We start from the raw sequence: 72089 nt of genomic DNA, 5'->3' as shown, positions 1-72089 counted from the left end.
TGAAGGTGTTATGCATTTATTATCACTGCCACCACCTTCGGGATCTTCATCCTAACAGATGTCAAGTTTTTAGCATATCAACTTAGGAGGAAAGTGTCCGCACTCAACATATACACGTAGAACAAGGATCACATGGGAAACAAATATTTGCAATCCGTAAAAAAAATTAATAAAGTATTCTTTTTAAAGAATGTTTCAAAAATAAATTGTTTCACTTTTATAGAGTCTTGATAAGACTGTCAATCAATTGCATATATAAATTATTTTTTAGAGTAATTACTTTTATTATATGTACAGGATAATTTATGATGATATGATAGTGTGAAAATCATATAAAATGTTAACACATTTTTTTTTCTTCTAATGATGCTTGATTTATCACAATATTATACATTATTGTACCGTAATTCTTTGAATGAATTTTAAAATTTCGAGTAATTTATGATATTTGACGTCTAATAATGATAGCTTTTTTTATAAATGTGTTTTTATAATAAATTATCAGATTACTCATAGTATATAAATAATTTATCCTCAACTTTAGTTGAATTTACTTGTAAGATTTTGATGCACAAACTCTTTTAAAATTTTAATCATCCAAAATCTTAATTTATGTAGTATAGGTCGTCAATTGAGTTATATTTTTCTTTGGGAACAAGTGTGTATACTTAATAAGGTTGCATTAGGATAATAATATTATTTCATTAATTCCTCGTAATAAACCTAAGAAAAACTCTATAGGTATCATTATGTACATATCATACAAAATATTCACATATAATATTATGCATTTCATAAATCACATATATATCATGTTATCATCATTAACAATCTCTCTTCTTACATACATACTTATCTAATGAGAAAAAATTGTTTGTTTAAGTAATCTTAGCAATACCAACTTTAATAAAAGAGAGAAAGTTGGTTTAATCTTCCTTTTAATGAAACATCCTCTCATTTTTTGAGTAATTGACTATCCTTCTTTTAGTACTGCTTAAGTGTTATAACAATATTTCAGTGAGGGACTTTTGGTATAACTTAACTTTCAGAATCACCATATACTACATTTGTATATTTGAGAGGATTAAAGTTTGAATGACGAGAGTCCCAGAAAACAGAAAATTATTTCAATCATTCTCCCACTTAAACCATAAGTGACGACTTGAGAGTCGCTTGAACATCTTTAATAATTTATAAGCATTTATGATGACACTTGAGGCACGTAATCATTATTCACATGTCGCTAAAGGGACAATTCACCTCTTGAGTGATATATCTAAAATCACACAATTTTAAATTTCTTATATGTACAATATACCAAAATAATGTGCATATTGTGTTTAATCAATCCTCTAATGCTAATCAATCTTCTAATGCTAATAAATAGGTATAAATTTCATCCAAACATTATAATTATTCAATAATTATACATATTTTTATAATATCACATTTTAACATACTATTTCAACTATCATACAATCACATATTTAGAACAATATACGAATGAAAATATGTTATAATATTAGCTTCACTCACCTAAAAATTGCATACCCATAATGAGGTTAACTTAAGTTGAGATTTTACATTCATAGGACTTAAGTCACAACATCTCATAATATCAAGTTTTAAAAGGATTATTTAGTTATGTGGCCTATTGGCAAGTGCACCATGTCAATTGTAGTATAGTCGAATAGAGATTATCGTATCCACAAAGATTTAGCAAACATATTCGTAGTTTGCTTTTGGGATTTCTTTAAGAACATATTGTTAGTAGTATATATTATATAGATTAATCAGAGTAGAGACGATGATTGGATTTTATCTCATCTTCTTCTACTTTACCACTATTATCTTGTTTACTTAATATGTAAATCCTTCAATGTCCTGCAAGTACTCTAGGGTAGATCTAGACCCTTCAGTATAGAACCTAAGGACTTCAGACCCATTGTGATTCCTCCAATTTATTGAATGAATATTGTCTTAAGTGCACGACTCATTTGTCCAGTCCAACCTCTAGAAAGAGTGAGATGATTTGATTGAACCGTAGTTTAAGAACAATCTTCAAACTCAATCAAAACCATTGAAAGAATTTGAGTGAACAAGTCATCCCATCAATAAACACATATCAAATAGAAAAACTATTAAATGAAAGTATATATAAATATTCGAGAAGTAGAAGTACATAGAATTAGAATTTATTACATCCAACCTGGACATGAGAGATTTCAATTACTCATAAAATATTATATAATTTTAGCAACATCTACACATAAGATTTACCATAAGAGCATCTCTCTAGTCTCACGGATTTATTTCTACTCTACTACTACTATATTACTTCTCTGTCCAATGCCTAAAACGAAGACATGGGATATTTACTTATAGAATTTTTTTTTAGCGATGCTTAACACAACTTTTTGTACTCAGCCATAGAGGTTTCCTTTTATGAAGAGTTTTATTTTATCTTTGTCGCATCTATAATTGAGTACCACTTTCTTCTGACTTAACCATGTACTGCATTAAGTGTTAAGAATTATTTTCTTGTGGCCTAGTCATGCACCACCTTAAGTGTTGGACACCATTTTCTTGTGGCTCAACTGGAAAGCTCACATTTTGAATCTTTCCTTATCTCCTTACTAGCGCTCAGCCACACATTTTGGAGTTCAACTACATCATCTTTAATGTTTTGAAAAATTACTAAACATCATCATAAATTGATCAATTTCTTATTTTTTTTTCTTATTAGTATCTCATTTTGTAATTATAAACTAAATAGGTTGTTGCGTACAAAATATAATGACAAGTGTCAAAATCATATGAAAATTGACCATTATTAACCTATTAGTAAAAGATTTTCTATAAACTTTTACTAACCCAAATTTTATTACTTTAACCTCCAAAGTTTAACCATACATCATTAACATCTATAGTTAATCAACACTAAAAAAATGGACTAAAAAAATGAATGAATACAACAATAAGAAAACAAACACTTATACTGGTAAAAAAAATGTTTCAACCATCTTAATCCTTCTTCTTTTTCTTCATCTCGTCAGGAGTATAACTTGTTATGAAAATGTATAATTTAAAAATTAAAAAACTGAAAAATAGTGTAGAAAGAATATTGAGTAAGTAAATTATAGAGAAATATAATTCTTATAAAATAGCAAATAATGTCTTATTATATATTGATAATTTTTTTATTAAAACATATATCTCTATTATAACATTTGTATACTAAATAAAACTCTTGGTAACTCTTCAAGGGAATATCGTTATTTAAAAAAATATATCCTTATTACTATTTTTTTGGGAAGCGTTTAAATAAAGTATATATTGATTATTATAAAAGAAAGTTATATTACTAAATTACTAATGTATATAAAATTAATTTTCCGGAGTAATAAATTCAATTTTAAATATAAAAAGTAAGAGTTATATCACTCAAATAGAAGATAAATGCATGTATGTGTTAATAAACTTTTAATAATTTAGTAACATACTAAATTTTTTAAGAAAACAAATATTAACATATCACGTCTTGACTCTTAAGAAAATTTAAACAACAATTTTTGAAATGTTTATTCTAAAATAAACAAACACATCAAACAGAGATGAATGAATTTAAGAAATTACCATTAACAACATGTAATATTATGAACCTAAATAAATCAAGTATTAATTAGTGTTTCTATATATAATTAATAGGACTAAAGAGACACACTTGTTTCGTCGTGATCTTCTTATCTTTTTTGACCTTTGAATCTCTTGCTCCAAGCACTTCAAGTCCAAACTGGATGGAAGTTTTCTCTAAAAGGCACTATGACGCTCAAGTTAGGCGTTTGATCAGTGATCTTTTTCTCACAATTGAGTATTAGAACTTAGCAAAATGTACTTACATTTGTGACTTAGTCTTGTATTTATAAGTTATTTCATGGATCCTAAACTATGATAGGTCTAATAAAACGAAGTTACCTTTAAATTCGTTACTCATAAACAACTTCCTAAACCTCTAATCAGTTATTAATATCTTTAATCAATATTGTATGGTACATGACCCAAACCGAGCGGTTGGAGTAATATGTCGATCGGTCCAGTAAAGCCTCATGTCTACATTGGGCCGTAATTGGGCCGAAGGTCGAGTGACTTGAATTGGGTCACGGCACGACCAACACATTAACGGGCCAGTAAGGTAATCGGCCCAATAATCCAGTAGGATAGGACAAATGGTATAATTCTACAGGTAATAAAATAATACTTGAAAGATCTAAACAGTTCCAACGACATCTAATAATCCCACACCTAACTTGAGCGTCGAAGTGTCGTTTGCAGGTACCTCCCCCTCCGGTCCAGACTGAAGGCAAAGTGATCCAGACAATCCAGGCCTTCAGAGGCAAGGAGAACACCTAAGAAAGGAGATCCAGGTGTTTGGAATCAGGAAGACACGTCATAAAGGTTAGTCTATCAGTTCTACAAAATTTGTACCGAAACAAATATCTTTAATCATTTTGTTATTAATTTATTAATTAAGCTCTAGCCCAATTTTAATGACTTAAACACTGGCTCAGCATCAATGTCTTAAACACTGGCCCAACATCAATGACTTAAACGTTGGTCCAATATTTGAATCTGTTGAATAATTCATATAAGGAATAGACGGAACGGTTACTCATATTGACCGTTCGGCCTATTCTACATACTATACAATTAGTAATAAATTAGTAATCTTTAAAATCTATAAAACACTAAACGAAAACATATTTAAATTGAACATTGGAAACAAGTAAACAAAATTAATATTTGATCTTTCAATTATATAGTACTTTAGGTTTTTTTTTTCTTCTCATAAAAATGAAGAAAAGGAAACAAAAACGTGTGTACATGCTTATATATAAAAACTATAACTCCTTTATGTAATATTTGAGGATTATTTTTTCTTAATTTTTAATATTTATAATTTGATGTTAAACAAATTAAAATATTAATGATAATCTTTACACAAAAAATCTGTTATGACATATATATTGTTAATCATAATTTAATTAATTAAAATACTTAATTAAAATACTTTAATAAATTAACTAATACAATACAATGATCCATGCTTAATAATTTATTATATATATATATATATATATATATATATATATATATATATGTGTGTGTGTGTGTGTGTGTGAGAGAGACTGAAATTGCTAACACAAACCATTACTAAAAATTTCATTTAATATAAAATGTTATAATTCGAAATAAAATTTGATTTATTAGGAACTTTAAACTGGTATAATATATAGTTTAACAAAAATTATATATCAGTTGGAGTTGACCCCAAATAATCTAAGCTTTAGATCTATCTAAGACGAAAATGTACAATAAATTTAAGTAAGTGGTTGCGTAAAGTGAATGGACGCATAACATGTTAATGGTCAACTATTATTGAATAACATCTAATCAAGCAAACTGGCACACGTACACTTCGGCTTCGGCATTCTCTTCTATACTCTCAAATTTTATGTCTTTGTTCTCTTTGAAAAAGTATATATAAAAGGAACAGATAAAAGATTTATTTCGAATTTATTTTAGTTTTTATAAAAAAATATTTTAGTTCTATATTTATTGAAAGTGTTGAGGCTTTAATCAATCATTATAGATTAACAATAATATTGAATTTTTATAGGAAGTAAAAACAGGTTTTGAAATATTTTAAGAGGTTAAAAATAGACTTTAACCCCAAAAGAACTAATCCCTTTCTAGAGTCGACGCTTTTTAATATCAGTAAAGTGCAATGGAAATGTGATCCATAAATGTTTGTTAGTCTAAATAGTAAATAATGAATTTAATAGTTTTTTTCCACACGAATTATTCAACTTATTAAAAATGATGTTAAAAGTTTACATCTATGACTTCCTATTATTCAAAGAGGCTTCCAACCTAAGTTCAAGTTACATTTTTTTTTTCTTATACTTTTAACTGAGGTTATTTCTTTTTCAAATAATTTCATGTATCACTAAACTTCTATGTCTCACTACCTTAAAATCACCTTACTTCATACTTGTAAAAGATTATCACTTATTGTTAAAATACTCCTAAGTTATCATGATTTATAGATAGCTTTGTGATGTTTTAAATTTCTTTCCCATGAGATTTTACCTTGTAGTTTTACGATGCACACAAGCTTCAAGACGTTAGATTAATTTAGATTAAGGAAACAAATTCTACACTTTCTTGTTTCTTTATTTAATTTTTTTTTACTGATTGATTACGAAGGATTATTTAAATATTTGATAGAGCCCGGATTTTTGGCATCATATTCAACAAAAAGACTCGAAAGTTAGGTGAGAGTTTAATTTAGTTAGACGAATGTGTTATAAATAATGTGGTGAAGTTCCCCTAGTAACAAAATTTGTGGAAGTTAAAAGCAGAACATTATGAGTGTTTCAAATTGCAATGAAGGAAAGGACCAAACATCATTACAATTAGGATAACAATGATTTGATGCACGCGGTAATTTTGAATTACAATGGCATCCAAAGACAATGCTCCAAATCTACTCATAACATGTTTAATTGGTTTCATATTTATTCGTGTAGGGCTACAATTATTACGGACTCTCACACTCACTACACTTTCTTAACTCAGATGAACAAAACGGATTCAGAATCTCAAAATTGTTATTTAGGTAAAATAGTTTATGAAGTTTTTTTTTTCTTAAAAAAAGTCGAGCATACTATAAATTCTAAGATTTTATTTTATTTTTAGGATGACTATATTAACGGTATAAAGTATGTAGCTACTCTAAAAAAATCTTATTAAAATTGAAATGCAAAATGTATTTAAGAAATATTCTATTTCAACTAAGAATTTGTTGGTATTCATTTTTATGTTTGTCGCAATATAAAATATGTCCAAACAATTATTTTATGATTATATTTAATACTTCATTAAACATGAAAATTCAATGTAAATTTAAAAATATCAAGATAGAACAATTTAAGTGATAAAAGTATCTTCTAGTGATAAAATAGTATAAACATGTGATACTATTTTAATATTAAAATATAATACCTTATTGTGAACAATTTTAATTGTTTTGATATATATTTTTTCAGGAAAAAATTGTTATGGAGTTTTAGATTCCAAAATAAATTATAACGATGTTATTTTTAGTGTTGTCAAAATATGTTGAAACTCGTAAGCCAATCTGGCCTACCACGGGTTCGAGTCGGGTTGGGTTGGAAAAAAATGTAAAATTTTGGTGCGAGTCAATTTTGACCTGGCTCACTAAGAATTTGGTTCACCCGGATTGAACTCGTGGTGAGCGGGTTGGTTCACCAACCCACCTATATTTATTTTTATTTTTTAATAAAATAAAATAAATTAATTATTCAATGAAACAAAAAACATTGCAACTCAAACCTTTATTTTGTTTATGTAAAACCATTTTATATATCAATTGGTCTAATTATTATTGTTTCAATTTGATCAATCAAAGTAACCTTCTATAAGAATCCTGAAAAAAGAGGATGATAAAAAGTTAAGTGAGTCAGTGAGTCAATCCGTTTAACCCACCAATTTGTGGTGGATCCACTCAAATTTAATTTTTTTTGGCTTGCTAATAAATAAGTCGGGTTGGATTGACTCACTAAATGACCAATCTGTGATGGGTCGAGTCATGTCGGACCAGGTGACCCGTTTTTATAGCTCTAGTTATATTAATGGATTTGAAGTCAAATGACAAAAAAAAACAAGATTTAAAAGATAAATTATTATTTTCTAATGAAATGGAAAAATAATTTCAAATATGAATTTATGTTTCCTTAATCTTTCCTCGTTGAATCAACTTTCATTCGTTTTTATATTTTAATTGAAAATTTACTCTAATACATTTAATGGTTTTATTTTATTTTGGATTAAAGAAAATGACCATTTCAATATATAAATTTTTTTAACCCTATGATACATCTTTAACGGATAAATTTGCGTGACGAAATTTACACTCTAAAGTAAATATTACCTTATATATCTAATCCCAGTTACGTTATCTTAATCTATTTTGATTAAAATATATAAAAATTTGTGTTGAATTATATATAAAAAAGAAGTTGTTAAATGATTGCAAAATATATGCTTGATCTTTAGAGGGTGATTTGGACCAAATGTTTAACTAATATTATAGGATCCGAAATTCGTATTTTTGACACACAGCACAGATATAAATATGTAAATTTACTTTGAAAAGGGAAAATATTAAATGAAATTGTCATTAATTCTTAAAAGATCACTATTGCTATTTCACATGCAAGTTTTCTATGAACTCTACAAACAAAGTGGCACTTTTCCATTTCTTAAAGAAACAAGACAAATATGACAGAACACACGAAAGGACAAAATAAATAAATAAATAATTATAAATATGCAATCATTTCTCTTTCCAGTGAGCTTACCTAATGGTTTTGAACTTATTGCAGCTTAATTATTAATCTTCGTTTCAAATAATAAGTACAATATTGCATTAAATATATGAAATGACTCTGTCGTCTATAATAATACTAATAATAATGTCAATTTAAATAGAATAACTTTATGTGAAAAAAAATACTTAAAAACATTTTAAAATAGATTTTATATTTTCCTTCTTCACAAGGAATTGCTAAATTGAAAGGAAAATAAAAACTCTATCATTGAGCAATAAAATCTTCTCATATTATTAAAGAATGAATACTAAAACCATATTTACTCTTCGAAATGGTTTTTTAATTAAAGTTGTTAACAAAAATAACTACATACTATAAACTTTTTATTCTATATCTTCAACAAATTTATATTACTCAAGAAAGACTACAGATAATTTAAATATATATTTATTTCTTTAATATATTGAATGGAATAAGTGATCCTTTCGTACCTCTAAATAATTAGTAAAAAATTATTAATAGTCTAAATATATATATAATATTATGTTTAAAATTAAAAAGATTATATTCATATATATATATATATATAATAAAGCTTTTTTTATTTTTTTAATTATTATTTCTTTAAAATTTAAATTTTTTACATTTTTTATTTATTTTAACACGATTAAGGAGATTAGAAAGACTCGAATTATAGAATTTTGATTACAGTAAGAATTTATTTTTCTTTAAGATTTCAAACTCATTTTTCAGTGTTTATAGGATGTATAAATATTCGGCATGTATGATAAACTAAAAGCAAATGAACTTATGTTGCGTTCGGACAGTGATATAGATGATCTTTAATTAATTCAGCATTTTTCAAAGGATAACTCTTTTGAAAAAAAGAAAAAACCCTTTGTCAGACAAAAGAAGTTAAAGTTCAATTTTCTTATTTTTATTAATGACTTAACCTCATTTGGATATTCTACTAGTCGAGCGTTGTGCTATAAGTATTATAAACATTATTAGAAGGAAATATGCAAATTTCACTTATAATGTAAATTGCCTAAATTAGTATATCAAGTGATGAAAAGCCAATAAAAAAGTTCTCACAAATTTTATTATGAAGTAAATGTAATAAACTATTCTAATTATGAATGAATTAATATTCACATCTTTTTATGAACTTATTTAATATTAATATTTTGAAATATACCAAATAATGTAGTTCTTTAATAACATTTATTAAGATAAAAGATGAAATATAATGTGTCTTAGTTCCTTAATAATTTTTCTTAAAGAAAAATTCTATTATATCATAAATTATTTTGTATTTTTATATATTTTATTAATATGAAACCTTCTCAATTTGTTTATTTTTTTTGTTATAATCATAAAGATAGTATTTAGTATAAAAGTAATGAAATTGCATAAACCACAATTCAAGCATTTTAGTTCATAGGTTTTGAGAAACATAAATATATTACATTATTTTGTAAATTCAATCTAGTGTGTGTGTGTGTGTGTGACAGAACAAATAAGTGGGAATACAATTTTCTAAAATTGTTTTATATATTTCTTTAGAGTTAAAACAAATTCTTCTATCAAATTGGATCAAAGAAAGTGGTATATGTGAACAAAAGATTTATTTTTTAAATTTAAAAACTAAAATATATCAAAATTTTAAATATAAACAAATTTCAATTTCAAGTTAAGTAACCAAAATTATATTTAACCCTACGTTTTTGTTGAAATATACTAATAAAATATACAATTTTAAGATACTAAATTAAAGTGAGATTTAGGTTATAAACATATAACATAGTTTTTAATTAAAATGGGACCATATAATTCTTTTTATCAGAGTAAAAAATGAAAGAATGTCATTAGAATTCACAAAAATAAATTAACACATCATGTTATAATTGTTAAAATAATCCTAAGGTGAAAATAGTGATAAAAATAAGAAATTAATATCTTAATTTTTCAGTTTCTATTTTTTTTTCTTGATTTCTTTGTGTACGAAACTTCATATTTGCAGATAGATTATTGCTGTATTTCAAACATACCCCGCCAAAGACAGCACTGAGTTAAGTGGAAACCATATAAAGTAGGAATATGAATATAACAAGAAGAATCAAGCGAAGGGTCTATTCATTTCCATCTAATTGATTGATATGCAAGATGATTTATGTAATGAAAACTTTAAGTGTGCGTGTGTATGCTACCATTGAGCAAGCACAATTTCGAACTTTAGACTAACTGGTATGCTTCCAAGTGAAACGAATGAAGGACAATGAAGTCCAAAAGGAAAAGGAGATAGCATGCTCATTTGCATAACAATTTTTCTACAAACAATGCTTATATTTTATTCTATGCCTCTTTGTGTCTTTCCTAAGTGTTTATGTTGAAATGGGTTGAGAATAACTGTCTTGTTTAGGTAACCGATCGGTATAGAGGAGTGACCTACAAAATACACTTTGACGTTCAAGTCAGAATTTTTCTTTGTCGACCTTTAGTAATTCAATAGCGAGTGAAAAGTAAGTTTACCTCGAGATTAAACCTCTATACATAGAGTTTAGAATGATCTAACCAATTAATTTACCTCTTAATGATTATTACAAACATTAATCATTTATCAATAGTCGTTGTAATATTAACTGTACATTAATTCTTGTCAGCTGCTGTCAGGACCGATCGACTACGAAGTCATGCTTCGCAATTCGGTCGTTCGATCCATTCAACTTTGCACCAGTCACGCCTGACTCTATAGTAACACTTAGCCCTTTCAGTCTCTCAACTTTCTTATTTTCTTTTCATTTTCCTTGTCCTTGCACAACTTAGATTAATAAAGAAAATAAAACTTTTTTTTATGAATTTCTATAACTCTAAATTAAAAATATATTTAACCTTATTTGAAAATTGCCATGTTAAATTGTCCTAATTATTTCGGTTGTCTCAACTGGCTAATCAAAATTTCGACAAAAACGAAGACTCATATTCAAATATAGAATGGACAGTTGCATTACTAATGATACCAAGTAATGTTTCTCCAGTAACTAAGATAATTTATTTCCCTAAAAATAAATAATTACAAGTATAATAACACAAGGGTAATAATGTTCGAGATATCCCAGGTAACGTAACAATCAAGACATCATCATACCATAATAATATTTTCACTAATCATAACATTTAACAATAAATAATACATTCTCATAAACTTTCGTGTCAGTGCAATTTCCATATTTATTTGACCCAAGAGCGCCAAGAATTCTCTTAGTAGTTGCAGGTAAATTGTTTTTTTTCATTGATTAAAAAAATATAAGTAATTAATAATATTAAGGTTTAATTGCTTGCTTTGTCTCCAGTTTGGTTGAAGTGTATCAAGTTCGTCTACCTTTTTAAAAAAGTTGCAATTTCGTCCACATATGGTTTAAAAGTATCAATTGCATCCAAACATATAAAAATTTGCCTCAATCAAGTCCCTTCTGTTAAATAGACAGAAACGGTGTTAACTTTTTCTTTCTCTCTTTTGCTTTTCTGAATACAACAGTTTTTTGTGAGAACACAAAAAATTGGTAGGTGTATCAGCCACATAGTCATAAGCAATAAATTTTAAATAATTTATTAAAAAATAATATATTATAATATTCATGGATAACATTAAGCAATAAATTTTAAATAATTTATTAAAAAATAATATATTATAATATTCATGGATAACATTTTTTGTGTATTTCAAGAATTGGAGAGAAGGTTTAATCATTCAATTACTGAAAATTGCTAGTTCCTCTCTCTTACTCTATTCAACATTAAACAATTATTAAAGATTGCTAATTCTACCATCATAACAATTTCTTTTTATATTTATTTTGTTTGTTTGAAAAAAACACTATGGTCAGATAGTTATCTCGTTACACTATATACATATCTTTTCCTAAAAAATAAATATTAAATCTATTTATCTTACAAACAAATAAATTAACAGGAGTTCTTTTAACTTATATTAGAAATATAAGTTTTAAGTTTCGTAAATTAAAAAATCTAAAAGAAACATTTACAGAAACATAAAGTAAACTTCAATTAACAGAATTCAAAAACAAACATTTTTATGTTTAAACTAGAAAAGAAAATAGAGAAATTTTAAATCGACTTTGAATTGAAACTTTCTGACAATTGGTACATGTAAATTGTAAGTATTTTGTTTAATTTTACTTTGCTTTGATATACAGATTTTTTAAAGAATATATTTAAATATATTGAATTTAAATTGATATTAGTCTAAATTATTTTATTTTTTATTATTTATTTGATAAGTAAATTCAAATTTGAATATTTTTATTCGGATGAAATATTTCAATTACTAATACATACAATTATTTAAAAGTAAAACAATAATAATTAATGTTGTTGAAATTTTTTTCCGTCAACATTTACAAAAATTAAAACAAGTTATTAATAAATAATAATATTTTGTGTTGACAGTAAAAAAAACACGATATTAAAAAAAAACTGCCAACTAACAATTCATAAAAAATTAACTTTTTTTTCATAATCTCTCGTTTTCTCTCTTTTCTTCTATATTTTATTTTTATTTATTAAATTTATTTAAATACTACTGAGTTTTTACAAATTCTATTTGTATTTAACTTTATTATAATATTTTTATTAATTTAATATTTTTTTGAAACTGGGTGTCAAACAAAAACCATATATTTTGATTAGATATATTTACACAATAATATACATATATTGTTTTTGTCTTTTTATATTATTAAAAAACATTGTTTTTTATTAAAAAAAAAGTATATATGTGCACGTAATAATAATAATAGTTAGAATTGATAAAAAGTGGAGTGGAACATAATATTATTTTTTTTATATAGAGATTTAATTGTTTCTCTTTCGTTGAAATAAACAGGGTTTAATTGTTTTATTTGGAAAGTAATCATTTTATGTTGGAAAGAGATTGTATTATAAAAAAAGCAGATGAGAGAAGAAAAAGTTAATGTCATATAGATTTGATTAAGACAAATTTTTTTACGTTTGACACTTTTAAATCATATATAAACAAAATTGTAACTTTTAAAAAGGCTGACAAACGAAACTTGGACAAAGAACCAATCAAACCTAAGAATAAAAAAGAAGAAGATTAGTTATATGTATTTAATTTGTTGGTGAGAGACTTAAAAAGAGAGGGGTAGAAGGTGGCACGTAAATGATCCTTTTTAAAAGGTAAGAAGGGAAGAGATAAAAACTAAGAAGAAATGGATAAGAAGCGCAGTGGGCGCAGTATGCACCTTTGGTGCTTGTTGTTCCCAGTTGGAGACTGAGACCACTCCAGGTCGAACCAGAAAAGATCAGAAACTAACCTTTCAGACCTCAATTCTAGCATTATTTAAACAAACAAAATCACCAACCTCAACACCTTCAACTATTCTTTCTCACTCACTCCCTGAACCGATTCTAACAGAATTCAATTGAATGAATCTGAATGGAACCTCCGCTCGTCAACGACGCCACATTCTCTTCGGCCAACCCTTCCTTGTCCGAGATTTGGCCCTCGCAATTCCCCTCTTCCAACAAGAGACCCTCTTCTCTTCTTCTTCACAATCACTCTCCCAACAGTAACAAACACGTTAAGCTATCACCACCCTCAGAGACACACCAAAACGCTGCGTTGCGCCCTCCTCAACCCGACGCCACTTCCGTAGCCGCCGCCAACAACAACTCACCCCTTCAAACTCCCAAACCCAAGCAGGACTACATACACGTGCGAGCAAGAAGAGGCCAGGCCACCGATAGCCACAGTCTCGCCGAAAGAGTAATTCATGTTATTTATTTATTTTTAATTTCACACTTCAAATCTTCAACAACATTTACAACCGTGCTCTTCACAACAGGCTCGTAGGGAAAAGATAAGTGAGAGGATGAAAATTCTTCAAGATTTAGTCCCCGGCTGTGGCAAGGTAATTAATTATCTCTCTTTTTTTATTAACTTTATTTGCGTTTTTGTGTTATGTTTTGGTATAATTATTTTGGGTTCAGGTAATTGGTAAAGCGCTTGTCCTGGATGAGATTATTAACTACATCCAGTCCCTGCAGCGTCAGGTTGAGGTGGTTATCTTCATCCCTCTTTTTTCTTCTGTATGTTTTTATTTTAAAACTTAATAACAAAACTCAATATTAAATATTAGAAAAATGATTTTATTTTATAACGCCCGTCCCTTTTTTTCTGTCAAAATTGTGTTTATAATTTTTTTATTTAAATTTAATCTTTGAAACTTTAATATTTTTTTGTATAATATTCCTGCAATTTATTTTCACACTATATAGAATTAAATTCCTTAAAATAGTTTTAGCCCAAAATGGATCTTTGAATAGATTCAACGTATTTATCTATTATTTAATATGCTTACATGATGTTGGATGATTTGATTTATTAATTCTATGCATAATTCTATGATTTTGCAGTTTCTTTCAATGAAGCTTGAGGCGGTTAATTCGAGATTGAGTCTTAGCCCTTCTATCGAATGTTTTCCCTCAAAAGAAGTAAGTTTACCGACTTAATATTTTAATCTAACGCCAAAACCATTCACTCTGTTTAGAAAATGTTAGGCAAAATGTTAAGCGGTGGTATGTTATTTGGCTTTGTGAAACACCCGACAAGTGCCCAGTGTTTGTTTAGGCTGGAGACTTTCATAAATAATTTGGTTTACATGGATGCAAACTAACATTCTGGAAGTTTGGTGCGTGTATGAGAAGAGAATGGTAGTGGGAAAACGGAAAATAAGGAAATTGTGATTTTGAATGTCTGATTTCAGGAAGGGTGGCTGTTATTGTAAATTATTGTGACATTGCAAACCTTTTTGGCGACTAAAATCCAGAGTAGCATAGTCTTAAGAAAATTAGTTGAAACATTTTTGTGAATTCTGTCAACCCGTAATTCTTTGACCTGGTTGATTGCCATCCGATTGGTTTTATATAAATGTAAATTATCACTATCGGTTGTAAAATAATCTACACGTATCATTAGTGATGAATGAATCCTCAGCTCAAGCGAATCCTGTGGTCAGATATATATTTTTCGAGTAATTGTTAATTTCATTGGGATTCATGTTTATCTGGTTCTGCTTCTGATGAGTTATATCATAGGAGTTCTACTGTAACATTGAGATTTTCTCTTCTCATTATTAATATTTATTATCTCACACAAAAGAGTATAGACATTCTTGTACACGGTTACTTATCTTGGTCTTTTGACATGTGTTACTTGAAAGATTAAGAGATTTTTTTTTACTGTATTAACTACAAAATGAAAATGAATTACTGTCAAAAAACTACAAAAATGAATTGTGCCAAAAAAAGTCAACTGGTGTTTGCGCTTATTGAGCTTTCCAAATAATTAACTTTGCTATGCAAGTATTGTGATCACTAATGAATTTACTACTTTTGGCATCAAATTAATTCTACAGTGGAAATTTTTGTTTTCTGTTTGTGCAAATATAGCTCTTGGCCCAAATACAAAATGAGTTTTTGGAGTCATTTTAAAATTTTTGGAGTGTTTAATCATAGAAACAATCTCAATTAGAACAAGAAGAGTGCTATTTACACACCCAGAGTCACTCTTCTAAACACATTCTATATGATTTGTTCCAGCCATGTAAAATAAGTTGAACTAAATGAGGACTAAAACCCGCATGGATTTCACTGTATGGCAGAGTGTGATTTTCTTGGGACTATATGTTAGTTAGTCAAAGTATTGTTGTTATCTAGACATATTACATGTATTTAAACACGGTATTGTTTATTTAGGATTGTTTATTTTTTTACTGAGATTTTGATCAGCTGTTATGGTGGTACAGGTTGCCACTCAGCCATTTGACCTTTCAGGAATAATATTTGGATCACAACCGGCAAGGGGATTTGCTCAAGGATCACAAGCTGGATGGCTGCATATGCAGATGGCTGGTGGTTTTGAGAAAGTAACATAATATGAACGAGATTCATTGGGAATGACAGATCAATCAGTGTGGTTGGTTTTCCATTAAAAAGGAAAAAGTCACAGCAGATGATGGCTGGTTAGCACTCTAATAACAACTTAGTGTTTGATGCAAAATGTTGTTAGATCATTTGCTTTTTTTCTCTCATAGTGAGATATCCATTGAAAGAAATACATCTAATCTCCTCGGGCATTTGGAATAATTTTATTGTGGTTTTAGTTAAAAAACTCTGCTGTGGTGGGATTCTTCTGTCCTGATTTGTTGTATCACAGTTCATATATATTAGGAAGATATTATTAGCTTTAGAGACAATATGAAAATTACCCGACTTAGTAATCGAGTCACTGGCAGAACGATTGGATATGACCAAATAAAATGTAATAAATTTCTGTATGGTATTGTTCATTAACAACAACCGAATTTGATGTTCTTGATATTAAATTTCTGTTAAGTTTTTATGGAAAGCCTGCAACCATTCACACAAATAAACTAAAAATTAAGTGTTTAAGAAATTATGCAGTTAAAAGTAAATGTTATAAACCAATAAAGAGATAAACCAAGGTTAAAAAATAAATTTAATTGATCAGGGTATTTATTCTTATTTATTCTTATCTTATATCGGGAGAGGATTATTGTTTTTCTAGTATATATTTTTGTATCTTTTAAATAATCATTATTTTAAAATAAAATAATTGCATTTTTATTTTTATCTTTTAAATAATCATTAGTTTAAATTTAATTATTTTATACATTGAAGTAATTATGTTACCATTCTACCTTTAAACCACTGTTTATTTTACAATATCCTTTAAATCACTGTTTATTTTGTTTACATTAAAAAGAGAGACATGTTTCTACTGGTACAAATGAAAGAAAAAATAACAAAGTGAATACTCACTTCCTTCCATGCATCCCACATATGATACTTTTTTGTTGTAGATCTCTGAAAAGCAAAGGATGAGAACTTTAAATTAGACTCTGTGTATTTTATTATGTTATAACCTAATTATAGTTTTTATGACTAATTGTGTGTTCACTTGGAGTAGATAATTTGGGGAAAGTGAGTGGATGAATTTGAGGATAAATTTTTTTGTTGTTTATTTGAATGGATTTGGAAATGGTTGAGAGTGGATTTGAAAATAAAGTTTGTGAGAGTTAATGTAAAATTTAATTGATGTGACAGATAAAAAATTTATTTAATTGGTAGAAATTAAAAATTACTAAAATATCTTAGTTATTAAAGTAATATAAAATTATAATTGTTAATGTTATATTTAATTGTAGAAATGTTTATAGAGTAAACAATTAAAATTAATTATTAAAGTAAATTTAAAAATGTAAAATAATTATAAATTAGTAGAATAAATTTTTTTAAATTTAATATTTGTTTGTAATATAATTTATTACAAAGTGGTATGATTTTATTTGTTGTATTTATCTAATATGATTTTTTAAATTATCTAGTATGATTTTTGTGTATGGATTTTGGCTTTAGTTGTATGAACCAAATGATCAACCCTCTTCCTAACTTCTTCATTTTACAACCACGTGATAGAACCTTGAGCTCACCACCATTCTACAATTCATTAATATTAATATACTTGTCTAATGCACTTACTAATATCAAGCAATATGTTCATCATAAAAGACAAGCAACGACCTATCCAACAGTCCTCCCAATTTGATTTCCTCACCACCAGGAAGTTCCTCTGGAAACGTCTCCGGAAAGAGAAATCTGAAAAAAACTTTCCGGTAAGCTTTCGGAAAACAAATTCTGTTAACTTTTTGGAAAGATTTTTTCAGAACACCCTCACAAATTTCTCTTTCGGGATATATCTCCCACCAGTTCAAGTACTCTAGCCACCCCACCGCTGCATTTGCCCTAAACCCATTCAGGAAGAACGTACGCACTTGGATTCGCCGGAGAAGTGCGGAAATTCGCGTGCTCCTCCTCTTCGAAATCTCACCACCAAGGTAACTCCGCCTTCCTCAAACATCAGGCCGAAGGTACCGAATACCATCACGCTGAAACCGAATACAACGTGTCAAGGTGAGGGCAGACAAACATGGAACGGAATACCGAATACGGAGCTTGAAACCGAATAGAACGTGGTTGGAAGTGGTTCTGCTTGATGGGGGACCGAATACCACCCTATAGGAACCGAATACAGATTCTTTGTGAATCCTCTAGGAACCGAATACTGTTGGATTGTGTTACGTAGTAAGGATATTTATGTAATAACATAAATATCTTAGATATTTTAGACAGTTAAAATATCAGTCAAAGCCACTAACCACACTTTTAGGTAAGGTGGTTATTTTTATTCTTTATAAATACAGTGACAGTACCCAAGTCCAGGTACGTTCTCTTTATGCTCTAGAGATCCTGAATAATATTTCAGAGCAGTATCCAATTACTCTCTTCTGAGCTTTAGCTCCATGATTCACTTCTGACTTGAGCGTCGGAGTATCTTTGCAGGTACCTCCCCCTCCTTTGGCGAGTATGAAGAACAACAATTGAAGATCAACAAGCAACCCAGACAGCCAGGAACAGTAAAGACATGCAGGTAAATGTACACCGAAACATTTTGGCGCCCACCGTGGGGCCGAGTGCCAACCCAAAGAAGCCACAAGAGGAGCCTCGGCCTCAATGAATCAAACTGCAGCATCGCCACAAGGAATCTCCTCCGCGAGCCGTTAACGCCACCGTGAACACCTCTGCGAAGATCAAAGCCACAAATCTGTACCTGAACCACTGAAACGCAATAATTCAAGACACAAAGATCAAACCCAACCTCTAAAAACTCGATTCGCATATCCTAGTTCAATCTTCGAACAACGCCGTCGTGAAATCGTGCCTTCTTCATGGCAATCTGCACCCAAATTGTGATTAGGAACAACCATTTTCTCAATCCAACAGAACTCCAAATCGTGCAGCCATGGAACCCTCAGACGCGAGTTCTTCATCACGCATCTTCACAGCACATCACCATCGTCAATCTTCCTACACATGCAGTCCAAAACGCGCAATCAACATCAACCCCAATCCGAGAACTTCACAATCTCTACTCGCAAAAACAAAACAAGATCGAAATCACAATTCCAATCAATTCCAGTGAATGAAAAACCGCAAACCGAAAGCCCTAAAATTCCCAAATCGCGGCCCAAAGATCACGCCCACTTCTTACAGGGCTGGAGCCACCAAAACAGGGCCACAGCCATTCGTCAAGGTCGTCACCGGCCCCGGAATCAGGCTCCCCTTTTTTCTTCTCGTTGCGCGCGAGGGGGATAGTCTTCTCCTCCATGACGCTCTCCCTCAACCAACCCCAATTCGTAAGAACAGGAACAATCTTCTGCAGTTGGTAAAGAAGACCACCACTACCGTCACTCACGCTCTGATCACAGGGTCATGGTTCATCCCCAAAATCGAAGAACAGAAACCCTAATTTCCCAATTTCCACAAACCGCAATCCCCAAAATCGAAGAACAGAAACCCTAAATTCCCAGTTCAGAGACAAGCCCTTTCGGTGCCTCCAAAAACGCCGCATTGTCAGACCCATTATCCACGTCTTCCGCAACATTCGCGCCACCACGTGTCATACGGTTCTGCCTCCACGTCATCCAACCCAATTCCTATTCCCCAAACTTTAAACGCCAGCCGTCCATTCAAAATCTGTACGAGCGTGCCACTTGTCTCGCGTTCGGCAAGGACGTGCATCCTGAAACGTCCCGCCATGGCCTCGTGTACGTTCGGCCTCACAGCTACGAGGACGCTCAAACATTCGACCACACGTACCACACGAACGTTCAAGGAATCAGACGTTCGGTTTCAAAAGCGATCGCCATATAGTTTAACCAGCCCGCCTAGCGTACGCCAATAACGTTCGTCCTGGAGCGTCCCCAAGCTTAGCCAACCGTACGCCAATTACGTTCGTCCTAGAACGTCCCCAATTACGTTCGTCCTGGAACGTACGCCAACTACGTTCGTCCTGAAACGTCTTGTACTCAGCCTACGTCACTGACGTTCGTCCACGCACTCATTTTGGAACCGAATACTGTTGGATTGGAACCGAATATCCTTGGTCAATTTCATTTCAAACAATGTTCTTCATTTTCTTCGACTTCAAAGACGCCCATTTATCTTCAACCACTTTGTTTTTCATGCCATCAACCTCATCTACCATACAGAAGTTCCTTCTTTGTCCTCGTCTACAATCCTGCAACTCAAAAACAACAAAATTAGCCAAACAAGTTGGAATCGGTTATGTGTAAAAATGAGTCAATTATGTATATTAAGTCATATATAGAGATGAAATTATATAATACACTTCACGGCACATCTGACTTTTTATTAAAAATACCTCAGGATCTCTCCACTTCCGCGGGTGATTGAAAAGCTCTCCATCCAACAGATCTGTCTTCATCATTCCTTGTTTTTCTTCTCAAATGAACACACAAACCTTTCTACTTCGTCGCTCTCAAACACTCTTGAACAATAAAATATGTTCATGTGAACACAGCTAAAGAACAGACTTTAAGTATTATTTTTTTTACATAGGAATTCTGTGATATTGTCTTTTAGAAGGGATTTCATTATATATTTATAAATTATTATTAATCTTAATTTTAAAATAATACAATACTAATTAAATATATAGAAACAATATAATGAGTCATAGTTTTGAGAAGGGAAAGATAAAATTAAAGTTTCCACGAAATATTTTTTTTAAACTTATTTTTGTCACAAAACCAAATAAAAATGTTAATGAAGTAGACGTAGGTAATATAACATAAATAGAGACGTATGAAGATTATTAGTTAAAAATTTTGTTAAAAAATTTAACATAATAATCATGGTATACATTTATGAGCATTATTAAAATGGGTCATTCAGATCCCACTTACCACGAATTGATTATTAGTTAATTAATTTAATTCGATTATTTTATTAGTAAATAAAAAAAAAATCTTGACTTAGTATCTCATACATTAATGAATTAAATAAATTTATTGACTTACTTAATTATAAGTTTTTTTTAATTAAAAAATAATAATTTTTTTAATTTAAATCTAAAAAAAATTTAACCAAAAATGATGTTAAACTATAAAAGTAATTAAAAAAATACAATAAAATTCAAAATTATCATAAACTCTAAATATAATTCAAAAATCAGCATAAAAGACAAAATTAAATGATTAATGAATCAATGATTCAATCTGAATGAATTAGATTCGTAATAAATTAAGCTCAAATCAAAATTTTAATTTTTTTTAATCCAACTTAGTCGAAACTCACTTAGTATGTCAGGTTAATTCCAAAGTTTCAACCTATTTTGACATTAATATTATTTATAAATATGTGAGATTATGTAACACCTAACAACACCATGACACTTTATGTATATTATATATTCTAGTTTTTTTATGTCTTTATTTCTATACTACAATCTATTTAGAGAAAATATTATATTCATTCCTATTATGAGTTAAAAAGTGATAATACTACAAATAATATTAGTTTCACGTGACTAAAAGAAAAAAAAGTTAAAACACAAATATAATTATTTAATTTTAAAAATTAGGTAAAGTTATAACTGTTTTTACTTAAATCGGTATCACATTTTTTATTTTAGAAGTTAAATAAAAAAAGTATAATTAATGTTTTATTTCTATATTGAAAATTCAAATGTTCCTATTAAATTAAAATAGACTATTTAGTTTTATTCAAAAATTAAATGCTGACTATAGTAAGTAAAATATTTATTAACAATATTATGTAATTCTCATTAAATTATTTAATATAGTCACAAATTAATTTTTATAATATATCTTGAGAAATTTGTCAAAAAAGGATAATATTTTTAATATAAAACAATATTTTTCAGAACGTATTATTTTTTAAAAGGTAAACTATATTTTTCTAACTTCATCATATCTATAAGTATATTTTTTCTAGTAATATACAACATTCATTGTATATATATTTGCTATGTATAGTTTATTCTTAAATATTAATATTATGAATATTATCTCTCAATCATTCTAATGATTTGATCAATCTCCATAAAGTATCACGTATTCGATTCTTATCTTATTATCTTCTGTTAATCAAATATTTTGTTTTATTTATCTTCTGAAATAAGTTATCCCCCAATTTAATCCATAGTATTAGCAAAATTTAACTCAGTTCTAATTATAATTCAAAATGCGACACAACGCTGCATTATTTCGCTGCTTTTTATAACTCTTTACATGTTTTAGTGTTTTCGGAGCTCTTTAATTCCCATCACTTGTCTTATCACATAACATAATTTATAAAATGAAATTATTTATTTATTGATGGCCCGATAAATACAACAAGAAAAACACAATTCAATGAGGTTTATTAAATTTACTTTATTATGAAATACTCTAAATTTACATTTATTTAAATAATATTAATGTAATTTTAACACTTTGGTATCATAAGTGTTTTTTTTATTATGAAGTCATTATGTTATTATGAATAACTATGTTATGTTATGATATATTGAAAATAAATATTATTTTAATGTTAACATAAGTTCATGATTTATGTTAATCCTGTAAATATAACTAAGATTCTCAAATAAATTAACACTTAATAATCACTTATATGCATGATATCTAAAGGTCTAAACTTTCTTGGTGACTTGAGAGTCTTTTGCAAGTGGATCACCTTCTTAACAATAAGCGATTCAATTCTGACAATTTAGAGAATTCAAGCCATCGTTAGGATCTTGCAACATATCCGCAGATCCACACTAAAAATTATGGTAAAATCATTTGGCGTCCATCGTGTGGCTCAAGTAAAACTATATCCTACTTCCAAGTATGAACTTTGTTGCCTTTTTCTCTATTGTTGTTGACCATGCTAGGTGCTTATTCGCAAAAACAAACGAGACTCACAAGCACGAAGCTCACCAACATGAGAAGCATTTTAATGGTCTCAAACACCATCCTTCAATGCCAACGACATTATCAGAAACATCAGCGCCAACATACTGTTTGTATAGATTAAGAGAATGATGGTAATGCAAGAGAGGCTTCACACATCATGTTGCAGAGATTAAAAGAATGACCGCAATGACAAGAGAAGTTGCGCACATCACTAGACGCCCATGGCTTTGTCAATCGTCAAGGTGTGTCATTGTCGTAAACTCAAAAGGATACATAATACGGTTGTGCATGGTGATTGGCTTGCTTGATGACGATGTGGATATGGAGGTCAAAGAATCAAAATTTCCACAATAGGAAAATGATCCTATTTGGCCAATCGATAAGCTTGAGTCTCAACTTTGAATAGTGATGAAAGTAATTGTCATTATTATTCATGAAAAACGCATAAATGGATTGAGTTCAACGATTAGGACAACAACGACTTCACCATCTGAAGTTAAGCCCAACTTTCCCAAAAATGATTTTGGAATATGGAACTCTGTTACGCTTTTGTCTTTAAAGGAATTTAGGGTCAATCACCATATATATGAGGTATTATCTACTTTAGAGTGTGGTTACTATTTTGTCTTCAAAATACATCTTAGGACATATCACGATACATATGAGGTATTGTCTAGTTTAGAACGTGAAATTCCATCACGATTTTATTCTCAAAGGCACCTTAGAGGGTGGAAGAAAAAATAAATATTTAATCTGTGTTTAACTTTGAATTCTAAGTGATGTGAGATTATTATGTGTGATAGAATATTATAAAATGTAATCTTAACATAATTTTTGGATTCAAAAACATTTTTAAACTTTATTGAACTGTCAAACTAAAATACAAAGTGTTAAATATGTTTTTAGAAATTTATTTTGACGTGAAATTAAAATAGAGATTATTTTTATTTAAAACTTTGATACATTTTGATCTCAAAACTCTAAAAATGAAAAAACATCATTCTTGCTTGCATAAAACATGTTTAACAATCAGTGTACATGATATATTTAAGTAATAATGTGTGAAACAATATAAATAATTTAAATATTATCACTAACACATTTGGCTCCTCAATTTTTTTTAACTAATTGTATTAAAATGATTATTGTTTCTATCACGTCTGATTATTTTAATTCCTTTCTTCCTTCATCTTCATCTATTATGTGTCTTTTAAAAATAAGATGAACTTGCACTAAGAATAACTATATTTATTTAATTTAAAATTTGTAACCCAAAGTATCAAAATTTTAAACATAAATAGAAAAAGGCAAAATATATTTAAACTGATACAAAATAACACTGATTAAGTTGTTGCCATCAAAGTTAAGTTCAAAGAAAATGCGAAAGAAGTGAAAAAACCATAGGTGAAAAAAAACACAAACAACAACCGCGGTTGAAGAAGGATTCACACAGTTTACATTGGGCCATGTCTCCAATTTAAATAATTACAGCCACGTGTCCAGATCACAGACATTTTAACCTTTGGCCAAAAGTGCAGGACATGTAAGTTGACCTAAGCGTCAATGAATCAAACGGCTGAGAGAGTAATTTCGTCCAGGATCGCTGATCAACGATTGATCAAACCCCTCAAAGCAAGCAAGACTCCAACCCTTTCTCACCGGGCGCCAAAAACCCCTTTCGTCGCTTTATCAACAAACCTTACTCTCTCCTTTCAAACGTAGTGCCAGAGCAGAGCTCCAAATTGAAAAATTTCTCATAAATCAGAAGAGAGATATTGAGAAAGATTGCACTCTGGTTCCTCTTTCTCCATCGGCGCCACCTATTCGATTTGATTATTGTTTGGTTTCGATTTCAGTATGGACCTTCAGAACACTGTGAAGGAAGCCCTAAATGCACTGTACCATCACCCTGATGATGCGGTGCGCATGCAAGCCGATCGCTATCTCCAAGATTTCCAAAGAACTTTGGATGCCTGGCAGGTTCTCTCTTTAATCCGTTATTTGTTTCCTCAATTCATTTACTTTGGTCCTGGATTTGTCTTTCTCTCGGTCTTGTGCCCCGATTTGATTTCTCTGAATGACTAGATAATTGTCCTGTTGTTGCTTTTCGTTTCCGGTATTTGATTTGATGATTGTAGTTGGTTCTTTAACTATGAACTTCTCTGAGAGTTTAGTTGTGTCCATTGAATGTTTCTATTTCCGTGTCTCTTTGAGGACAAATAGACTTTTTGCTTTATTTGTTTGAATTGTGAGCTCTATGATTAGAAGCAGGGACAACATTTCAAACTTACCGCACAAATGTTTCTTACTTTGATCTCTGCAGGTGGCTGATAATTTACTTCATGATCCCAGTAGCAATCTAGAAACCTTAATATTTTGTTCTCAGACCTTGAGAAGCAAGGTGATTTCATTGTTCTTCTACTTCCTGTTGATGTGAAGTTCATAAGAATGTTGGATGTTGGTTTCTGAATGCAAAATACTTGCCCTGAGGTTTTCTTCTTCTTCTTGTGTTTTGAGTACTTGTTTTTGGTATGGTTTAGGTACAAAGGGACTTTGAGGAACTCCCTTCCACAGCTTTTCGGCCACTGCGTGACTCATTGAATGTGAGTGAGGGTCTGTGTAGTTTTGGTGCTTTTCCTATGGTGTTTATTTAAGATTTTGAATGCGTGATTTATTCTCAGTTCAAAGGATTGCATATATCCTTTTGTTTTGTCACATGTCCTGGGTAAAATTGATTGGTTTATGGACTCCCATCCATGACCACACAGACGTTCAAGTAGAAACAGTACTTTATATGATTTAATTTTGATAGTTTTTTTAATACAGACATTGCTGAAAAAGTTCCACAAGGGTCCTCCAAAAGTCAGAACACAGGTGCGATATAAACGTCCCTTAAACCTTTCTGTCTTATTTGTTGTTTGTTTTTTGTCAGTGTTCTTTTTATATGGAAATTTAATGTTCCCGTTTGGTTCAAAATGAGCTGCACCTGTAGATTAGCATTGCAGTGGCTGCCTTGGCAGTGCACGTCCCTGCAGAAGACTGGGGGGATGGTGGTATAGTCAAATGGCTTAGGGATGAGATGGATTCCCATCCAGAATATATACCGGGATTCTTGGAGTTACTTACAGTTCTACCAGAGGTATACTAGCTGACATCAGTGGTGAAGAAGGAACATGTGTGGTCTTTTCATCTTATTAATTTGACATATGTCTGAACTTTGAATGACTAAATGTTAAGTTGTTATAATTTGTGAAGTTGCTGCTTTGTCGGATTTGGATATTGTTGTTTATTTAGTATTTATCATAATTTCATACTGGTCATGCATTCTTCTATATATGTTTTTTACAAAATATTTTAATTATAGTAAGTTTTGTTAACAATTTGAATGTTTGGGTTGCATATTATGCCCTTTCACATATTTTATCGTTATATGCAGGAAGTATTAAATTATAAGATAGCAGCACGCCCAGAAAGGCGACGCCAATTTGAAAAAGAGCTTACATCTCAAATGGAAGTTGCTCTTAATATATTGACAGCTTGTTTGACTATTTCTGAACTTAAGGAGCAGGTGAGCAATACATTTTCATCATCACTTACTGTTCAAGATGTAGTACTTGTGAGGTATTTTGAGCTAAGGTTCTTATGGTGATATTTTTATGTTACAATTTCCAGGTTCTAGAGGCCTTTGCTTCGTGGCTTCGCTTAAAGCATGGGTATTAAGTTTCTCTGCTTAGGCTTGCTTCTAATTTTTGTTATCAAATGTTTTATTAGTTGTAATTGTTTAATGGAAGACTCGTTTAAACACAATGATTGAGAGTAAGATTTTATCGTATTAACATGAAAGCTGTTGTCCCCAGTTTAAGATTTACTGGTATTTCTTTATCTCTATGTATGCATGTGTTTTAATTTGTTGGCTTTCCACGAAGGAATTGCAGAAGGATTTGCTATTTTATCCGAGTTCTACATATATAGACTTTTATATTAAGTGAAAATGATAGAATGTGTGCGTAGCGTATCTAAAAGGGCAGGGTAATGCGTTTTAGTTTTGCATTCATAAATTAAATGAAGAGGCTTGGGTATTTTGTCGCTGTTTATTACAACCTGGTGAAACATTGGTGAACTATCTTAGTTATATATTCTCAAGTGAGGAAAAAGTATTTGATTCAATTGGCTGATGAATTTTTTGTCCTCCAGGATTCCGGGATCAGTTCTGAGCTCTCATCCGCTAGTTCTCACAGCATTATCAAGCTTGAATTCCGAGTTACTTTCAGAAGCATCTGTAAATGGTATAACAAGTTAATTGGGAGACATTCATCTTACATTTTGTTTGTTTGTTGTTATATGTCCCAATCATGCATGTAATACTTTATACTGCGTTTTTACCAACCCTTGAGAAAAAAGAAATTAGTGAATGTCAAAGTGATATTATACAACTATTGATATACACACGTTTCATGTCTGATCCCTCTTGGCACACATTATGATAGATGTAGATATGCTAAGAATACGATTGTAGGATCAATAAATATAAAATTTTATTATGGGTTTTAGATGATTTTGCAAGTGCAGTACTGATCTACTGCAACCCTGACCACCCTTTTTATTTTCCAAAAGACAAGCTGGAAAATTTAATGTATATGAACTAGCTAGAATGGGTACATAGTTTAATGCTATTATACATTAATATTAATTATTGTTAGTATATTATAGCCTTAACTTTTAGGAGTATTGTTCTTATAAGGAGGCATGACATGGCCTCATTGTCAATCTAACTTTAAAAGCCGAGACACTCATATACTATCCTAAATGAAATGGTTAAATACATAATATCTACCAGCAAAAATGTTGCTTTGCATATAATATTCTGGAATTTAAAATAAAAGTTCTTGTTAGTAGGATATTAAGTGTACTGTTAGAAGTTGTTAGAATATTCTACAGATCTCTCTGTAATTATTACTATAGGGTTAGAGTTCTCTATGTGTAGAGGCTGATTACTGTTTAAAATTAATCAATTGAATAAAAGTCTTCTTTCTTTCATATTAATCCTTTCAAGTAAAAATACTTGTCTTCTTCCATGGAAGAGGTAAAAGTTCTTACGAAAGTAAATTTTAGCAATGGAGGAAGTTCAGTAGTGGAAAAAACCACTGGCATGCACTTACATTCCCTTTGAGCTCGATTTTTTTGTTGGAAACTCTTCTGTGCAGCTTGATAAAATTTTAAAATGAACTGGTTCTTCCTTGACCCTGGTTTGATTCCAGTTCTAAAATCTTTAATGACCAAATTGATTACATTATGACCAGAAAAGTGGAAGAGTCAAATGGTAGAGAGTTTTAAATCTTCATGATGAGCTTTCCATCAAGGATTCTACATTTGCCTTCCTTTTTGTCTTGGTGAAATATACTGGCATTTGGTGGTGTCATATTTCCACTTCCTTTGAGTATTTCTCCTAAGATGTATAAAAGGAGAAAACACATTCATCTGCTGCAACTGGTTCATGATCATGATTCATGTGCAAGGAAATGCTGTTGGTTGGGAAGTGCTGAATGTGATAGCTGGGGATGCGTATAGTGGGAAATATGGGAATTGGAATGCATATTGTAATCCTATATAAGGTATTGGGAGACTAGTTTTATATGATTATGGTGGGATGAGAAGCTTTGACTATATTTTACTTTACTATTAGTTATGTGTACTAAACATCTGCTAATGCTCTATAGTATTTACTTTTATTATCATTTGTTCTCTTTACAATGTGTCAAACACATTTCATTGTGCTATGATTGTATTACACTAGTACTTATCCTAGAATAGCATTACACGTAGTGTAGGTTAGTGTTTATGTAATATTATCATTATATCAATATTTTCACTGTTCCATAATCCATCAATTATAACAAAGTGCTTACAAGATAATAGAAATTTATAGCTATTTATTTGCTCACTTAAGTTTAAATAATATTACCTCCATTTGATTATTTCTGTTGTTGTTCCTTTTATATTGTCACCTGGGATTTAGTCATGGTGTTGCTTTCCTTGTATTTTTAATTTCGCAACATAATATTCTTTCTCTTGTGGGAATGCTATTTTGCAGTGATTTCCGAGTTAATACATTACACGGCAGCAGGCAATATTGATGGTGTTTCTGCAAATATGCCCTTAATTCAAGTCATTGTACCTCAAGTTATGAATCTTAAAGCCCAGCTTAGTGATTCGACAAAGGTAAATACTTTATACTTTATTAATATACCATCTCCATGTGTTGGGGCATGAGAGATTGACCTATTCCAAAGCACACTTGGACATTTTTTCTTTGTGGTATTATGGATTCTGTTCTCTCTGGCATTTACTTGACTATAGTCAAAAGTAATGTGAAATTTAAGCTGCTAGTTTTTTGTTTGCAACGGTGTTGTGGTGCTGATTTAGTTGATTGGGAGTATGAGCTATTGTTTTAGAGGCATGCTGTGATTACCAAATACCTAGGGAATCATGCCAGCCTTGTGTGTGTGTGTGTATACACATACGTACATACATATATAAGTTACACCCATTTGATTTTTAGGAACAACTTTGGAAGTTACACCTTGAGTGTATTTAAAGAATTTGCAGTTGTAGTTTGCTAACTTTTAAAAAAAAAAAAGTATGTGTAAGTTAGCTAACCCTATATGCATTTGCTACAATTTTCATTTGTTTTTTCAAAAGAAGATAGCAAGTTGCACCTTGGTTGTATTTAAAGAAAATTGTAGTTATAACTTGCTAGCGTACTCCTAAAAATAGAGTGTAAGTTAACATACACACACACACACATATATATATATTATAGGTTGTAAGAGTTTAAAAAGCATCATTTCAATATTAAACCTGTTGATTCAGAAGAAACTATAGTTAATAAATTGTAGTAACAAAATCCTTGTATATTCGAAGACAAGTCTAAGAAGGGGATTATTATTCAAGAAGAATGAAAATTAAAAAATGGATATGTACACTGATGCAAAATATGCAAGGTCCGTCACATGTAGGAAATCCACCTCAGGATATTGCACGTTCTTGGATGGAATTTTGGAGACTTGGAGAAGTAAAAAACAAAATGTTGATGCAAGGTCTGGTGCAGAGGTGTATTTTTTTGTGGTGGCACATGGGGTGTGAATTTTTATGGCTGAGAATTATTCAGAATGATCTTGAGAATTTTTAAGAATCTATAACTCTTTATTGTGATTATAAATAAGCTAATAACATTGCTCACAATTTAGTTCAGCATGATAGGACTAAACAATAAAAAAAATTGACACTGGATAGTGGCCTTATCACTGCCTCTTGTGTCCCATCCGGGCTTCAGCTTAGTAGGTCTATTAACAAAAGGTCTTTCTATTCAACGATTTCATAATCTCATGCAAGCTAGGAATGATAAGTATTTAGTTAATAACCTACAGTAGGATATTAAGTGTGTTGTTAGAAGCGGTTAGAAGTTTCTAGATATCTCTTTCTAATCTTTACTTTAGGATTAGACTTCTCTATATAGAGGCTGATGTAGTGTTTCAAATTAATGAATTGAATAAAAATCTTCTCTTATTCAGATTAATCTTTTTCAAGTAAACCAATAAAATATTGTTCCAAAATTCTTTTTAAGGATTTCAGTTCTAGACTGTATACTATTTGATTGACCATGGGCCTAAAAAATGATTGTTTTTTTTTTTCTGATGACAGTGTTTCATCGATTGTATCTGATAATGTGATATTTTAGGGACAGTTGCATACTACACTTCTTACAAGTCTTATTTTTTAGGATGAGGAAGATGTGAAGGCGATTGCTAGGTTATTTGCAGACATGGGTGATTCATACGTGGAACTGATTGCAACTGGTACTTGTACATAGTCATAAACTTCGTTGGTTTCTCTTTAAAAGAAGAATTGGTGCTTTCTCGTGCACCATGTAAATAATTTTGATGTCTTAGCAAGTTTGTTATGCTTTTTGGTTGTGTTGAACTTATTGCGTATGGATTGTCTTAACTGAATTTTCCAGGTTCAGATGAATCAATGCTAATAGTGCATGCATTGTTGGAAGTTGCTTCACATTCTGAATATGATATTGCTTCTATGACTTTTAACTTTTGGCATAGTCTTCAGTTAAACTTGACCAAAAGGTGATTTTTTGTCCTTTCGGGTTTGTTTAGGTAAATTTCTCTATAAGCATTTTCGGGAGATGATTAAATTTGGTTTATGAAGTAACTTTATTTTTCTTTTCTTTTTTTTCCCTAGAAATGTTTATGGAGAAGTTTATTCAAATAAAACCTGTTTACTTGACACTGCTTTAACCAGAAATATGATTATTATATAATCTGACAGGGAGTCCTATATTTCATATGGTAATGAAGCTTGCATTGAAGCTGAGAGAAATAGAAGGCTGCAGGTTTTCCGTCCTGCATATGAGTCACTTGTATCACTGGTGAGAAGTTGGAACTAAAAATTTCCTCTGAAACTGTCAAATACCCTCAGCAGTGGATGGTTTCCAGCTCCCGTCTGTGTTACCTTAATATCAGCTTGTAATTATATGTATACAATAAAATATTATATGATTTGTTACTTATTTACATAATTGTTCGCAACATTAACATTCTTGTTTCGTTATGAAAAATATATGATTGAATGCTTGTCACTCATTCATAACACTTCTTATTTCAAGACATGACTGAATACCAGTAGTATTCTTATCTTCCATTTATCATGGATTTTTATAGGTTATCTTTCGGGTTCAGTATCCTGAAGATTATCAAGACCTTTCATACGAGGATCTTAAGGAATTTAAGCAGACCAAATATGGTAATGGGTTGGTGTGCTTGTGATGTATCTGCTTATTTTTCCTCTTTTATTAATCATGTATTATTGTGCATTAGATTGATTTACATTTTAGATGTTTAGGAGAGAAGCTACAAAGTAAAGCTATTCAGATGACAACGTAAAAAAAAAAAAAGCCGTTCATTACTTTGACAACCTCATTTATCACACTTGACATTATTTATGTCGTATATGGTGGCCTCACTTCACATGCTGATCCCAAAATCTCTTTCCTCTTCTACTTCTCTTGGATTCTTTCTTTTCTCCCTTGCATATTCTTGTGCCCAAAACAGTAACCATGAACTATATTTCAAAATGGTTTAAATGTTAAAAACTCATTACTGTTTTAATATAAACAAATAATTCCAACTGGTGAGTTGTAAAGATACAAATACGTTTAGAAATTTTTTTCATTTTCTCACAATTTGTTATATTTGGTGACAGATTTGTTGAAGTGTCAAAATGATTGCCTGTGTTCCGGATTTCCTCGTATGCAGGAAATCAGGAACAACTACGCTGATAGTGAAACAAGTTAAATGACTACAGTATAGTTCGAAACATGAAATGTGATTTCAAACAATTTCATGGGTTTGCATTGAGCGAAAATAGGGAATAGGTTTAGTGTTGAAGACTTATTGAAAATTCTTCCTTTGTATGGAAGTAATGGATGCTCACTTTTTCTGTTGGCTACATGCTATTATTACAACAATTTACTTTTAAAATCTAATGTTTTTCTGTCTTTTTGAATATTTTAGTTAGTGATGATTTTGTTTTTGTGGGACCATGGCCCTGAAATACTATGCTGTACAACTTTTATGATTTAAATGTAATTTAATTATGGTTTACGGATGGTTAATTCTTTCTTAATGCATGTATTTCAACCAGAATTAGATGATATTTCTGACTGGAATTTTTTGTTTCAGCTGTTGCAGATGTATTGACAGATGCATCATCAGTACTTGGTGGCGATGCAACACTTAAAATTCTTTACTTGAAACTGCTTGAGGTGCGAGCGATTAATTTAAATGTGCTTTCATTATTGTCAAAATAATGTTCTTGTAGTGGTGGTAAATAACCTGTGTATAATCTAATTTTACCATAAGTTTCGTTCAAAACTTTTTTGGGTCTCTTATTAACTTCATTATCAGTAAGTACGCTGTTGCTGTTGGCCATGTTTTTCTGCTTATGTGTGCTTTTTGTTTAAATAATAAATGAATGTTATTTCCCAAACCTTTTCACTTTTTCTGAACTGCCTTATCACCCTGTTTAGGCTGTATCTGGTCATGGTAGTAATGAACACAAGGAATGGCGACCAGCTGAGGCTGCTTTATTTTGTATTCGGGCTATATCAAATTATGTGTCAGTTGTTGAAGCAGAAGTAATGCCTCAGGTATGCCTCTACTCTTAAATTTGTAATAATAAGTATTATATAGTTTTTATCCTGCTAAATATTACAAATAATTTCTTTTAATCCATTATAAAATACTTCCTTAATTTTATAGCCTTTTGTCTACGCAGATGATTTTCTATCTGTACTTAAATCCTTTTGTGGATATCTTAGTGCAAAGAACCTGAGTGTTCGCGATTTATATATTGTAAATAACCTGGGTCATTATTGACTTTCCTCTTGGATTATCACTTTCTTATGCTGGGTTGCACCCACCTCCTTTATCTAGACCAACTCACATTTGATTTCGTTTATTTTTGTAAGATATTCTTCAGGTGTTAAATTGTTCATCTCTAAAGACTTGATCTTCTATGAAGTACATTTTTTCTATGCGTACTATTCCCCTCAAAACCTGTTTCCCCTACCTCTAGTGTTTCAAATTTTCCTCGCTTCCCATATTTCATTGGCTAGTACAATATTACTGTCTACTTCATTCTTTTTCAAGTCCTTAAGTAATTGTTTTTGCCTTCATACAGATCATGGCCTTGCTTCCGAAACTTCCTCATCAACCCCAACTACTTCAGACAGGTAAAGTCTATACTGCCTTTTTTCAAAAAGTATTATTTATTTCTCTTCCTGCTGAACTTTTTAGTTCCCGCTCCTTCTAATTTTCTATTTCAATGTTTTTCCTGACTAGTAAAATGCGTTTCATGTCTTGTTGCTTTATTTCCAGTGTGTTTAACTATTGGAGCTTATTCAAAATGGCTTGATTCGGCGTCTTGTGGACTGTCTGTACTGCCATCGGTTTTAGATATCCTAATGAATGGCATGGGTACATCTGAAGATTGTGCAGCTGCTGCTGCTTTGGCATTTAGACACATTTGTGATGGTATAGTCAACTACTCTTGGAGTATATTTGTGTTCTTTCTTTTTATCTTTTGGAATGGTGAAGAGTTAGCTTGGTGAGTTACAGTAATGTTCAGTGCAGACATGGAAAAGATTAGGCAGTCTACCTTCAATGATATAACAAATAAGCTTCTGAACTTTGTGGTTGATTATGAAGTGTTACATGGAGAGCATTGTTTTGGTCATTTTCATACACGGTGATGAAAACACTCTTGTTTTTATGATATGAGCTTGGTTAAGCAAGCATTTATTTTTTTCAATAAAGTGTTGCAGGAACCTAATTTTACTTTTTTGTTACCTAGTAACAGCTATAATTCTTAGAATTTTTCGGAAGATGAATAAAATGGAAAATATTTGAAGTGGAGAACGGGATATTTTGTTTTAATTAATTCTATTATTTTTTCTTTGACCTATTAATTGAAACAGTATTTTATGGATTGAATAATTATTCTTTCCTTGGATTTGTGATTTTGTTTAGATATAAAGCCTTTAATAATTCTCAACCCAACAGCTTAATCGGGTTCTTGATATAATAACAGTCTATGATTGTGTTGTCAATAATTCAATCATATCTGTTCTCACTTTTTTAAATAAAAACGCCTCCAAGCTCAAAGAGCTCTTCTCTTGCTGGAGGTGGCGAGTTGGTGATTTACAAAGTTTTTATTATTTGATGTGAATAATCTTTATTAATTTTTTCTGATATCAGATTGCCGCAAAAAGCTTTGTGGATGCTTAGAGGGTTTGTTCCACATCTACAATAAGACAGTTAATGGAGAAGATAGTTTCAAAGTTCCTGCTGAAGACTCGTTGCATCTGGTTGAAGCATTAAGGTCGTTTGGTTACTTTAAACTTTAACATCTTGGATTGTTTGATTTGTTTCAACCTTTTTAATGATAGCTATTGATTTGGACATCTTCGATTTCCTTGCAGTATGGTAGTTACTGAACTTCCTGCAGATGATGCTAAGAGAGCTCTTGAGGCGTTATGCATACCAGTCATAACTCCTTTACAGGTTAGTGTTCAATTTGCAGGGATTTTTCAGTTATAAAATTATCTTTTGATTACTTTGCTTTGTATTTCATATTTTGCTGCACCAGGAAGCTATTTCTCTAGGTCCAGAAAGCTTGAGTAAAAGACCTTCTCGTCAGTTAACAGTTCACATTGATAGATTTGCTTACATCTTTAGGTGTGTTCCCTAATTAATAGATGTTGTCTTAGTGCCCCAAGCACCACCCTTTTTTTAATCTCAATTTATTGCAATACTCAACACGCGACTGAATCTGCTTTTAGATATGTAAATCATCCTCAAGTTGTGGCAGATGCTATTCAACGGCTATGGCCTATGTTTAAGGCTATCTTTGATCTGTAAGTTGTCCCTAATTTCTTATGCGACTATCATCCCTTCTTTTTCTTTGCTTCATTTTCTTTCTTTTATATTTTGAAGATTTCTTGTCTAAGACATCTTTATGATGACATTTATGCCCAGTCGTGCTTGGGACATGAGAACAATGGAATCTCTCTGCCGAGCATGTAAATATGCAGTAAGCTAAATAATTAACTCAGCTCCATTTGCACTTTGTCAATGTGAAGAAAATTATTTTAATGGCATCAGTTGGTAGAGTCCATTTGCACTCTGTCATGTTTTCATCCTTAGTTTTCATCGGATTGCATCACACTATGTTTATAATGTGTTTCTGCTGACATGTAATTAGCCATGTTTGTATTATTGAATGTCATGTGGCATTATTCTATCCGTTGTTTCTAGGTCAGAACTTCTGGAAGATTCATGGGGCTCACAATTGGTGCTATGCTGGAAGAGATTCAGAGTCTATACAGGCAGCACCACCAACCATGCTTTCTTTATCTCTCAAGTGAAGTTATAAAGGTACTCGTATGTTTCCATGGCACTGGCCGCTCCTAATAACCAAATATTGCCAAAAGTAATATGGTTTTAGCTCAATTGATGTGCGTGTTAGTAATTTTGTTGTTATATGAACGAGTCTGCATACAAAAAATGCTGTTAGAAATATATTTTGACTACAAACGAAGATTCCTGGGTGAAGATGAGTGTATGGTTATCAGTCGTTGACCTGGGTGTGGTGTGGCCAAGCTGGAAAATAATACCAAAGAAGGATAGTGGATGTTGGTATTAGAAATACATCTCGACTTTACAGAAAGATCCTTTTTATCCTGGGTAAACACGACTGCATGGTTATCAGTCCCTGACCAGGGTGTGGTGTGGCGAAGCCGGAAAATACCATAGCAGGATAGTGAATGTTGGTATGGTCATAGATGATAATACTTTATTCTATTGACATTGATACTCAAATAAAAACAAATTGAAGTAGATGTGTAAAGACAAAGCAAAGAACCTGGGGCAAAACCAGACCAATTAAGAAAAATATAGACCGAAGTGTGAAGGAAGAACATGGTATGTAGACAAAATAACAGAGTCCAAACAGCTGTGCTATGTTACGTGTGAACATATGGGTGATTGGAAATGCTTTTCCGATGACTTTTCCTTATTCCCCCTGTTTCTTTTTCTACTTATATAGGATGAAGAAAAACGAACTTTACCTATTTCCATGTGCCCTTCTACGTGTATATGCTTTCTTATTTGTGGTCCTTGCTTCCTGAACTAATTACTCCCCTGGATTTTTCCTGATAAATTGACTTATTTTGTGAAAATATTGGTAGATATAACCTAATTATCCCATCATCAACTATAGGTTGTACAAAATCGTTCCTCTTCATGGTGTGGTCAATGAACTTGTTTGCCATAACTTTGGTGGTTGGTGTCTTGCATTTCAGATATTTGGTTCTGATCCGTCTTGTGCTGACTACCTGAAAAGTTTGATTGAGGCGCTTTTTCAACATACAACACGTCTTCTCACAAATATTCAGGTGATTTAAGTGACTTTTCTGTCGCACTTCCTTTCAAATCTCTTGATAGTTTTTTAATGTCTGATTTGTATTTTTTGCTGCAGGAATTCACAGCCCGTCCTGATATTGCCGATGATTGTTTCTTGTTGGCATCAAGGTGTATTCGCTATTGTCCTCAACTGTTTATTCCCTCATCTGTTTTTCCTTCTTTGGTTGATTGCTCTATGATTGGCATCACAGTACAGCATAGGTATAGTCTTTCTCTCTCACTAAAAAAAATTGAAAGCATCATCCATTCTTGGAAAAGTGTGTTGTGTGTATTCATGATCCTTTTGTATATTATTTAATTTTGAGAGGCAAAAAATCCTGTTGTAACTAATTTTCACTCTGCTCAATGGCTCACTTTTATTTAGTGTGATTGTTTTTACCCTTTTTTGCTGTTTCTCTCTGTAGGGAGGCTTCCAATTCCATATTGCATTTCTTGGCTGATATTTTTGATCTTGCGAATTCTTCTGTGGGGGAGCAATTTATACCAATAAGAGACAGTGTAATTATTCCTCGAGGTGCCAGCATCACCAGAATTTTGGTTGCTTCATTAACGGGAGCACTTCCAAAATCTCGAGTGGACGTGGTAATTTTTCTTTTTTTCATGCAACGTTGACCGGCTCTATTTGCATATGTTCACTTTTGACGCGATGTAGTTTCAATATCGTTTTTAACTTTTGTACACCTGCTCCTTCCTCAGGTATCTTATACGCTACTGGCATTAACTCGATCATATGGGATGCAAGCGCTGGAATGGGCTAAAAAGAGTGTTTTATTAATTCCGTCGACAGCTGTTACAGATGTGGAGCGATCAAGATTCCTAAAAGCTCTTTCTGATGCAGCATCCGGAGGTGATACTAATGGGCTTACCGTTCCTGTTGAAGAGCTCTCAGATGTTTGCCGACGTAACAGATCAGTTCAGGAAATAGTTCAAGAAGCTTTGAGACCGCTTGAGTTGAACATGGTGAATGTATCATAGACGATTGGTAAATGCCTGTGATAGGGAGGGCCATTTTGTTTAGGTCCTGTCTGTTAGCTAGGCTAGTTGGTTGTGTATTATCTATCTGTTATATTTTATTTTTTTTATCTATTATCATTCTCCAATTTTTCAGGAGAATTTGCCCCTGCATGATCTGTTGTGTTGGCCGGAAGAAATTAAAATGGGTGTTGTATCTTTTATTTGTCTTGAGATGTGGGATTGGTGAGTGATGTTTGTCCCGGTTGTCATTTTTGGGGGGGAGCGGTGGTTACATGGTATACAATTGTAATTTAATGGAAACAGAAAAAGTGGGGGGAAATAGAGAACATTGATAAGTTGTTTCAATTTTTTAAGTTTGGAATGAATATGGAATTTGGAATCTGTGCATTGATTGTGTTAGGTTCGTCTGACTCATCTATTAAAATGAACGAAGAGGGATTTCAGGATCTAGATGTGGCACATTGGACCATAGAATGAATGACTAGTCCAATTTGACTAACTTGATAGCGATGTCAAGAAACTGTAATGATAAGCTCTTCTGGATGCATGTGGCGCTTACCTGACAATTTTAGATTGGATACACTCTTCTCTGATAGGATTTGTTTATACAAGTCCTTATTAATGAAAATTACATTTTAATATTAATTTCATAGTTAAAAGGTTCTAAAAATTATAGATAATTATTTATATAAATACTACTTTTCAATTTTTGAATAAATTTATTTTGACCGGATTTTATTTTACAGGAAAAACTTGAATACACTATTGAAGCTAGGAGGGGATAGTGCGTGGCGGGCACTCATGTTTTGATGCAATGCAAGGCTCCAATCTTGTCAATTTGAGCGAAACTTTCCTTGTTTGAGCATTTTATTAACAACCATATTTTGTCATCTCGTGTAATGGTGTAATCATGTCACGTTGAGGTGTGTTTAAATTGGGAGATTTTTCGTCACCGTCTCCTTCAGATTAAGAGAAACCCAACGTAGGTTTACTGCGGAACTGACGTTGGCGCTGAAGAGGAAACACTTATCTTCAATCTCGAACGACAACAGTGACTTCTACAATGCAGATTGTTTGACTCGTGCAAATGTTCTCAACATAACAGAAGCGGCAAAGACCTTCAGTGGTGAGTAGTTTTTATCAGTTGAGCATAAGTAAGTCCAAAAAATCGTGAAAACAAAAAGTGGATATTCAGTTGTGGTTTATTATAGATAAAATCCAAACCAACTGAACCTCAAATGGAAATTCATCAAATAAAATTTCAAAATCAGTCTCAATATTTTATTAATGGTTTAGTATTTTTTTTTCTTTTATTTGTTAATCTTTTTAGATTTAGTTCCTTTTTATTACAATTATTTAAAAGTAATCAATATAGTATCTTCCGTTTAATTGATTCTACCAATTATTTAAATTTTTCAGTTCAATCACTACTGTTTCGACAATCTTTGCCAATGTCTAGATGCACCACCATTTGTTCGAAGACCCTCTCCAAATACTGCTTTCCCTCATGTTCCCTCACTGTCAACTACCTTTCTTCCAGCACAAGAAAAAATTGGATGCATGTCGCTGAAACATAATCCAAACATGCGTTGACTTGAATCTATGGATTGAATCTAAAATTTCAATTGCTTAAAATAATTCAATTCTTGATTCAATTGCATAAAGTGTAAATCGAAAAAAGGAGGGGAGAAAATTGTAGTTTGCTGTATATTATAATTTAGTTATATTTCTAATTAATATAGATCCCTCAACAATTTCTTTAGCTGCTTTTCCTTCATCCAACGGTGCAAGTGAAGTCGATACATTGAATTTTGATTGAAGTAGTGAATGAATAGCTTGATTTTGCAGTTGAATTATTGTATGATGCTTTGGGATAATAAAATAAGCGAAAACAGCGTCTCAGAATCTAAAGAAAAATAATTTTTATATTTTTGTACCATTAAAGATCAAATAAAATTTCAATTATAAAACTAACAAAATTTGCTTTAAATCTTAAAATAAGATCTATCATCAAAATAACAACTAGATATGACGTTATATTTTATCTATAATAATAGTAAGAAAATTAATATATAGAACTAATAATAAAAGATTTAGTTAAATTTTAGATTTTTTGTAAATTTAGATATTTCTAATTTATTGAATTTTTGAGTATTCAAAATTTTTACATATCTCAATTTAATTTCTAGTGACGTGTGTTGCTTACTTATATTCACATATTATAAAATGTGAAATTTTGTAATATAAAATAATAATGTAAAAAAATAGTATTTATTAAAAACATTTTAAGTAATAAGAAATAACATGAAATCATCTATGTCAATTGTAATTATGATGACTGTGTATTAGTGTCAGGCCTAAAAAAAAAAAAAAAAAAACAAAAACAAAAAAAAAAAAAAACAAAAAGATAACGGGGAGGAAGGAACGTGCGCTGCCACAAAGGGACAGCGAACGTTGCTTCCCCCTTTGAAAACAAAACCAAAAGCAAACAAGAAAAGGAAAGAGAAGAAGAGGGGAAGAGGGAAGAGTTTGGGAAGTTAATGATGTGTGAGTAAATGTAATTGCATTCATGTCTTAGTTTAGGTCATTTGCATGCATAATTGCATTCATTGAAGGATTTAGTCATGGCTTATCTTTGTTTCGGATCATACATTGGCATTTTGTGTTTTTATTGTAGATTGATGATTCTAAGTGCCAAAATCACAATTTGGGAAGAATTGATGTACAAGATACCAAGATGAATCCAGAAAGTTCAACAACTGTGCTGTGAAAGTTTCCACAACCTGTGGAGTAATCTGTGGATTCACGTAAGAAAACATAATTAAAGCAGAGAAGAACACAGGCAGAGTGGGGAATTTTCCATGGGCTGTGAAAGTTTCCAGGAGCAGTTATTGAGCAGTTAGTGATCTCTTTTATGACTGATTTAAAGAGATTAAATTAAAGGAAAACCACTCTCCTAAAAAGGAGGAAATTGTGGAAATGATGGGAGAGAGGGAAAACACGTGGGAGGGGGAGACAAAAAGGATTCACGTACAACAAAGCTTTCTTCTGGATCTTGGTCTTCTTCTGTAGTTTTTTTCAGACTTTTGCTTTAGGACTTCTCTTACATTATGCAGAACTAAATTTCCTTTTGTTAGTGGATTGATGTAGTACTTTAGATTATATTTTCTGAACCTTTTTCAATTGATGTTAAGTTCATTATAATTATCCCAGTGTTCTATTTATGTTTTAATGTCTATTCTATGAGCAGTTTCACAGTTGGGAGATTGGGAATTGCTTGCGTTTATAAATAGAACAGATTAGATGCTGTCACAATTGGGAAATTGGGCAGGACTAGTTAGTTTGAATTGAGATATGATTGTTCTTCATGATCTTGTTGAATTTGTAATTGGCCTAAGGGATTGGGGATTCAAATTCAAGGGATACGTTTGCCTACTAAGGGATTAGGGGTAAACAAGCTCTAAATAAACTCAAGTGGATAATTATAATTTACACATCGATTGAAAAGGGGAGGAAATTATATGAAAAGGTATGAAATCAATTCTCTAACATTGTTTATACTATTTGAATTTCCATCACTTGTTTATGTTCATCATTCTACTTGACAATCTTTGTTGCTCAAAATTAAGTAAATTAGTAAACTAGTACTCAACTCATTCAATCCTTGAGGACGATATTTTGTTACTACAATTACGATTGGTACACTTGCCAAACGTACATCAAGTTTCTGGCGCCGTTGCCGGGGATTGATTTTAGTTGATATTAGTGATCTAATTAGCTTAAGATTTGAGTTTTTATTTGTTTTTAGTAACGTATAATTTTTGTGCAGTGTTTTTGTGTCTTTAAGTTGTTTATGCGAGGTACTGTTGCTCCGGAAGATCTACTTTTTGATTCAGAAATTGAACGCACAGCACGAAGCAACAGAAGTAGTGCAAGAAGAAGAAAGCGAGAAAGAAGAAAGGAACAGAGACGAATTGAGCAAGAAGAGGAGACATCAACAATGGCAGAAGAAAAAAATCCTAGAAAGACTATACGTGATTATTCTATGCCAGATCCTAATGGTTATCAAGGAAGCATTGTGAGACCTCCTATTCAAGCCAATAATTTTGAAATCAAGCCTGCCTTGTTACAAGTCATTCAACAGAATCAATTTGGAGGTGCAGTTTCAGAAGATCCTAATTCTCACCTGGAGAATTTTCTGGCAATCTGTGATACTTTGAAGTATAATGGAGTTTCAGATGATGCAATTCGTTTGAGGCTTTTTCCGTTTTCACTACGGGATAAGGCTAAAAGCTGGCTTCAATCACTACCTCAAGGAAGTATTTCTACATGGGAGGATATGGCTACAAAATTTGTAATCAAATACTTCCCTCCTTCCAAATCAGCGAAAATGAGGAATGAGATCACCTCCTTCGTGCAGCAAGACAATGAATCCTTATATGAGGCATGGGAAAGATATAAGGAACTAATGAGGAAGTGTCCACATCATGCTTTACCTGAATGGTTGCAAGTGCAGACTTTCTATAATGGTCTTTCACCCACTTATAAGACAATGTTGGATGCAGCAAGTGGAGGATCATTCATTTTGAAAACACCAGAGGAAGCTTTGGAGACTTTAGAATTAATGGCAAACAACACAGTGAATATGCAGTTTGACCGTCAAAATAGAAAAGCTGGTGTGTTGGAGGTTAATACATTGGATGCTATCTTAGCCCAAAACAAGTTGTTAACACAGCAGATTACAGATTTGACTCAGAAGATGGGAAATATGCAAGCGAATAATGTGAATACTAGATCTCCAGGGTGTGATTTTTGTGGAGGAATGCATCAAAATGGTGAATGTCAGGCCACTCACCAAGAGGTACAAGTAAATGCAGTGGGACAACAACAAAATCAATTTTCTACCAACTTTAATGCAAATTGGAGGCCCCAACAACCTAGACCTTGGAGTAATCCAATCCAATCTAACCTGCCAAGGCCTCCATATCAATATCAAGCTCAACCAAGCAATCAAGGGAACAAGATGTCTACGTTGGAAAGTGCATTAGAGAAGTTAACAATGCAAACTTCTACCTTTGTGGACCAGACTTCAAATTTCATGAATGAGACAAGGACTAATTTCAAGAACCAGGAAGCTTCAATCAGAAATTTGGAGAACCAGATTGGACAGCTTTCAAGACAACTCTCAGAGAGATCTCCTGGTACATTCCCTAGTGACACAATACCAAACCCAAGGGAACAATGCAAGGCAATTCAATTGAGGAGTGGAAGAGTGTTAGAGAATGAAAAAAGGAGTGAGATGGAGAGAGAGAAAAAGAAAAGAGTTGATGAAATAGTAGAAGAGAGTGCTGAAAAAGAAATTGAGAGAAAATGTGAGGAGAAGGACGAGGGAGAAAAAAATCAAGAGAGTGAGAAAAAGATGCGTGAGTATGTCCCTACAATTCCATTCCCTCAAAGGTTGAAGAAGCAAGAACAAGCCAAGCAATTTGCAAGATTTCTTGATGTTTTTAAGAAGCTCCACATTAATATTCCATTTGCCGAAGCATTAGAGCAAATGCCAAGTTATGCTAAATTCATGAAAGACTTGCTGTTAAAGAAAAGGAAGCTTCAAGAAGATGAAACAATTATGCTCACAGAGGAGTGCAGTGCAATAATTCAACAAAAATTGCCTCCAAAGTTGAAAGACCCAGGAAGCTTTGTCATTCCATGTGAGATTGGAAACATAACTGTGGGTAAAGCATTATGTGACCTTGGAGCAAGTATCAATTTGATGCCTTTGTCCATTTTTAAAAGGCTGGGTATTGGTGAAGTAAAGCCCACTATGATAACTTTACAATTGGCAGACCGATCAATGACTTATCCTTATGGAATTGTGGAAGATGTTCTAGTGAAGGTGGATAAATTCTATTTCCCAGCTGATTTTGTGGTTCTTGACATGGAAGAAGATGCTAAAGTCCCAATTATATTGGGAAGACCATTCTTAGCAACAGGAAGAGCATTGATAGATGTAGAACAAGGGCAATTGATGTTAAGAGTGGCAGATGAAAAAGTCACATTTTCTATGACTGAAGCAGTGAAGCACAAACTTGACAGAGAGGACTGTTTCAAAGCTGAAATACTTGAGTCTCTTGTGTTGAAGGAGATAAATTTCCATGTAAAGCAGAATCCATTAGAGAGAACTCTACTGTCAGGAATGGAAGCAAAGGAGTTGAAAAGAGAAATTAATGAAGAGGTGGTGAAGTGTGCTCATCAATTGGAAGTGCTGGAGCCAATATTCAATTCCACTAGAGGAATAGAAGATTTACACAAGAGTGAAGATGGAGGACCAGTGTCTCATTCATGGCATCACAGTGTGCCGATGAAACTGAATTTCCTTGATTTATTCTTCAAAAAAAAAAAAAAAAAAAAAAAAAAAAAAAAAAAGCGGTTGACACTAATGCTCATATCCAGCAGTCCCTTACTGAACTCGAAGCACAACAACTCCTACATTATCAGGAGTTCATCCAATTTAGGGACAATCAAATTCTTCATCAGCCGAAGGAGGAACAACTCTTACAAGAAGTTCTCACCAAGCTCAACTCTAGTCATCATTAATCTTGTGAGTTCTAACCCCCTGTATTTTTTTTTTTTACTTTCCATACATTGGGGACCATGTAAATATTTTGTATGCATGACATCTTACATTGTATCTTACATTGTTCGCATTTGCATGTTGCATCTAATGTTTCACTGCAAATGTATCATCTTAGCTCTGAGTTCTATGTTCTAAACAATGATATTTTCTAAGCACATTGTGAATAGATTTCTGATTGCTTGTTGGGAAACTTCACACACTACACAGTGTGATTTGACACTAAGATACTAATGGAAGATAATATTTGGGGAAAAGATAGAAAATATTTTCTGTTAGGTTTCTATGGTGACACTCACTGCACTTGGTTACTGGAGAATTGTCTGTCAAAGTTTATATATATATAACAAAAAAAAAAAAAAACAAAAACAAAAACAAAACAATAAATTGAGGGAATAAATTGACACCCCTTTGAGACTATATGTTACTGGGGAAGAGACACTCCTTTGAGACTGAGTGTGGCAAGTGGAAGATCCATGCTTAGTTGACAGGTAAGTGTTTTCTAAGTGAGGAACTTAATAGAAAATCTTTTTCAGGACACTTCAATGTCAAATATTATCTGCCTTAATGTCTTGTGTGATACCTCAATTCAGTAATTGCACTTAAGGTCCCAATAAGTTAGTCATTATGCTTGAAATTTTGTGAAGTATGGGCTGGAGGAATATCATTGTTTGAACTGAACTTGAAAAGAGATGGTATGTTTCCATTTAGGTTTTATATCATTCTGTGTGCATAATCATTCTGTGTTAGTTGAATTTTCTTTGCTTGAGGACAAGCAAACGTTTAAGCATGGGGTATTTTGATGTGTGAGTAAATGTAATTGCATTCATGTCTTAGTTTAGGTCATTTGCATGCATAATTGCATTCATTGAAGGATTTAGTCATGGCTTATCTTTGTTTCGGATCATACATTGGCATTTTGTGTTTTTATTGTAGATTGATGATTCTAAGTGCCAAAATCACAATTTGGGAAGAATTGATGTACAAGATACCAAGATGAATCCAGAAAGTTCAACAACTGTGCTGTGAAAGTTTCCACAACCTGTGGAGTAATCTGTGGATTCACGTAAGAAAACATAATTAAAGCAGAGAAGAACACAGGCAGAGTGGGGAATTTTCCATGGGCTGTGAAAGTTTCCAGGAGCAGTTATTGAGCAGTTAGTGATCTCTTTTATGACTGATTTAAAGAGATTAAATTAAAGGAAAACCACTCTCCTAAAAAGGAGGAAATTGTGGAAATGATGGGAGAGAGGGAAAACACGTGGGAGGGGGAGACAAAAAGGATTCACGTACAACAAAGCTTTCTTCTGGATCTTGGTCTTCTTCTGTAGTTTTTTTCAGACTTTTGCTTTAGGACTTCTCTTACATTATGCAGAACTAAATTTCCTTTTGTTAGTGGATTGATGTAGTACTTTAGATTATATTTTCTGAACCTTTTTCAATTGATGTTAAGTTCATTATAATTATCCCAGTGTTCTATTTATGTTTTAATGTCTATTCTATGAGCAGTTTCACAGTTGGGAGATTGGGAATTGCTTGCGTTTATAAATAGAACAGATTAGATGCTGTCACAATTGGGAAATTGGGCAGGACTAGTTAGTTTGAATTGAGATATGATTGTTCTTCATGATCTTGTTGAATTTGTAATTGGCCTAAGGGATTGGGGATTCAAATTCAAGGGATACGTTTGCCTACTAAGGGATTAGGGGTAAACAAGCTCTAAATAAACTCAAGTGGATAATTATAATTTACACATCGATTGAAAAGGGGAGGAAATTATATGAAAAGGTATGAAATCAATTCTCTAACATTGTTTATACTATTTGAATTTCCATCACTTGTTTATGTTCATCATTCTACTTGACAATCTTTGTTGCTCAAAATTAAGTAAATTAGTAAACTAGTACTCAACTCATTCAATCCTTGAGGACGATATTTTGTTACTACAATTACGATTGGTACACTTGCCAAACGTACATCAGTTAAAAAGGGAAGCTATGGGTCTGCTGGGAGGGGAAAGGATTGCTGCCAAATTTTTGTGAGAGAGGAGAAGTTCTTGCTGAAAGTTCTGGGAAAGAGGAGAAGTGGAGAACTTTTGAAGTTTTGGAGGAGATAGACTCAAAGAATTCACAAAGGAAGTCTTCAAGAGGTAAGGAGTGCTAGAATTTTCGTTTTGATTAGTTAATCTCACTGTTTTTGTAGAAATCCAAAAGCTTTAAAGTTAAAAATGGAGGTTTTTCTGGTTTTCTGGAAAACCTATGATTCTGCAGAATCTGCAGAATCGCGTTCGTCCAATTTGGTTTCAAATTGGACGTTCGTCCAAATTGAGACGAATTGAACGTTCGTCCACTTTGTTTTGAACGTTCGTTTTTCCTTAGCCTGACGAGCGTTCGCTTATGCGTTGCTCATGCGTTCATCCATTGTAGCTTGGTTTGGACGAGCGTTGACGAGCGGGGGATTTATAGTGGAAAGGTGTAATTGTGTGCGTCTGCGAACGTTCGTCATTTCCGGGTAAGGGAAGCTTATTTAATTTAACTGGTTTGATGTATGCTATTTGCACGTTCGTTATTTTACTGCATAAAAGTAATGCGTGATGTATGAATGGTATGAACGTTCGTTATTTGGCTGTATGGGTATGATGTATTATGTTTACTCTGACTAGTATGCATGAACGTTCGTTGATGTGGTGAAATGAAATAAATGAATGTTTGATGATATGGATTTGATGAGGACTGTGAAATATACCATGACATGAATGAATGAAACTATGAAACTGTATGATGAGAAATGAACTGGAACATAACTGGATTTGAAAATGATCTTCCCATGAGTATGTACGTTCGTACTGAACGGTCATTGACCGTTCGGTTTTTCTTAGTAATATGGTTGAAATCTCAATTCTCCCATTTGAATGAAAATCTTGTTGAGAACGAGCGTCCTTTTGTAAAAATGATGTGCTTGAGCGTTCGGCCAAGCACTGTTTGTATTTGAGTGTCCTTTGATAAATTTCTACCCTTTTCATTTCCACAATTTGATACGTTCGTTACTGAGACGGTCACTGACCGTTCGGTTTTCTTGGCAAACATAATGAAAAATAGGATTCTGTCATCTGGGTAGAATCCTGGTCGAGGACGAACGTCCTCATACTAAAATGCTTTGCTCTTAGCGTTCGGCAAAGCACTGTTACTTCAAGTTACTTAACGTTCGGTCTCACTCCTGACGTTCGTACTGGGAAGCGTTCGATATCACACTGAACGTACGCTCTTATTGACGCTCGGTCTTATACTGAGCGTTCGCTATAAATGAAGCTCGGTCTTACACTGAGCGCTCGCTCTAAATTGTGTTCGGTCTATACCGAGCGTTCGTCCTAATTGCCCCGATTTGAAACGAGCGTTCGTCATAAAATGGGGTTCAGTCTTATACTGAGCGCTCGCTCTGAATGGTGTTCGGTTTAATTGAAATAGCGTACGTCCAACTTCTGATTTGCCACGTTCGGTCATTTATTTAAAATTCACGAGCGTCAGTTCATTAACTGATTCTCAAGGTAATAACGTTCGTCCAATGAACAGTATAATATGTATTCCCGTACGTCATTGAAATTCTGTCGTTCGTACTTTGATTCGAACGAGTGTCGTTTTGGGTCTCGCTGACAGCGTTCGTCCTCGGCCTTATTGGGGACAGAACGTTCGTTTTTTTTTAGTCTACAAAGAAATGATGAAAATAAATATGAAATTATAAAGGTTGAGAATATATGATATGAAAGCAAATTGTGACTTTTGAACGAGCGTTCCAGTTAGGGACGACTCATTGATGAATAGTAATTTTGGAAAGTATACGAGATGAAATGAAAATATGATTATTGAACGAGCGTTCCAGGTAGGAATGACTCAGATAAATGTTGAAATTCGTAAAGTATGACTGTGGGAAGTTAATGCTGGCTGTTCAATCCTGATATTCCGTGAGTGATCGTCCTCAAGTAGAGGCGCACGTCATGCGTGGGAATGGCAGGAGGTCGTCGTCCTTAGAGGTACTTTGGACGGACGTACTAACCTCGGGTGGCAGCTGATGAGAATGCCAGTTACAACACCACCCGGGTGCACGAACGCCTGTAACTACGCAGAATTCATACAGTCCGGACAGTCAGTCGTGTCGAGTTTTATTTTGTGCATGCGTTATAATGTCTTGATGTGTGATAAATTATGTAATGAATTGTATGACTGATGCATGAGTTAAATTAAGTAAGCTTACCCTTTCGTTTCCTTGTGTTGTCTATTGTCCTTGTACGTCCGTCTTGTCATTGCAATGATCATCCGTGTGGATGTGAGCAGAGGGAGACGAGCGTTTGGAAGAGGCGCTGAATGAAGAGAACCTGGTTGATGTCGAAGTGAAGACCGAGCAGTGAGGCGCTCGGCCAGTTATGTAGCCAGTATTAGAGTGGTCGTTCGACCATCTTGTCTTGTTATTTTATTCCGATAGACCGTTCGGTATTTGTGCTGTGTAAACCATTCGGTCAAGTTTCGTGTACGTTCGGCTTTTTCATTTGTAACTCTGAAGACGTGCGGCTTTGCACGTCTGTTTTGTTATTATTGTAAGACTGTACTCAAGGACGTTCGTCCTTGAGCGTTGTTTTGTTTTAGTTGGAAAACTGTACTGAAATATTATTAAATGTGATTTTCTGATTTTATGGTTTATGCTGTATTTTTGGGATGTCACATTAGTGGTATCAGAGCAGTTTTGTTCTTTTAAGGACACTGTAGGTTATGAGTACACTGTGTTTTTGCTGTGTGCTTAAATTGCGTTTAATGAGTTATTTTCGACTCTTTGAACAGGACTAACGTTCGTTCTTTTCTTCGTTCCAAAGAGTCAATGGCACCTAGACTTCCTCCTCCTCCACCACAGACCAATGAACATGATGTGCCCAACAACACCAGATTGTTGGAATCGGTGATCGAAAGGCTACAAGAGCAGAATGCTGTTCTGATGCAGCAAAACGCGACTAATTCACAAAATCTCGAAGCTGCTCGCGCTAATTCTGAAGCGACCCAAAGGCAACTGATGGAGATTCTTGCAGCTACTAGGGGTACGCCAAGAGCATCTGCTTCAAACACTACTCATCAGGTTGAGTGGAGTTTGGAAAATTTCTTGCAGCATCGTCCTGCAAAGTTTGATGGGAAATGCCTTCCTGACGAAGCTGATCAGTGGATAAGGGACATGGAGCAGATCTACAATGCCAAGCGATGTCCAGAAGACAACAGGTTAGCGTATACTGAGTATCTGCTGACTGGGGAGGCAAGTCACTGGTGGACAAGCGTTAAGATGATACTAACAGAAGCTGAAAGCCTTATTTCCTGGGAAGTGTTCAAGGAAAAATTTTATGAGGAGTATTTCCCGGACAGTGTCCGTTTCGGCAAAGAAGTGGAGTTTCTCCAGTTGGTGCAGGGCAATATGTCTGTTTCTGAGTACACTAACAGGTTCAAGCACTTGGTCCGTTTCAATACCATGGCTACCAGTGAAGTGTGGCAGTGCCGGAAGTTCGAAAATGGGCTGAGAAGTGATCTAAAGGTACTAATCTCCAGCCTTTGCATTAAGTCTTTTCCTGCCATGGTTGAGAGAGCAAAAGTGTTAGAAAAAAATGTGGCTGAAGTAGAACGACTGAAGAAACAACAACAACCAACTAGAGGGCCAATCATGTCCAGGCCTAATCTGAATCGGAATAGGTTGCCATATGCTCGCCCAGCACAACCATCTAATTCCCAGGCTATGGTTGTTGGTGGCCAGTCTGGACAGCACGGATCAGTCAAGTGTTTCCAATGCGGAGGACCACACTACCGGTCGTCTTGCCCTCAGTTATTGGGAGTAAAGTCCTGCACTCGTTGTGGAAGAAATGGTCATATAGAACGTGAGTGTAGAATGGGCGGACGAGCGGCAATGAGGCCGCTAAATGCTGGGAGGATGCAACAGGATCGGGGTGGACGAGCACAAGCTGTCGGTCGAGTGTATGCGATCACGGGCGCCGAAGCTGCCAGCTCAGGTACGCTCATCACCAGTACTTGTTTGCTGTTTGTAATGCCTGTTTGTGTATTGTATGATTCGGGGGCAACGCACTCCTTCATTTCGAAGGCGTGTGTTGAGAAATTGGGATTAGCCGAACGCGAGATGCAGTTCGACTTGGTAGTATCAACCCCAGCGGCTGGTGAGGTTAGGACGTCTACTGTATGTGTTAAGTGTCCTATAGAGGTTGAGGGGCGAAATTACAAAGTGAATCTCATTTGTCTACCCTTGAAAGATTTAGAAGTAATCTTAGGAATGGATTGGCTGGCTGCCAATCGCATTCTCATAGATTGCGGTGCAAAGGAATTGGTGTTTCCAGACGAGTATGAAGTGGATCTATCTGTGACGCTCGGTCAATTGAAAGAAGACATCGGGGATGGTGCCAGTTGTTTTCTGATCATGACGCATTCAGACGAACGAATTGAAGATTTGAATCATGAGCGACCGTCTAGTAAATCGAATGGAGGACGATCAGTCGTGGATGAATTCCCTGATGTATTTCCCGATGAAGTGCCTGGATTACCTCCTCCACGCGAGGTAGAATTTACTATCGACTTAGTGTCGAATGCTGGACCTATCTCTATTGCACCTTATCGGATGTCGCCAGCAGAGTTAGCTGAACTCAAGGAACAGATTGAAGAGTTAATGGATAAGCAGTTTATCAGACCTAGCGCATCACCTTGGGGAGCGCCAGTACTCTTAGTGAAGAAGAAGGATGGCAGTTCTCGTCTCTGCATAGATTACAGGCAATTAAACAAACTGACTATCAAGAACAAGTACCCTTTGCCTCGGATAGACGACCTGCTAGATCAATTACATGGCGCGGTCATATTTTCAAAGATTGATTTACGGTCGGGATATCATCAGATTCGGGTGAAGGAAGAAGACATCCAGAAGACAGCCTTCCGATCTCGATACGGACACTACGAGTATGTAGTAATGCCGTTCGGTGTGACAAACGCCCCAGCAATATTTATGGACTACATGAATCGTATCTTCAGACCGTATCTAGACAAGTTCGTAGTCGTCTTCATTGATGACATTCTTGTCTATTCCAAAAGCTATGAAGAGCATGAAGATCACTTGAGGATCGTTCTAGGTGTGCTAAGAGAAAAGGAGTTATATGCCAAATTCTCTAAATGTGAATTCTGGATGAAGGAAGTACCATTCTTGGGACATGTGGTTTCAGCTGAAGGAATCTCAGTAGATCCGGCTAAAGTAAGAGCAGTACTGGAATGGGAGAGTCCACGCTCAGTTACCGAGGTTCGTAGTTTTGTGGGACTCGCGGGGTACTATAGACGGTTCATTGAAGGATTTTCCAAAATAGTAGCTCCGCTTACTCAGCTGACCAGAAAGGATCAACCGTTCGCTTGGACCGATCGGTGTGAAAGAAGTTTCCAAGAATTGAAGAATAAGTTAACGAGCGCCCCAGTACTGGTCATACCTGACACGGCTAAACCCTTCGTGGTATATTGTGACGCGTCTCATCAGGGTTTGGGCTGTGTACTCATGCAAGAAAAGAGGGTGGTTGCTTACGCCTCTCGGCAACTGAAGGTTCACGAGAGGAACTACCCAACTCACGACCTGGAATTAGCAGCAGTCGTCTTTGCTTTGAAGATTTGGAGGCACTACTTGTATGGATCAACTTTCCAAGTGTTCAGTGATCATAAGAGTCTCAAGTACCTTTTTGATCAAAAGGAGTTGAATATGAGACAGAGACGTTGGCTGGAGTTCTTGAAGGACTATGACTTTGAACTACTTTACCATCCGGGAAAAGCAAATGTTGTAGCAGACGCTTTAAGCAGAAAGGTAGTTCACGTCTCCTCCATGATGGTCCGAGAGTTAAGTTTGGTAGAGAGCTTTAGAGATCTAAGGTTACAGTTCGACTTGGAACCGAATGTTATTAAATGCTGTACTCTTAGAATCTCCAGTGACGTATTTGACCGGATCAGAATGAAGCAGCGAGAAGACGAAGAGTTGGTGAAGATCTTGAACGCACTCGGTACAGATCAGGCCAAGGAGTTCAACACGGGAACAGACGGTTGTCTACGATACATGGGTAGGACGTGCATTCCGAATGATGGTGAGTTAAAAAGGATGATTCTTGAGGAAGGACACCACAGTCGTCTTAGCATACACCCTGGTATGACTAAGATGTATCAGGACCTCAGGAAGTCGTTCTGGTGGCCGGGAATGAAGAGTGATGTCGCACGTTTTGTGGCATCATGCTTAACGTGTCAACGAGCCAAGGCTGAACATCAAAGGCCAGGCGGTCTACTTCAGCAGTTAGAGATTCCGGAATGGAAGTGGGACGGCATTGCGATGGACTTCGTGACCCACTTACCTCGAACTGTCAGGAATCATGATTCCGTGTGGGTAATTGTGGATCGACTAACGAAGAGTGCTCATTTCCTAGCAGTCAATCTGAAGATGTCCATGACGAACCTGGCTAAGCTTTACATTAAGGAAATTGTTCGTCTACATGGAGTTCCGTCTAGCATTGTTTCAGACCGAGACACGAGATTTACTTCTCGGTTCTGGCGATCATTACAAAGTGAGCTCGGTAGTAAACTCCATATGAGTTCGGCCTATCATCCTCAGACGGACGGTCAGTCCGAGAGGACCATCCAGACGCTTGAAGACTTATTGAGGACGTGTGTTCTAGATCACATGGGCGTTTGGGATGAAGTCTTACCTTTGGTAGAGTTCACCTACAACAATAGTTTCCAAGCCAGCATAGGAATGGCTCCCTTAAAAGCTCTGTACGGTAGGAAATGCCAAACGCCATTGTGTTGGTTTCAGGAAGGGGAAAAAGTGTTAATAGGACCAGAGCTCATTCAGCAGACGACTGAGAAGGTGAAGTTGATTCAAGAAAGGCTGAAGACGTCCAGGAGTCGACAGAAATCCTACGCTGACAAGAGGAGAAGACCCTTGGAGTTCGATGCAGGAGATCATGTTTTCCTTAGACTGCATCCGACCACGGGAGTTGGGAGAGCCATTCGACCCAAGAAGTTGTCTCCCAAATTCATCGGACCTTATCAGATCTTGAGGAAGATCGGGCTAGTTGCGTACGAGTTATCTTTGCCGCCTCAGTTATCAAACTTGCATCCAGTCTTCCACGTTTCTCAACTTCGGAAGTACGTATCCGACCCTTCTCACATATTAGAGTTAGAAGATATTCGTCTTCGTCAAGATCGTACATTGGAGATGCAGCCGGTACGCATTGAAGATAGCAACACCAAGTACTACAAGAGGAAAGCTGTCAGATTGGTGAAAGTTGTCTGGGATGAAAAGACGGGCGACTCTACATGGGAAGTGGAAGATGCCATGAAGGATTTGTATCCCCATCTGTTTGAGAGTACGTCTTAATTTTCGAGGACGAAAATTTTTGTAGTTGGGGGGAATGTCAGGCCTCAAAAAAAAAAAAACAAAAAACAAAAACAAAAAAAAAAAAAAACAAAAAGATAACGGGGAGGAAGGAACGTGCGCTGCCACAAAGGGACAGCGAACGTTGCTTCCCCCTTTGAAAACAAAACCAAAAGCAAACAAGAAAAGGAAAGAGAAGAAGAGGGGAAGAGGGAAGAGTTTGGGAAGTTAAAAAGGGAAGCTATGGGTCTGCTGGGAGGGGAAAGGATTGCTGCCAAATTTTTGTGAGAGAGGAGAAGTTCTTGCTGAAAGTTCTGGGAAAGAGGAGAAGTGGAGAACTTTTGAAGTTTTGGAGGAGATAGACTCAAAGAATTCACAAAGGAAGTCTTCAAGAGGTAAGGAGTGCTAGAATTTTCGTTTTGATTAGTTAATCTCACTGTTTTTGTAGAAATCCAAAAGCTTTAAAGTTAAAAATGGAGGTTTTTCTGGTTTTCTGGAAAACCTATGATTCTGCAGAATCTGCAGAATCGCGTTCGTCCAATTTGGTTTCAAATTGGACGTTCGTCCAAATTGAGACGAATTGAACGTTCGTCCACTTTGTTTTGAACATTCGTTTTTCCTTAGCCTGACGAGCGTTCGCTTATGCGTTGCTCATGCGTTCATCCATTGTAGCTTGGTTTGGACGAGCGTTGACGAGCGGGGGATTTATAGTGGAAAGGTGTAATTGTGTGCGTCTGCGAACGTTCGTCATTTCCGGGTAAGGGAAGCTTATTTAATTTAACTGGTTTGATGTATGCTATTTGCACGTTCGTTATTTTACTGCATAAAAGTAATGCGTGATGTATGAATGGTATGAACGTTCGTTATTTGGCTGTATGGGTATGATGTATTATGTTTACTCTGACTAGTATGCATGAACGTTCGTTGATGTGGTGAAATGAAATAAATGAATGTTTGATGATATGGATTTGATGAGGACTGTGAAATATACCATGACATGAATGAATGAAACTATGAAACTGTATGATGAGAAATGAACTGGAACATAACTGGATTTGAAAATGATCTTCCCATGAGTATGTACGTTCGTACTGAACGGTCATTGACCGTTCGGTTTTTCTTAGTAATATGGTTGAAATCTCAATTCTCCCATTTGAATGAAAATCTTGTTGAGAACGAGCGTCCTTTTGTAAAAATGCTGTGCTTGAGCGTTCGGCCAAGCACTGTTTGTATTTGAGTGTCCTTTGATAAATTTCTACCCTTTTCATTTCCACAATTTGATACGTTCGTTACTGAGACGGTCACTGACCGTTCGGTTTTCTTGGCAAACATAATGAAAAATAGGATTCTGTCATCTGGGTAGAATCCTGGTCGAGGACGAACGTCCTCATACTAAAATGCTTTGCTCTTAGCGTTCGGCAAAGCACTGTTACTTCAAGTTACTTAACGTTCGGTCTCACTCCTGACGTTCGTACTGGGAAGCGTTCGATATCACACTGAACGTACGCTCTTATTGACGCTCGGTCTTATACTGAGCGTTCGCTATAAATGAAGCTCGGTCTTACACTGAGCGCTCGCTCTAAATTGTGTTCGGTCTATACCGAGCGTTCGTCCTAATTGCCCCGATTTGAAACGAGCGTTCGTCATAAAATGGGGTTCAGTCTTATACTGAGCGCTCGCTCTGAATGGTGTTCGGTTTAATTGAAATAGCGTACGTCCAACTTCTGATTTGCCACGTTCGGTCATTTATTTAAAATTCACGAGCGTCAGTTCATTAACTGATTCTCAAGGTAATAACGTTCGTCCAATGAACAGTATAATATGTATTCCCGTACGTCATTGAAATTCTGTCGTTCGTACTTTGATTCGAACGAGTGTCGTTTTGGGTCTCGCTGACAGCGTTCGTCCTCGGCCTTATTGGGGACAGAACGTTCGTTTTTTTTTAGTCTACAAAGAAATGATGAAAATAAATATGAAATTATAAAGGTTGAGAATATATGATATGAAAGCAAATTGTGACTTTTGAACGAGCGTTCCAGTTAGGGACGACTCATTGATGAATAGTAATTTTGGAAAGTATACGAGATGAAATGAAAATATGATTATTGAACGAGCGTTCCAGGTAGGAATGACTCAGATAAATGTTGAAATTCGTAAAGTATGACTGTGGGAAGTTAATGCTGGCTGTTCAATCCTGATATTCCGTGAGTGATCGTCCTCAAGTAGAGGCGCACGTCATGCGTGGGAATGGCAGGAGGTCGTCGTCCTTAGAGGTACTTTGGACGGACGTACTAACCTCGGGTGGCAGCTGATGAGAATGCCAGTTACCACACCACCCGGGTGCACGAACGCCTGTAACTACGCAGAATTCATACAGTCCGGACAGTCAGTCGTGTCGAGTTTTATTTTGTGCATGCGTTATAATGTCTTGATGTGTGATAAATTATGTAATGAATTGTATGACTGATGCATGAGTTAAATTAAGTAAGCTTACCCTTTCGTTTCCTTGTGTTGTCTATTGTCCTTGTACGTCCGTCTTGTCATTGCAATGATCATCCGTGTGGATGTGAGCAGAGGGAGACGAGCGTTTGGAAGAGGCGCTGAATGAAGAGAACCTGGTTGATGTCGAAGTGAAGACCGAGCAGTGAGGCGCTCGGCCAGTTATGTAGCCAGTATTAGAGTGGTCGTTCGACCATCTTGTCTTGTTATTTTATTCCGATAGACCGTTCGGTATTTGTGCTGTGTAAACCATTCGGTCAAGTTTCGTGTACGTTCGGCTTTTTCATTTGTAACTCTGAAGACGTGCGGCTTTGCACGTCTGTTTTGTTATTATTGTAAGACTGTACTCAAGGACGTTCGTCCTTGAGCGTTGTTTTGTTTTAGTTGGAAAACTGTACTGAAATATTATTAAATGTGATTTTCTGATTTTATGGTTTATGCTGTATTTTTGGGATGTCACAATTAGTCATCGTAAATAATAATATAAAAATTATCATAAATATAACAGTTCAAAAAGAAATTACTTATTATCTTACATTAATTATAATATTATTTTATAATAAACTCAAAAACTTTAATTATTTTTAATTTTTAGCATATGAAAATAAATAAATAAAATAATATATTTGAAAAATATAAACTTAATTAAACCCAAAAAATAACCATAAAAACATCTTTAATTTGGATTTATCTCTTAGAAAATAATTTATTATTGAAGCATGATCCGAGGAGCATGAACAGCGGGTGGGCCCATCCCTTGAGGTCCCTGTTCCTAGTTCGACGTTAGCTCGACTAATCGAATCAATCATTCACCAATTCGATTCACTGAATGCAAAGTGCAATGTAATCTCAACTCTTCTCTTTCTCTCCCTCCAACGAAAAATGGTGTCAACACACGACAAGAAGACGAACCTCGCCAGACTCATCATCCCTTCTTCTTCATCTTCCCCATCCCCATCCCCATCCATCACAAGCCCACATGTCATTCACAGTAGGTCCCACTCCTTTGTGGGTCCCTCCCCGCGCTTCAATCCCTCCTCAACCCCTCTCTTCTTCCTCCAAGAGGACGACGACGAAGACGAAGAAAAGGAACCTCTTTCTTCTGACCCTGTTAAGATTGGACCTTCCGATTTTCATATTCTCCGTGTCGTAGGGCAGGGTGCCTTTGGCAAGGTCTTTCTCGTCAGAAAAAAAGGAAATTGCTTCGATGGTGATGGTGATGGGGTCTTCGCCATGAAGGTCATGAGAAAGGACACCATTATAAAGAAAAACCACGTTGATTACATGAAAGCGGAGAGGGATATTCTCACTAAAGTCCTTCACCCTTTCATTGTTCAGCTACGTTACTCTTTTCAGGTCTCTAACTCACTATCCTGCTTCACTTCAATTCATTCACACAGTCACTTATTCAGCATGTTATGTGCAGACCAATTCTAAGTTATATTTGGTGTTGGATTTTGTAAACGGAGGGCATCTCTTCTTTCATCTGTATCGCCAGGGTATCTTCAGGTTTTTTTATTTCTTCATCTTGTTGTGTGTTGCAAGATACTGTTGAAAGTTTATGGAATTTTAATCATCCTTTGTTTCGGTGCATGTGGTGAGTAGTGAGGATCAGGCAAGGCTTTACACTGCTGAGATAGTGTCTGCAGTTTCACATCTTCACAGCAAAGGCATCGTGCATCGGGATCTTAAGCCTGAAAACATTCTAATGGACTCTCACGGGCATGTAATAATAATGCTCGTTACTCACCTCCTATGCCTTGTTTTCTTTGATCAACTTTGCTTTTTCTTCTTTGACTTTTGGTAGTCTAGTGTTTTCTGTCTCACCTTGTGGGGTTGTGCTCCTTATTCTGATGTATTAAGTTTGCTAAGTTCACTGTAGAATATCTTAGATGGCTGAGCTGTATAGTTCTCCTTTGATATTTTCTCTGCTCGTGTGTAGGTCATGCTGACTGATTTTGGAATGTCAAAAGAGATTGATGAATTGGGAAGATCCAACTCTCTTTGTGGCACCGTGGAATATATGGCTCCTGAAATTCTTCTGGCTAAAGGCCATAACAAGGATGCGGATTGGTGGAGTGTTGGTATCCTGTTGTATGAAATGCTAACAGGGAAGGTAATGCCCATCTGCACCAAAAATGCTAATAACACATTTTCTAACACTTATCATTGTCTTAAAACCTAAATTTTATTTGAAATTACTTTTGTGGGTGTCAAGATTATGTTGTTTTCAGTGAATTTTAAACAATAATAAAGAGTATGTTACGGGTATTTGTCTTGTATTTATCTATGAGTAGATTGTGGGTGAAGGTACCTAAAGTTGAATACTTGGAATTATATGTGGACAATAACAATATGCACGGTTAGAAATTACAATACATGAAGTATTTGGCCTTGAATAGAGCACGTTATTAATCAAGATATGTATGTCTTGGCCTAGGCTTTGTGTACATTTTTTTTATTTTTCAAAATTGATGTCTGAATGAATCTGTTCATTTGCTGTTCAGGAACCTTTTCTATTTCATTTATTTTCCATGTAAGAACACAAGGAGAAGCATTAACTTGTTATGGTCTATGATTCGATTTGCAGGCACCGTTTACACACACTAACAGAAAGAAACTTCAGGAGAAAATTATTAAAGAGAAAGTTAAACTTCCACCATTCCTTACCAGTGAAGCTCATTCATTACTCAAAGGAGTAAGTAGACGACAGTATATATGGTTTTCTTCCATTTTGTTTCTCTACTTTATCGTTTTCATTCACAGTGCACTTACAAGTATAATATGCCAGTTACCTGAACATAACTTAGAATGTTTGTTGTAGCTTTCTGAACCCACTGCCTTTAATATTGCGCTGGTGTCCTTTTCACTTGTCAATTTTCTATTTTTGTGTGATCTTTTTTTTTTTGTGTGTGAAATCGTATGGCTGAGGGTTCTGCATTCCAAAAGCGATCCTATCTAATTTCTATTGGGATAATTCTATTTGACATTTATACTGTATAGTGAAACTAAATATATGTCAACCAAATACCATATTCGTAGGCATATTTCAATTTATATCTTTCTCAAAACCAGTCTAAGTTCATTATCGAAGAAATCATCTATTGACCTCCAAAATTCCAATTCTGATAATTTGTGAACGCTAATTTGTTTTATTTCATGAGTATGTAGATGGACCCTGGTGTCTGTGTTAATGTACTTCGATTTCACTTGTGTTATTCAAAAGGAAAATATTTTTTTTAAATGATATTAATATTCTAATACAAATGAGTGGAAAAGATGTACCACAATTTTCCTGCAACTGTTTGTAAACAGTTGATTTTTCCAGTCCTTTTTGAGGCTACTTTGTACACAGCCACACTCAGAAGATCTGACCATCTTGATCAAAATGCAAAATGAGTTATTTCTTTGAATACAAAATTGAAGGTAGTAAAAGCATCTGCACAGTGAGTATCAATTTTCCTTACCTAATGGAAATTCCTAGAGAAATAAAAAATTTGACGACCACATTTATGTACATGCTATTTTGCTACTAAGCATGAATATTCGAAGGATAGCTTAGAGAAATAATAGGAGAATGCAGGGATATATGAAAAGTTCCTGCTCTGGGACGTGATGTTTCAAATTATTGTGTTTTGAGATTAAAAGATTAAACTTTGTATTGAAAGAGATGGAGGCATCCAATTCTAAAATCTGCACATTCTGTTTACTTATTACAGTTGCTGCAAAAGGATCCAACAACAAGGTTAGGACATGGGCGAAATGGAGATGAGCAGATCAAAAGTCATAAATGGTTTAGGTCAATCAATTGGAAAAAATTGGAGGCAAGAGAACTGGAACCAAAGTTTAAACCAGATGTGTCTGGGAAAGACTGTACTGCTAATTTTGACAAATGTTGGACAGCAATGCCCCCTAATGACTCACCAGCATCCACACCTACAGCAGGTGACCATTTCCAGGGCTATACTTATGTGGCGCCCAACCCTTGGCTTTCATCTGGTTCACTACAATGAACAAGGAAATCTGTACATTGATCTATGTATCAAAATAAGACAAGTAACCCATTTCTTCTTATGGTGAGCTTTCTCAGCTTACAAGTAACCAAAACCTTCTCTGACCATTGCAGAGAATACAGAATGTTTAGGGGCTCTGATATGACCCATTATGTTTGTGCAGCTTTGTTAGTTCTTGTTTTAAATTAAGGTCAACATTAACATATTTGTACAACCAGGGCCCTGAAGAGGGTGAGGGTGTATCACATATTTGACTTATTCATCAGAAGAGTTTGCATGTATGAAATTGTATTGTCTTATCTTATGCATACATAACTACGAGCTATTGAACACGTAGCTATCAACTCTTCTGCTTATAAGATCCAGAAAGATTGATACTTGTTGCCACCAATGTCTTTGGTTCTATTTCTTTCCCCTGCAAACGCGCACGTTTTTCATTTTGGGTAGGAAGTATAAAAGCTTTTGTCTAATCTATCAAGGTCAAATCTTTGGGTGGTTCTTTGAGATGGACCCTCCTTCCATCACTGCATGCTTGAGTAGTAGAGTTAGATACACTGGATGAGACGATTCCAAGCGTCATTTGTAAGGTATGAGCAAAGGGGTGATAATCGTTATTTAAAATGTAAAGACAACCATTAAGAAACAGTAACATTCTGAAAAACACAAATAGGAGATTAGCAGTATGAAAGAATCTTATACCATCTGGACTTTAAGACTTTGCGTAACCCAAGCATAACAAAATATCAAGCCTCCATAACATGTGAACTACGTGAGTGTTATAAGATGAGGCTAAATTCTTCGCCACATCTCCCCAATATCTGGCCATATGCACCAGTCACTAAAATCTACTTTTTCCCCGTTTATAGTTTTATAAAGCCTAGAATCTTAATGGTTTCAACAAATGGATCAAACTCACCAAACCAATTATTGTTGTTATGTGTGCTTACTACATGTTTCCATTCGACATACAGACCACAAAAGCAACAAGATTCCATCTACATTACGTGGGCTCTACTCTTTGCAGAAGAACCTTCATATAACTGAATGAGCAAGGGATCCACCCACTAAAGAAACTGAGATTAGGATATATTTCGACGAGGGTTTACACGAAACCAGAAAGAACCCAAAAAGACCAATTCACCCACCCCCATCTACATCCTATGCTTATAAATAGACCTTGCTTAAAAATGTTGCAATAACCACCATCTCTTGAAATAATGGACAGAATCAAATCCAAGAATGAGAAGTCTCTTTGTGAGAAGTCCATGAAGGTTGTAGTAAATATCATTAAGCTGTCTTCTTTCTCTATTGCACAGAAGACTCTTGGTGTCACAAGTAAAAAGACTGGTCCAGAGTCTGATATGGACTCTGATGAGGAAGCACCGGTTCCTGATCAATTTCCTACAAGCAGAAGATCGCAACAGCCACAGAGCCGTGCAAACCCCACATACGTGATCAAGTCATGTGGGAGCAACGGATCAACTGAACATTTGATTTATCAAGAAAGAGTTCCTACTGATGTTAACCCAAATAAAGAACAGTGTGTTGATGGATTGGCTTCTGACTATATCAGTAAGATACGCAACAAGCTTGGGCGTGGTGTATAAGGAGAAATTCTTACATGGTCTAGGACCATGTGATCTTGGCCATTCTCCATATAATACGTTCCAATTACTCAAAGGGGTTAACAATGTGTCTCACGTAGATGGACCAAGAACATGTGTTCTTGATCATGTAACAATTTCTTAGTTGTCTTCGATTGTGTGCTCCATGTATCATACTACTTAGATAAGCAGCCGTTTTGGTTGGAATTAACCAGCTGTATGGATGTAATAAACTTAGCTGTTGGGGTTTCTAGCTAAAACAAAAGTAGTTGTTTCTGTTGAAACCCGACTCAACTTTTTCCTTGATGCTTTATTTAATATTCTTTGCTGGATGGACAAGTATTATATGTAGAGTAGTTTACATACATGATGTTCTAAACATACGAGTTTGCATAAACTATACATCATTAATGATTTCATTTGGCTTTGAGATGATATTTTCCATCCAAATAATGTCTAGTAAATCTCTCTTCAGGGCAAAAGATACTAATAATTCCGAGTATTTGAGTTTTGCAGTCATAGTGGTGGTCCAACATACAGGTGTGGATAAAAAATAAAGTACATGAACAAGTGGTTCAAGAATATGATCGCTAAACATCCTGATGATGGAAGGTACCCCAACATTTCAATATTTTATTAACTCCAATTTTAAGCTCCAAATATGTGTGTATATAGAAACAAAGAACCTGAGGTGGAATATCTTCTAATGACCTTATTTGTGCTTATAAAAGTACCTTCATAAATTATTTATCTTAGCTCAGTTCTTATTTTGAACTTGCTAAAACAAATTCTATTTTAACTTATTTGAATAATTTTCAATCAAATTATGAAGATGCTTATGCGATGAGATGGTTTAATCCTTTGAAGTTAACATATGCAGCATTTATGAGTAAAACTGGGTGAGCATAACCCAAATACCAGCAAAGAGATGTCCACTTTATGTGCCTTATACTTCACCGGCCAACCTATATGCTTTTCACCCAGTAGCTTTCAGCATCTTTTCTTCTTCTTTTGCCATTCTCATTATGTTATAATAATAATAATTTTACTTCTCTTGCGTATTAAGCCATCCCTGTGCCCTCAATTTCTACAGAAACAATTGTCTCATGTTAAACTATACAAATATATATTTTTGAGAAACATTGGTTGATACAAGTAGCTAGCACCATCTTATATTTCTTGACCAAGTAGTAAAGATTTGAATTTTAAGGATGGTTACAGAACAAAAATATACATATATTTTCATGACAGTATACACCAGCAGATAGCATGTACTAGTTAAATCTTGAATTCAAATTTTGTGTTGATGGTAGGGACAAACATTTGTAAAGAAGGAACTTATGCCTTTGAAGGGAATGGTTGTAGCTAATTGGGAATCCAAGTGAACCAAATCTTCAAGAATCTTCCACCACCAGTGTGAACAAAACATTATTACATCAGCATATGATGTTTCTGATGATCATGTCATTTCCTCTTCAGCTATGTGCTCTAGTCGTTTGCTTCTTCTATCTCATCACTTCACACTTCATTTTCTTCTTTCATAATACGTGTTAATCGTTCGTTCTTTTTTTTCATAAACAAGCAAAGCACATCTAATCTACACCTTTGTTCTTTGGAGAGAATTGGTGGGAATAAGTAAGCAATTTTTTCAATTCTTCACCCCTTTTTTACGAGAATCAATAGGAAAATATTTATATTCTCTACTATATGGATCCTCTCTAGGCCACTCGGCTACTCCGACAATCAATACTATATTGTGCTCTAAAGTATTTCTGTAACACAAATCTTGTTAAAATAGCTAATAATCCTATACTCATGAAAAACTAGACCACCAATTTAAGTTAAGATTAGACATAATTATCGTTTTTAAACTTTGAGATGAAATTAAATTTTGTTTATATCTCGCATTTTAAATTAATATTTGAACTAGAGTGTGTCAAATATTCAACAAATTTTGTTCAATTAAATTAAAAGGATTATGTCTATTTATTTTTTAAGTTTGAGAGCAAACAGAATCAAGTTTTAAAACATAAAAAAAAAATCTAATTTTTCACTCATAGATAAAAATATAAGTATAAGTCGAATATTTTTAGATATAGAAAATACATGATCATGTAAAAGTCATCTCAACCTTATAATAATATATTCCATACGTGATTGATATCGACAAACGCACGATAATCATTTTCAAACGATCAAGGAATAGCCATTATTGTCTGGATCATTCCTTTCAAAACGAGTAAACTCCCATCTAGACTTAAAATTTTATAGAGTTTAAGTTTTATTCATAAAGATATGAGAAGGAAGACTTAACATGTTCATTGTCGTTTGATCATAAATTATGGTAAGTTCGTTAGCTTTTACAATAATTATTTTTTAATCATATAAAGATAACAATTGGTAATTAAATTCTAATGTAAAATATTTTCACTATTAGTGCATCATTATTAAACTCTAAACACATTTAAGATAGTTATAAAAAATTAATATATTTATCATATCTGATAACTATGAATGACAACTTAAATTTTCTGAACAACATCTACGCATCTCAATTTTAAGGGCGTTTAATGTCATTCTTCAATTTTATAAAAATATCACTTCAATTTATTAATTATAAAATATCTTTTACTTTACCTGGATAGATAATATTAAATGAAATTCATTCAAATACAATAAATTTAAATTTATTTCGTCTTAAATTCTGTGGAAATTCAAATTTATTGAACTTGGAATTTTTTTTGTTTGATAAATTCTTTCAAGTATTATCAAATTCAAAAAAAAAAATATTAATGATTGAAAACATATATATGATTGAGTTTGTTTTCAATTGATGTTGATAATGATTATTTAGGTTAAGATCGATAAGACTTATATCTACATATTGAAGTTTTTTTATTTAGTTTTCGATCAATGTTGACTAAACATGTCTCCGATTGACATTTTGGTTAAAAGTTTAAACAAATAAAAGAAATATAAAAAACTATTGATAAAAAAAAGATAATCAATGCAGAAATTGATAAAAAAAAATTAATCACTAAAAATGTCAATCAACGAAATCTAGTTCACATAAAAAAAAAAATCCTCAAAATTGGTTAATAAAACTTTAACTAATATTTGAATAAGAAATAATAATAATTTTAAAAAAATGTAAGTAAAAAATAAGTTTTATTAATATCAATATAGAAAACTCTACTTGATATTTGTCGATAAAAAATTCTCTCAGCTTATTAACATCAACGTTAGACTGAAAAATATCAATTCCTTAATATCTGTAATGCATAAAATAATTGTAATTGATATTGGTTAAAAGAATCTCCGCTGGACATCAATTAAAAATATATTCAGCTCACTTAAATTGAAAAAGGAATTATATATTTATCATCAATCATTAAAAAACACCTTTAATGTTGGTAATTGGGTTAAGATACACCATAAAATAATTTTGATGATGTTAACCGAGAAATAAACAAATTAAATTTAGTACAAGAGAAACTTTAACCAATATTTATCAAAAAATTAATATGAAGATTATAATACTCAAATCTTAATCAAAACAATAATAGCTTGACCTTAATAAAGTTGATGATGCTCAAACTATACAGTATAAAAGAATAGTCAAGAACATTTTACTTTACATTGGGATTAATTCTATAATTTTATAAATTAATGCTTGGAACATAATTGAATATACTTAGACTGTCTAAAAACAGGTTCGAATTTAATAAATTATACTGAACAAAATTCCATTATCGATGGCATTAATAAGTTTCTCTTGTAAATATCTATTTTCAAAGTGAGCTTTGATATAGATGCTTAATAAAGCCTAATACTCCCCGAAACATAATTCTGAGTAAGAGCAAATGTGTAGAGTGGGCCATCTCGTGTTTTGGACCATCTCATATTTCATATAAATCCAACTGAATTGCACCTAACTACTTTTTGTAGACCTAAATATCAGAAGCAAAACCTAATCAATTCTCATGTTAATAAAAAAGGTCAATTAGTAATTTAGTAGCATTTAATTTTATTAATTATATTTGAATACTTTTTTGTATTTTTGTTGAAAATTAATACTGGGAATAAGAAAAAGTCAACATAGTTTGAAGTGTACTTTTAAAGAATAATATTAACTAAAGAAAAAAAGGAATTCAGACTTTCTACTTTTTAGTTTTGCGATGTGCCTCTATTATTCGACTTACATTTATTCTGATATTTTATAATATATTAAGATATTTTTTTATGTATAAAAAATTTAGTATATTTTGAAAACACATACAAATAATCTTTTTGGGGTCCCCAAGGAAAAAGATTCGTCCTTCTTCCATAATTTCTTTTCTTTCTTTTCTTTCTTTTCTCGTTTCTTCTACATAATTTCACCCGATAATATCGGACACTGTCCTTCGAGATAATCCAATCATGTACTAAATTTGACGGTCAGACACAAAAAGTATTCTTGTCCACAGCTACCAATTACAATTATTACAATGCCCTTCCGACTAACAAAGGGTCACTCTTAAACAGGCTTCAGAAAATAAAACTTATGATCAAATCACCATAAATCTTAAGAAAAATTGGACTCATGGTTCATGTAACGTATGCTTGTAGTGGCGGATGATACGGTTCTAAATCCTATGTAATATTCATTACAATCTTTTGTTAAATTTATTGATAAATCTTATATTAATTCGGAATTGAGTTATCATTGATTCTATTAGTCATAAATTTATATTAAAACTTATCTAAAATAAGAAAAATTTATAAATATAAATATAAAGCAACGATTGTATTTATTGTGAAAATTTTAAAATTTTACTGTAATTTTAATTGATTAAATTACTGATTTAGATGTTAAAATATTTTTGATAAGTATTTGTCCCAATGGTTTGAAATATAAACATCAAAGTCACAGAAAAAATCAAATTAAATATATTCAAGGTAACACAAGCTAATTAAAAAATGTAAAAAAAGTGTAAAAGATTGTTTGACAATAATTCTTAACCTAACGTATCAAACAGTTAAATTCGTTATTTTAAGAAAAAATAAATATTTTTTTATAAGAGACCGGATTAGTTAATTTGATTAAGTTAAATCGATTCATGAAAATATTTAAAAAGTAAATTTAATTTAAATTAATAAAATTTGATTTTTATTATCTCTCTAGCTTGTAATGAAAGAGAGACGTGTTTTAGAAAATAGAAATGCTTGTACAACACTATTTTAAACAATATTTATATATTTAGATTATCTTTTATCGTCAAAATCAAGATAATCCTTGGTTCCCCTGCCAAACACGTCAAAAGAGCACTTATAATAAATTGTTTTATTCTTAATAAATAAAATTTTGCTAAGAGGAGGAGGCACTACTTAATGAAGTAAACTGTTAAATTATGAGTGGCAATGGACCCAAAATGACCGGTTAGGATTGCTTCACACAAATATCTCATCCTAATATTCGGTTAAAATAATGAAACAACAATAGAAAAAAAAAAGCTTAAATACTTACTTCGTTCTCATGTTAAGAGGTGAATTTCTGTTTGGTATCCGGTGACATTGGATCTATGTCCAACAAATCATCAAAGAAAAAGCTGAACAAAAAAGAGAAAAAGCTGGACAGCAGAAGAGAGAAAAGAATAAGTACAGCCACATCAACATGAACTTAACGTCGTTACTGTCAATTTAACAGACAGGACCTTATTCATACACTTTCATAACATAGGGACTCAATGTCTTCATTTTTAAAATCCAGTACTGAACATAAGTTCATCTCTTAACACGAGGACGAAGTAAGCATTTAAGCCAAAAAAAACTATTAAATCTATAATCAAAATTATTCTAGAAACGTGGTCGTTTGTTTTTATGATATGCAATGCACTAGAATTTCAGAACCTTTGGTTTTTCAGACGAATGCACTAAGGCACCACTAAGGGAGAGAAATTCTACCATCAACACTAAATTCACACACTACCTCACTAAAAACAGTGTTTCTCACTAAATAAAAGTTCTAACATATTTTATTTTATAAAGGATAAATGAGCTTCATCTATTAAAATATTTATTACCAATAGTTTTACTTTTGTACGCTATTAATATATTACAAATGACTCTAAATAGTTGTTTGATATAGTTATTACAGAACTAATGATTTTATCATTTTTTTTAATTATTTATTATAAGTATGCGCATTGAAATATTAGTTTTTTCAAACACTAATTTAAAAAATTGATGATTTTATTAATTACACTGAAGTATTGACAACTTAATAACTGTTTTTATGGGATCTTAATAGAATATTATATATATATATATATATATATATATATATATATATATATATATATATATATTGAGAAAAGTCCTTGTCCACAAAGTCTACTTATAAAATATGTTTTCGGACAAAACAAATAAATAGAAAAATACTTACTGGCTGGTCTTTTTTAATTTTAATTTAATTTATAAAAAGGAAAAATTATACTTAAGTTAAATATCACTATCTTTACAGTTTTAAAATAGAAAGTTATCTTTATCAAATTCTTAATAAACTTAAAATTGTAGTTTCTTATTATTACTTTTAAAAAAACATAAAATTCTTTCATATTTATAATAAAATGGCACCTATTTTTCTTATGTTAATAAAACGATACTTATTTATTTTATTTTATTTAAAATTAAATATTGACAACAACTTAGATAAAAGAATTATGAAAATATTTTATTTATAAAAACCTTTACTTATAATTTTCATATTTATAATTAAATTTGAATACAATATTGTTATTTTATAAATAAGAGAAGTGAAAAGGAAGAGGAATAACGTGAGCAGACGTAAGTAGGCAAATCGGTGATAAGAAAAACGTGCCCAAAACCTAACAGGAATGACACACACTACCAACCTTCAAAGTTCAGACCCAACTTGATAATATTATCCCCAAAAGAGTCATAAACCACTCGTCTGTGCGGTCCATATCCAACTATTAATGCATTATCAGAAAAAAAACAGAGGATTTTGTTATTTTCAGTTACATCAACTACAGACATAAATGACCAAATAAACCATAATCTAAAGTCATACATTAATTAACATAAGCAAACAAGAAGAAACAGGACAGGACCTTTCCCGGGTCTGTACAAGGAACAGAAGGATCATATTCAGTCACTTAAAACTTGCCTTCTTAAATCCATCACCCTTTCCTTCAACATCTCTCACTTTTTCCCCTACCAGAAGGACAAGAGACTAGAGATGAACATATTATATTAACCTGTAAATCCAAGATACTCTAGACAAGGACCTTGACACAATCACGAGTCATCTTCCTTAAGCAACACTAATGGTGCTATCTCCATTGCTGAAACATGGCATGACATGTAAAGCAGAATGTCTTGATGATGTTTGCCTTTGGTCAGAAGAGAAGGCTAGCCCCAAGGACAGTGTGGGTGGGTCAAGAGCAGAACTAGAACTTGGGGTGATGATATCCGACACTGTGGATGCTTTAGGATCTGCAACAACAGGAATTGCACGGACCAGATTGATTGGCACATTGTGCTCTATGTTTCCTTGTCCCAGAGTGAGTTCTTCTAATGGTTTCCCACCTTGGACTGCAATAGCCCCAGAACCAATCCCAAACTGATACACTGGCATCATTGGAATTCCACTTTTGCTAGTTTCAGGAACTGCTGGGCACACTGCTTGCGGATGAAACAGGGTGTCTTGATTCTGGACCTGTTCTTCCTCCATTGGAATTGCAGATACCTGGCACAAAAATTGATAAAATCATTAATATTTTGTCACTCCAAATTCCAATCCAGGTTTGAAAAGGTTTTGCTCCAGTCAGGTCAACTATTACACAGGAGACAAAATCCCTAAATCCATTTTTATAACCACTCACACGCAAAATTTCCTTTCCATAACTAATAGAATTTCATGACAAGATACACGGCAGCTTCTTTCTTTCTTTCTCAAATCCCTAAAATGGAAGGAGTAATAATATTCAACACACGACTATTGACTAGAACATTAAGAAATACTTGAGAAAATATGTCATTTTGTAAGACAATAATACTCTACCGATTAGGAGTATAACTAATTGAACAGGAATAACACCAAAAGCATCTCAGTAATTTTTTTTATAGGGAGACTGATTAAGAAATTAATTTGAATCAATCCTTTTTAAAATAAAGGACAAACAGGTAACAGAGGATGAGACCGAGAGAAATGCGGTGATTAAATTACCGTGTCGGTGGTGATGTCGAAGAGGCTGGATCTACGGCGACGACGATTCAGGTTGCTTCTTCGGAGAAAGTACTTCTGAGCATGGCTCGCAACCTGCGTCGGAGTTCGCGTTTTCACATAGTTTTTGGAGATTCCTCTCCAATCACCTTTCCCTACCTTCTGCAACCCAACCAAAAACAGTTTGTGCTCTTCCTCTGTCCACGGAACTCCTAATCAACAACACAATTTCAATTAATCCATCAGAATCACCGGTTATGCGATCAAACGAGAGAAGTTATATTAAAATTAAAAAATGACAATTTGATGGAATAAATGGATGGAACCTCGCTTGCGCTCCCGCTCACGGTGGCGGCCAGTGTTATGAGGAACGGCGTCATCGGCTGAGGCATAACCAACTGCGAGAACATCTTTATTGTTGTTGTTAGCGTCGTGCCTATGCTCGTACTGTGAAAGGTTGTTCATGCTGACGCTTTTTCTCATGGAATCGACTACCACTCGAACCCCAAACAGCATGATCTCGCCGGAGGCAACCGAGTCTGTAGCAGCGCAGGCACGAGACATGATCGGATCGGACGGTGATCTCGGTTAGTTCGTTTGATTCAGATAGAATCAGAGACCACACAAGGGAGTTTTGTGAATCGGTGAAAGGAGAGAGAAGACGAAGTATATGAAGGAGAGAGAAGTTAGGATCAAAGGTGAGTGCGTGGTGTTTAATACAACAGAGTTTCAGACGGCAATGAGGTGGCAACCATGTGGAGCATATATTTTTAAAAATTCAATTTAATAATCTTTTAAAAAACTTAACTGAAACGTATAGACAAGTTTTTTTTTTACATTGTTATTTTTTGCTTTAATAATTCTGAATTCAATTTTCAGCTATTATTTATCCATTCATTAGAAAGTAATTTTTTATATATTTAAGGTAAAATTATAAAATATTTTATAACAACTTTGCAGGTCAACAACATGTTAGCTTGACTCATTAAATCTATTTAATAAAATATCAATAGTTAATATATTATTACTGAAAGAAGTTAAAGTTACAAATTAAATATACCGAACATTATTTTTTAATATTACACATACAAATAAAATAAGATTCACAGTCATTTTGATTCTCAAAAAAGGTTAATTCATTATCACTTAAGTCTCATAAGCTATTAAAACTTACAAAGGAATAGTTGTTTGTTACTTTAAATTATATAATTAAAAAAACTTTTATTCAAGTGTGCATGATATGTTCATTTTTATCTAGTCTTTAAATTTAATTATTTATTGTTATTTTAGTAAATGAGTTAAAATATTAAGATGACTAATTGAGGATGTTAGATAACAACTGGATGAAG

General features: G+C 33.4%; 5 protein-coding genes, 2 long non-coding RNA genes and 1 other non-coding gene across 10 annotated transcripts; 6 read left to right on the top strand and 2 right to left on the bottom strand.

Annotated features, from left to right (window-relative positions):
• The first annotated feature begins 13666 nt into the window (after positions 1-13666).
• On the top strand, positions 13667-16817 carry LOC124834655 (basic helix-loop-helix (bHLH) DNA-binding superfamily protein). Its single transcript, XM_047309403.2, has 5 exons — positions 13667-14223; positions 14303-14368; positions 14448-14516; positions 14874-14951; positions 16265-16817. Exons 1-5 carry the CDS (start codon positions 13894-13896, stop codon positions 16391-16393), a joined length of 672 nt encoding a protein of 223 aa, XP_047165359.1. The 5' UTR covers positions 13667-13893; the 3' UTR covers positions 16394-16817.
• Positions 16818-24974: 8157 nt separating this feature from the next.
• Positions 24975-40202, top strand: MOS14 (ARM repeat superfamily protein). Of its 3 annotated transcripts, XR_007028506.2 has the most exons (29): positions 24975-25300; positions 25644-25721; positions 25861-25923; positions 26147-26194; positions 26313-26459; positions 26757-26888; positions 26993-27033; positions 27515-27606; positions 29412-29539; positions 31101-31176; positions 31338-31458; positions 31661-31760; positions 32053-32134; positions 33073-33155; positions 33420-33539; positions 34073-34124; positions 34270-34425; positions 35149-35272; positions 35373-35454; positions 35540-35628; positions 35733-35807; positions 35929-35983; positions 36208-36327; positions 37254-37346; positions 37430-37575; positions 37779-37956; positions 38071-38356; positions 39096-39475; positions 39769-40202. XR_007028506.2 is itself a non-coding variant. In XM_047309404.2 (28 exons), exons 1-27 carry the CDS (start codon positions 25178-25180, stop codon positions 38347-38349), a joined length of 2883 nt encoding a protein of 960 aa, XP_047165360.1. In that variant the 5' UTR covers positions 24975-25177; the 3' UTR covers positions 38350-38356; positions 39096-39637. The 3 variants fall into 3 exon arrangements, 2 of the variants coding, with proteins under 2 accessions (XP_047165360.1, XP_087961142.1); XM_047309404.2 differs by lacking the exon at positions 39769-40202 and having other exon boundaries at positions 39096-39637; XM_088105016.1 differs by lacking the exons at positions 39096-39475; positions 39769-40202 and having other exon boundaries at positions 38071-38730.
• A 2000-nt stretch (positions 40203-42202) lies between these two features.
• On the top strand, positions 42203-46009 carry LOC148206948 (uncharacterized). Its single transcript, XM_088109194.1, has 2 exons — positions 42203-44947; positions 45917-46009. Exons 1-2 carry the CDS (start codon positions 42203-42205, stop codon positions 46007-46009), a joined length of 2838 nt encoding a protein of 945 aa, XP_087965320.1.
• Positions 42737-42843, bottom strand: LOC148206949 (small nucleolar RNA R71). Its single transcript, XR_015783968.1, has one exon. It is a non-coding gene; the product is annotated as a small nucleolar RNA R71 (small nucleolar RNA).
• A 958-nt stretch (positions 46010-46967) lies between the features above and the next one.
• Positions 46968-49734, top strand: LOC148206947 (uncharacterized). The gene is made up of 3 exons (XR_015786646.1): positions 46968-47129; positions 47407-47491; positions 49309-49734. It is a non-coding gene; the product is annotated as an uncharacterized LOC148206947 (long non-coding RNA).
• A 4125-nt stretch (positions 49735-53859) lies between these two features.
• Positions 53860-57326, top strand: LOC148206946 (uncharacterized). Its single transcript, XR_015786645.1, has 3 exons — positions 53860-54792; positions 55070-55154; positions 56972-57326. It is a non-coding gene; the product is annotated as an uncharacterized LOC148206946 (long non-coding RNA).
• Positions 57327-57691: 365 nt separating this feature from the next.
• Positions 57692-62845, top strand: LOC124826652 (serine/threonine-protein kinase AtPK2/AtPK19-like). The gene is made up of 6 exons (XM_047299544.2): positions 57692-58252; positions 58323-58405; positions 58502-58622; positions 58839-59012; positions 59487-59594; positions 60616-62845. The coding sequence occupies exons 1-6, from the start codon at positions 57779-57781 to the stop codon at positions 60907-60909; spliced, it is 1254 nt and encodes a 417-aa protein (XP_047155500.1). The 5' UTR covers positions 57692-57778; the 3' UTR covers positions 60910-62845.
• A 6621-nt stretch (positions 62846-69466) lies between these two features.
• Positions 69467-71444, bottom strand: LOC124826651 (Homeodomain-like superfamily protein). Its single transcript, XM_047299543.2, has 3 exons — positions 71067-71444; positions 70744-70952; positions 69467-70263 (listed from the first exon to the last, which is right to left on the bottom strand). Exons 1-3 carry the CDS (start codon positions 71302-71304, stop codon positions 69829-69831), a joined length of 882 nt encoding a protein of 293 aa, XP_047155499.1. The 5' UTR covers positions 71305-71444; the 3' UTR covers positions 69467-69828.
• Positions 71445-72089: the final 645 nt, after the last annotated feature.

The sequence above is a fragment of the Vigna umbellata genome, chromosome 1 (assembly GCF_029865625.1).
Source record: "Vigna umbellata cultivar VRB3 chromosome 1, Vumbellata_1.0, whole genome shotgun sequence".
Lineage (NCBI taxonomy): Eukaryota > Viridiplantae > Streptophyta > Magnoliopsida > Fabales > Fabaceae > Vigna > Vigna umbellata.
The sequence above is the reverse complement of the archived record's forward strand: the minus strand, read 5'-3'. Positions and strand labels throughout refer to the sequence as shown.

Excerpts from the sequence above, each read along its gene's own strand:
- LOC124834655 (XM_047309403.2), top strand. The coding sequence starts at position 13,894 with ATGGAACCTCCGCTCGTCAACGACGCCACATTCTCTTCGGCCAACCCT. Across the intron at positions 14,369-14,447 it reads TAGTCCCCGGCTGTGGCAAG|GTAATTGGTAAAGCGCTTGT; the intron begins GTAATTAATTAT and ends TTTTGGGTTCAG. Across the intron at positions 14,517-14,873 it reads CCCTGCAGCGTCAGGTTGAG|TTTCTTTCAATGAAGCTTGA; the intron begins GTGGTTATCTTC and ends ATGATTTTGCAG.
- MOS14 (XM_047309404.2), top strand. The coding sequence starts at position 25,178 with ATGGACCTTCAGAACACTGTGAAGGAAGCCCTAAATGCACTGTACCAT. Across the intron at positions 26,195-26,312 it reads CTCCAAAAGTCAGAACACAG|ATTAGCATTGCAGTGGCTGC; the intron begins GTGCGATATAAA and ends CTGCACCTGTAG. Across the intron at positions 37,576-37,778 it reads GGCATCACAGTACAGCATAG|GGAGGCTTCCAATTCCATAT; the intron begins GTATAGTCTTTC and ends TTCTCTCTGTAG.
- LOC148206948 (XM_088109194.1), top strand. The coding sequence starts at position 42,203 with ATGCGAGGTACTGTTGCTCCGGAAGATCTACTTTTTGATTCAGAAATT. Across the intron at positions 44,948-45,916 it reads CTCTAGTCATCATTAATCTT|ATTGATGATTCTAAGTGCCA; the intron begins GTGAGTTCTAAC and ends TTTTTATTGTAG.
- LOC124826652 (XM_047299544.2), top strand. The coding sequence starts at position 57,779 with ATGGTGTCAACACACGACAAGAAGACGAACCTCGCCAGACTCATCATC. Across the intron at positions 58,253-58,322 it reads AGCTACGTTACTCTTTTCAG|ACCAATTCTAAGTTATATTT; the intron begins GTCTCTAACTCA and ends TGTTATGTGCAG. Across the intron at positions 59,013-59,486 it reads ATGAAATGCTAACAGGGAAG|GCACCGTTTACACACACTAA; the intron begins GTAATGCCCATC and ends TTCGATTTGCAG.
- LOC124826651 (XM_047299543.2), bottom strand. The coding sequence starts at position 71,304 with ATGTCTCGTGCCTGCGCTGCTACAGACTCGGTTGCCTCCGGCGAGATC. Across the intron at positions 70,953-71,066 it reads TGAGCGGGAGCGCAAGCGAG|GAGTTCCGTGGACAGAGGAA; the intron begins GTTCCATCCATT and ends GTTGTTGATTAG. Across the intron at positions 70,264-70,743 it reads TCGACATCACCACCGACACG|GTATCTGCAATTCCAATGGA; the intron begins GTAATTTAATCA and ends TTTTTGTGCCAG.